This window comes from Liolophura sinensis, chromosome 6, assembly GCF_032854445.1.
Source record: "Liolophura sinensis isolate JHLJ2023 chromosome 6, CUHK_Ljap_v2, whole genome shotgun sequence".
In the NCBI taxonomy this organism is placed as follows: domain Eukaryota; kingdom Metazoa; phylum Mollusca; class Polyplacophora; order Chitonida; family Chitonidae; genus Liolophura; species Liolophura sinensis.
In genome coordinates this window covers 40079527-40151615 of record NC_088300.1, presented here as the reverse complement: position 1 = coordinate 40151615, position 72089 = coordinate 40079527, and the positions used below count along the sequence as shown (strand labels likewise).

At 40.1% G+C, this 72089-nt stretch overlaps 6 protein-coding genes across 6 annotated transcripts; 1 reads left to right on the top strand and 5 right to left on the bottom strand.

The window, feature by feature from the left end:
- Window positions 1–26651: 26651 nt before the first annotated feature.
- Window positions 26652–32508, bottom strand: LOC135468741 (large ribosomal subunit protein uL24-like). The gene is made up of 4 exons (XM_064747146.1): window positions 32505–32508; window positions 29210–29382; window positions 28201–28341; window positions 26652–26815 (listed from the first exon to the last, which is right to left on the bottom strand). The coding sequence occupies exons 2-4, from the start codon at window positions 29375–29377 to the stop codon at window positions 26693–26695; spliced, it is 432 nt and encodes a 143-aa protein (XP_064603216.1). The 5' UTR covers window positions 29378–29382; window positions 32505–32508; the 3' UTR covers window positions 26652–26692.
- A 2442-nt stretch (window positions 32509–34950) lies between these two features.
- LOC135469292 (uncharacterized) lies at window positions 34951–69612 on the top strand. Its single transcript, XM_064747908.1, has 8 exons — window positions 34951–35083; window positions 39773–39928; window positions 61386–61550; window positions 64224–64382; window positions 64926–65057; window positions 65642–65784; window positions 66336–66417; window positions 67300–69612. The coding sequence occupies exons 1-8, from the start codon at window positions 35017–35019 to the stop codon at window positions 68235–68237; spliced, it is 1842 nt and encodes a 613-aa protein (XP_064603978.1). The 5' UTR covers window positions 34951–35016; the 3' UTR covers window positions 68238–69612.
- Window positions 42705–44671, bottom strand: LOC135469293 (tubulin alpha-1A chain-like). Its single transcript, XM_064747909.1, has 2 exons — window positions 44443–44671; window positions 42705–43834 (listed from the first exon to the last, which is right to left on the bottom strand). The coding sequence occupies exons 1-2, from the start codon at window positions 44561–44563 to the stop codon at window positions 42705–42707; spliced, it is 1251 nt and encodes a 416-aa protein (XP_064603979.1). The 5' UTR covers window positions 44564–44671.
- On the bottom strand, window positions 47757–49723 carry LOC135469295 (tubulin alpha-1A chain-like). Its single transcript, XM_064747911.1, has 2 exons — window positions 49495–49723; window positions 47757–48886 (listed from the first exon to the last, which is right to left on the bottom strand). Exons 1-2 carry the CDS (start codon window positions 49613–49615, stop codon window positions 47757–47759), a joined length of 1251 nt encoding a protein of 416 aa, XP_064603981.1. The 5' UTR covers window positions 49616–49723.
- LOC135469294 (tubulin alpha-1A chain-like) lies at window positions 52837–54803 on the bottom strand. The gene is made up of 2 exons (XM_064747910.1): window positions 54575–54803; window positions 52837–53966 (listed from the first exon to the last, which is right to left on the bottom strand). The coding sequence occupies exons 1-2, from the start codon at window positions 54693–54695 to the stop codon at window positions 52837–52839; spliced, it is 1251 nt and encodes a 416-aa protein (XP_064603980.1). The 5' UTR covers window positions 54696–54803.
- Window positions 57837–59515, bottom strand: LOC135469296 (tubulin alpha-1A chain-like). The gene is made up of 2 exons (XM_064747912.1): window positions 59380–59515; window positions 57837–58966 (listed from the first exon to the last, which is right to left on the bottom strand). Exons 1-2 carry the CDS (start codon window positions 59498–59500, stop codon window positions 57837–57839), a joined length of 1251 nt encoding a protein of 416 aa, XP_064603982.1. The 5' UTR covers window positions 59501–59515.
- Window positions 69613–72089: the final 2477 nt, after the last annotated feature.

The following is a 72089-nucleotide window of genomic DNA, read 5'->3' as shown; positions in this document are numbered from 1 at the left end:
GTCTATCCAATATAAGAAACCACACCGACAATCGAGAGCTAATACGTTTCTGACGTGACAGCCAATAATCACATGACGCTTTCAGCGCTAGTGGTTGGCCAAGTTCATAAGGGCCTCTACAACATGGCTACCTGGAGTTCATTGTCCGTTAGTTCCATATCCCCAACGCTGAACTACATCTTCTCGACGTTTAAAACTTTATAGAATCCTGCACAGACAGCGAGTTCAGGAAGACACAAAACCTGCGTCATAAACAAAACCTTTGTTGTAAACAATATCATTTCTTTTTATCAAAATTGTTCATTCTAAACGCTTTTCAATTTTGGTTTCGATGAGGTAGAATGTATGGATAGAACAACAACAGACTTTAATTGTTGTGAAAGCGTTATCTAATATCCCATATCCTCTGTCACAAAGAGTGTGCTAACTGCCACAGATATTTGAAGCCAGATCAATCAATGAAGCAAAAGATAAATAAAACGAATGCATTGGTTAGACCAAGACAGCGACACCAGTTTAATAATGGCTAATCTCACAGACCTGATTAGTATCATAGCTGGGCTTTTTCCTTCACTCAGATGTTTATTCTGTCTAAATTACAGAATATATCACTTTTACACGATACTAGACCTTCTAGCTAGTGTTCCATTTCTTCCAGTATCACTTCACAGAAAATCTTAAAACTTAGTTTGTTTACAACTTCCAAATAGCTAACGTTGATTGAAGAAGCTCTGAGTAATAATTGGTTTCCTGGTTGAGCGAGGACGGACGCGATGTTTATCTGTCTCGATTCCATCAACCTCCTTCCTGTAGACGAACTGTACTGAGACACGTAATGAGTTCTTCCAAATTCACTTTTCGCCCAAATTAACGACCCAATTATATGACCTTTTCCAACAAAATATAACGGTATTTAACACGACATTTACCGAGGACACGAGCATGGCCGTTGCATTGTAACCATATTTCCCCCATTCTGAGTTGCAGACCGAGACAGTAGAAGAGTTTCCCTTGATTACAACTTTTTTTTCATCAATATAAGATTACTCAAGCTACTTGGTTTCTGTGGGCGAAAAATCCTGTTCAACAAGGTTGTGTGTACACGCCTTGAGTAACTGGAGTTATATAAGGCGAATTAGTTGTAGAGGAATTCATCCCCTAGAACGTTATTAACAGAGGAGGAAGAGCTTGCGTACGATGTCAAGCATCTATCGGAATCAGGACGTATGAGCTCACACAGAAAGTCTCGGTTCTCAACTGACTGTCGCTCTCAAATCTGCTGTCGGCCACGAAACTGTGCTCCTCGTTTACCTGGTAGCAGAGATGAAACTGACCCTTCTTCACAATGACATAATCACCCGCTGACGATATAAGGGCAACAGAGATAACCCACTGACGATATTAGGGAAATACACAACGTAACAGAGATAACCCACTGACGATATTAGGGCAATACACAATGTAACAGAGATAACCCGCTGACGATATTAGGGTAATACACAGTGTAATAGAGATAACCGCTGACGATATTAGGGCAATACACTATGTAACAGAGATAACCAGCTAACGATACATAGGGCAACACACAACGTGACAGAGACCCCCCCCCCCCAAGATATATAGGGCAATACGCAATGTAGCAGAGATAACCCGCTGACGATATATTGGGTAATAAACAATGTAATAGAGATAACCCACTGACGAGATTACGGGACTACACAATGTAGCAAAAGCATTAGCGCAAAAAGATGTCCACTCAAACATAATAGAGCGCGGCAAATTTCAGAGTATACTAGAGATTTGAATCGATGGCGGAAGTGGCCGGCTTCCTAATGCGACTGTGTCGCGACTCAGGAGGTCTCATCCTCAAGTGGTTCTCCAAGAAATCGAAAGAAAATTAGCTCAAGGTTCGTCGCTGACCAGCTTTATTTGAAAAGCCATTAGTTGGTGTTTGTTAGGGGCTAATACTGTCAACCCTAGGGTAATCCTCGGCCCGAGTAGACAGGACACAGTCAGTCACATTAGTTTGGCCAGAAGTGTCCATGCGGGCGGGAAGCCATTGTACAGACATCAAACCACCGGGTGATCCTTCGTCACTGATAATAGTTGGGGAGTCAAATGCTTTTCACTTGACTTGAAAATGAATTGCGAAGCCCATCGATATATACGAGATGTTTAATCATTTTTCTTTTTTAGAAAAGCTAAACAAATCTGAAATATTGACTAGACATTATTTGATAACACTAATGACGTATTGCCCAGCATATGGCAGTCTTGACATGATGTTATGCCACTTACACTGGAAACAAATGAATTACAGCGAAATTGATCATAAGGCATACAATGTATTTGACACAATTTCATGTGACTTCACCAGTCCTAATCAATGGTCTCTTCTAGGCTATGGCGCCTAGACACTATACATTGGGTTTGAGGCCTGCGATGTAAGGCCGGTCATGTGCCCGAGTTGAATAAAGCCTCGAACGTCGTCTCATCTCTATGTGAAACATAGTGAAACTACTTTTCAAATTGACTTTATGGCTCAGTTATGTGTGATAGGTAAGATGTAAGATGTGATCTAGGCAACGTGGGAAGGTTCTTTCTCCATGATTTACCGACTGATTTCTATTTTTGGCTGATTGAAATGTTGGCCTCTTTAGGGTCGCAAAATTCTTCAAACCAAAATTTTGTGAAAGAATTGCCAATATTTTAATTATTCAGCCCTTACAGCTGCTGATACCACATGCATTTCTCCAACGGTAATATCAGCATTTATTGTTGAATTACTACATTTTGGTTATTCACTGGTCCAACTTTCATATTCCATCACGCTGGCTTAGAAGCTCTATTGAACACAACGTTAAAACACACTAATCAATCTTTTTGAAAAGATGACAACATACCAAAATCCGGGTTAACTGTCTCTAGCATAATTTTGTGGTATGTGTAGATTTTATTTATCTGGTTCTTACAGATTTCAAAGTTCTGCGGATACACAGAGTTCCAACAGTTTTCTGAATAGTTTCGAGGAAGCCCATTTCGCGAAAACCTGCTCTACAGACCAATTAATTCATCCAGCTAATGAATTGTGTTGGCAGTCACGTGAATGGAAGCCAAATCCTTGCTATTCTCACTTGTTCAATTAATTTATTTATTTATCTATTTATTTATTTGACGGTTGATTGATATTTTTACCCCTCAATCAATAATATTATGTGTCAACAGCCCATTATGGTTGCTGCAAGACTGTCCATCGTACGATTGGAAAGGAAATTAGCATAAACTGGAATTGAACACACAGCTACCGCATTGGTGAGAGGTTACTGCATTGTCATTGTGCTAACCATTAGGCCACGGGCCCCCCCACTTGTTTGTTTAACTGAAAATTAACGAGTGTTTACTGAGAAATATACCGAACGCTGCTACTTAGCTTCCCATAGATAAATGTACCCGGGGCAGGCTTCAGTAAAGTGGCAAGGTCTCCCTGGCTTTATATCTACCCACAAAATCTAAAGAAACTGTAATTTGACCTTTTCCCGTGAGTTTGTGTACTAAAACTAAATGAAATTATCCAACTGGCTTCAAATGGCCATACCTTCTCCTCATCTGGATGTAGTTAAGTATGATTGCCCCTTGATTAACCATCAAAGTAGCTTAACAGCTCATTGAGTGAGAAAGAGTTTATTGACCTTGTGTGACCTTGACACTAAATCGAAATATAAACGCAATATCTTCATTTTATCCTCTAGGGAATCATTTAAAGGATGACTAAAACCTCCTCTCTGAATACTTAAAAGGGTTCAATGATTCACGAAGTCATGAAGTTAACTTCGGAAGTGACTTGTCGGCGACGAGATTAAGCCTGACAAGGCACACGATCAGGAAAAGTGATAAAGCCCAAACATCGACAAAACGCTTCATCAGTTATCAACCAATGGTTTTCGTTCATGTAAGCGGTAGAATCGTGATATCACCCGCGTACCGACTTGCTCAGCCGTTCTTAGCTATTTTGGAAGCAGATTACAAATCCAATACCGAATCCGTCCGGATCCACGGAAAGCATCCATCCATGCAGTTAACTGCTAATACTCGGATACACTAGGTAGTTTACCTTTGCTAGTCATCACTAAAACAAGGCCCTAGAATCTTAAGCATGGCATCCTCACTTCTATACCCTTTATTTCATCTTTTTCAGACCAGTGCTTTTCAGTCCTTATAGGCAGTATTTATTTATTTATTTATTTATTTATTTATTTATTTATTTATTTATTTATTTATTTATTTATTTATTTATTTATATATTCATTTATTTGATTGGTGTTTTTCACCATACTGAAGAACATTTCACTTATACGACGGGGACCAGCATTATGGTGAGAGAAAACGGGCAGAGCCTGGTGAAAACCCACTACCCGCTGCAGGCTGCTGGAAGATCTTCTTTATAGACAGTAAGCAATGCCGAGGGTAACACTTATGACACTAATTATTTGGAAATTGTGTTACCTCTTAATTCTCTGATAGAGTCATTCATGCTATTCAGAAAAATAATATTATATAAAAATACAGAAAAAACAATGTTATAATACAGACTACACTTTAAATTACGCTTCCAAAGGTTTTTATTTTCACAGCTTTTGGGAATGGAAATTGCAAACCCAATCATTTTCTAGGATATTATATGTCCCACTTCGGTACAGCTCAAATTTTTTCTGCAAAATGTATCTTTAAAGTACAACTTTTACATTCTAACCACACAAAAGAAAAAAGAAAAGATTACTGAAATCTAAGATCAATCTGAAACTCGTTATTGAAGGCGTTAAGCTCTGAAGCCTGTTCTAGAAGATGCCTGGAAGAGTCAATTACCTGACCGAAACTTTACCACTGTTTTCCTGAGTGAATGTCTTTGATCACATAGCGATGCAGAAAAACATGTGAAGAAAGAATATGAATGGTAGTGTCGTTTGGCTTCTGAGGACGAAGTATTTTGAATCTAGGCATCGAAACTGATATTTTGAGTAATTTTAGACTAGAAACGTCTAAAACTTGCAAGTATCTTCACTGCATATTTTTTACCTAATTCTGCTTAAACTATGGTGCTGAACGTGTAAATTGCTACTATTTCATCAGTTACGTGTGACCATTTGCCAGCTATCACACTATCGTTGTTGCTTTGATTTTGCTCTCTATGCTGTACGTCTTAATTATATTTATATACCAATCGCCCACCATAATAGAGATTCCGGATAAATAATTACAAGACCAATGTCCAAAATAAAGCTGAATAAAGTAAGGAATTAAGATATATTCATGTATGGAGAAAGTTTTCAATAATGCCAGGAAGAAGCACGGAATGTCCTAGGCGTACAATTTTAATCACTGTCAGACAAGTGTGTACTGAGTTAGTACACAAATATGGGGGGGCCTCCGTGGCCGGTGAATAGCAAGCTAGCGCGGCGCAATGGCCCTTGGGACAATGCGGTCCTTATGAGTTCAAGTCCAGCTCATCCTGGCTTCCTCTCCAGCCGTACGTGGGGGAAGTCTTGCAGTAGCCTGCGAATGGTGGTGACACTCCCCCAGGCCTCTATCCGGTTCTCTCCCACCACAATGCTGGCCGCCGTTGTACAAGTGAAATATTCTTGAGTACGGTGTCAGGCATCAGTGGCGCCTTGTTTGTAACTGTTCATATATGAACACGGCGATATTATATAGCACAATGAATATACTTTCACTGCATGGCACATAGTTTTGAAGCAAAGGGCCTGGGATTCTTGGCACTGGACTACCAGCTAGGAAGCCTCTGCCCTGGGCGTATGGTTCTGGAAAGGTAGACCTGGATGGGATATGCTATGTCGGAGCACTTGTTTCATGCCAGCCTGACTTGAAGAACACCGGATGTTCGATATCCCCACTGACCTACTTTTCTCACAGCTCAATAGTTGGCGGTAATACGAGTATCTTGTCCAATCCAGCCGGTTAATGAAGAAACATAACAAATGTCTTAATGAGATTTATTCCAGCTGCGGTTGTAACCAGTGTGACTGAAGCCTTCGATCCAAACGTCTCTTCTCTAATGAAATGGGTTACCAGTGAAGATTCCATCTTATGCCACTTTCTACACCTTCTGCTACAACACAACACAGAAATCATTACGACCAGAAAGAAAGAAACCGTAAGATTTACCAAAGCTTATGGATATCCCATAATCCAGGTCTGAAAATATCGTTTTAATGTATGGCTGACAAATTTCCAAAGCCCATCAATCCATCAAGTGTCTGTTATTTGCATGTACTTGTGAAGTTTGTTAGGCACTACTTAGTTTGTACCTGAGAAGGTAGGATTTGATACCTGACAATGTCCTTATCAGTCTGCTTCTTTGTGGTCCTGTACTCCTTGAGTTCTACATATGCAAACAACAACGTTAACCTTCTACATAACCCGAGGCCTCCGTGGTCGCTATGAGTTCAAGTCCAGCTCATGCTGGCTTCCTCTCCAGGCCGGAGGAGGGAAGGTCTGCCAACAGCCTGCTGATTGTCGTGGGGTTCCCAGGGCCCTGACCGGTTTCCTTCCATCATAATGCTGGCTGCCGTCGAGTAAGTGAAATATTCTTGAGTACGTCGTAAAACACCAGTCAAATAAATAAGAATTCTGCATAAAGCCATCCGCCATACCAAATTTCGCAGTAAGCCTGCGAATTCGTGTAGACTTCGTTTCGTGTTTTTTGCCAATATTGTAATGTTCTGAGATTAGTCATTTTATAAATATGTTTGACTGATTGGTGTTGATTAACCATGCAATACAAGCATGCACATACTGTAAAACAGCTGATACAGCACAATGCTTTGTGTGCATGCGTTTCGGGGTTCAATCCCGGCTTATCACTTTAGATGTGTCTTCACGGTGTCAATGTTTCCTCGGTTGGTGACATTGGCTTCTATAAACGTTTAGCAGATACGGTCATCCAGCGAACAACGAGATGACAGTGGGCATAATACGCTAGGCAGAAGTTTTCGTTCTTCGTTAAAAAAGCAGAAACAAGAAAAAGACAAATATGCAGTTTATACCGGCTTCCTATTATAGTCTTAGTCACCAGATATCGTTTAAACTTGTCTCCACAACTATCTGAAATACTAGAGCTCCCGGTATCTGGACGGCCCGTGAGCCCTCGCCTACTGGCGTAGGACTGTAGGCGAGCCAGCAAACCTTTAAAATCTTATACATAAAAAGGATTAATATTTAATACATCCCGGCTACCTATCAGAATTTTAGCCCCCGAGTTCGCCTAAACGCGTCTCCGGCTATCTGAAGTACCCCAAACCAGCCAGTGCCTAGGTGGCCCCTGGCCCTCGTCTTCTCGGGTACATGTAGTTACGCTGATTCAACCTTCACTCCACATTTGATTATCTCACGAGCCGTTTTCTTGCTGAAAGCGTTCAAGACGCGTCTTTAGTTACCTAGGGTTACAGAGATTCCGGGACATATGCAGCCCCTGTATCTTCGCATGTTGGACTGTGATAACCCGCCCCTCCCCCCCCCCCACCCTCCTCCACCTCCAACCCATCATGTTTCTTGGCGACGTTTATGGACATACTCACCCTGGATGTGCTGTTGACTGCCACGCATATGTATGATGCCAATACTGATAAGAGTTAAACGTTCACAAAAATACCATGTTCCTACATCCCTGAAGGCCATTAATTGGCATTTTTTTTGGTACGAACTAGTCTGCATTTATCTTCACACTACTGGGGTTTTTTTCTCCTACAGGTGTTTATTCCCAGCAGACCACACTAGGCTTCCCAGGGAAATTATATTTACTTGAATTCTTTCTCACAACCAGCGATGTGTTATTGAAACTGCTTATTTACCTTTCTGCTGCATCTCCCACAGGTATAGTGTGTGATGACTAGAACAGATGCGCCCACATGTAATAATGTTTGGGTTGTTCACGATTTCTTGATTAGGCGGTCACCTGTACTGTTGTGTATTCTGACATTCGAATTATCAAATCTTCATCCATTGAATTTGTATATCATCGGACTGTGGGTCCTATTCCAGGAGAAAATGACAGGTGAAGCCATTGTGAAGCCATTGTGAAACCATTAATTATTCCAAATTATTTGGCCAGGAAGTAACGGGATGATTCATTTCAGCTCAAGATCTATGACTAGGCATTTATAAGCTTTTGAGGTCGAATGAAGGGATCTTTTCTTTTCCGGAAGTCTATGGCATCATACCCTTTAGTATGTTGATGAAGCTTGCACAGAAGTTGGGTGAGATGTACGTTGTACACAAGCTGATTCTTACAGCGTCACTGCATGATCCTATATATCCCCGATCTACCGGTAACCAATAGTTATAATATTAACTCTTCATAGTTGTACCCTAAGCGACTAACCGCTTTACATCTATTTGCCTGACATCCCATGGGAATATATATCTTGACATGTTATATAAAAATGGTGCCTTATTCGTAGGGTCAATTATTTTCTCAGTTTCATAATTCCCCTAGTGAAGCGTCTGGAATTTTAACAGTCAAATAAAATCATCCGCAGGTTGCTGAAAGATCTTCCCTCGTACGATCGGAGAGGAAGCAAGCATTAGCTGAACTTGAACTTATAGCGACCTCATTGGTGAATGGCTCCTAGGCCATTGCCCTGCGTTACCACGCTATCACCTCAGTCACGGAGGAGCCCTCTGTCAGCAGGGTGAAAAACGATTACTAGATACGCTTGAAAACCTTCTCTTAGATTTAGTACATCTTTTGTCATCAAACCCTTTAAGTGTTCTTTCGGTGGTAGACCTCATTTCTTTACATGGACGTTTTTAAATTCTTGTATCACAAACGACGTTGACGCCGCTCTGTTTTTCCTCATCAGACAACAGTCCTCAGTTGACTCGCAGCCGGTTGTGCCTCCAGTCTAACCACTGTCTCTTGGGACATTTGGAAAAACGACATGACATGTGCTTTAATTATCTTAAAAGGCCGGGAAGGTTTAAGCGAAACAAATGCATTTGGGAAAACTTTCTTTTTCCCTACAGATTGTTTCCACCAATCCGTCTTAGACCTTCTCAACTTTGGTATTCGATTCGGTAGGTGGTTTGCTGACGGAGGTTTTAAATAAATGACGGATGATCCTATAAACGCAACTCTTTAACCAGTTCAACCGTGACAAAAACTCCCTGTAGCCTGAGAGAATACTAACTGTGTAGGGGGACCATCCAAATACTCCACAGTAGGTTATATAGTACAATAAATTAACGGAAAAATTTCAAACCATGAAAAAAGGTTGTAAGATTTTTTGACTTAAATGATTACGGCCCGTGTTGTAGGTGAGAGACACCGAAATGCCCGAGGTAATAAAATCACCCACATGCCGCACGCCAAATACAGCCATACGAGCTCCATCTATTGATTAATGACACCAAGGTCCGTAGGTAAACTGAGGGCAGACAATCCCCTGTCCGAATCCGGCATTAAAACTACCTCGTTGTACAATTGTTACTAGTCCCAGTGTATATAAGGAACGGTTTTGTACGTTACTTTGTATTTGACGCAAATGATACGTCTAATGTCGAAACACTGAATGGTAAAAGTTAAAACTAATCAGCCGACAACTGAGCCCGAAATCACAAGGACAAGGGATATATTCTCAGTATCACAGAAGGCCAAGGACGAAAGCTATAATGGGTTAGCACGTAGACATGAAGGCCGCAAGCCAGTAACCTCACACATGGAAGACTGTTCTACGGAATCCACAACATTAAAATCTGGTTAAAGCAAAACGTCGATGAACATATACAGCACCACCAAATCGACAAGGCAGTGGAACGATTTATTGAAATTATATTTTAAAAACCGAGGTACTACAACGAACCCCGAAGTTGTACTCACCAACCTCACTGACTCTTCACACGCAGAAGAAGAGGAGCGCATTTTGCAATTCAGGTTAAACCTCGCTAGTCGCTACTCCTATGAAAGTCTGTTATGTCATTGCAGCATGGTAAGGATAATGGGACCATCTCCACAGCGAGAACCATACACCCCAAGTCATTCATAAAGCAATAATTTATAAAGAATTCCTCAAGAAATCTTCAACCTTCAGAATAAATTGTATCATTCACTCCATGAATAAATCAATCCCAGTCAATTAATTAAACTAATTCATCTTTGGCTTAGTTTGGTAGATTTTTTATAAGTATTAAACGTATATCCCTTGAGACATACAGATAACTACATGTGTCTCCAGAATGCTGATTTGGGTGTTCGCCCAATAGATTTGGGTATAAAGTGTGGGTAGAGATAGTGGGTTGTGGGGCGGGGGTCGATTCCTATGAACTATTGGCGTCAGTTTCTCACTCATTATAAAATCAATTGCTGTTGCCTGTGCAGTTTAGCTAGATGTAGACTTTGCACAGTTTGTCCGTAAGATACCGATTTGATTTTAAAATTTTTTTTACTCTCTCGCATGATTCGCAGAATGCTGCCGCGGCATGAGTACGTTGCCATGCCTGATGTCACAGTTAATGCAAAGGTGTACCATTGCTTCAAAGTAACAATGTCAAATTATGATCAAAATGAGTACGGAAATTATCATTAAGCTCAAGCTGTCAATGGTCAACAATTACTGTTACTGGCAGCTGAAGACCATGCACTAACTCAAAAAGACATGGCGATTTGGTAAAGATGGCAGCTGCCTGATGGGCGCCAGACGAAAACGTCTGTTGCAATGTGAGACGTTTGTTGTTCAAAGGATGGCTCTAACGTTACCACAATTGCGTAAAAGAATTTCTATCAGCTTACATGTGAGTTGTTTAGCAACGCATGATTCTTCGAGCTCACGAGTTTGATGTCGAATAGGTAATCAAAGTTTATATCATTTAACACATAGTGGTAACATGAAACGCTGTTGAATATCTTAGGAACAAAAAAATCCCCAAATTGAATAATGTGTCCTTCAAATTTTTTCGCGTTCGCAGAAATGTGCTGATATGCATCCTCCATCACACTTGCTGAATTGGCAAAATCATTTCAGAACAATATTAAACTTTCATTTTTTTAATTTGTATTATTATTTTTTTGCTTAACATTTTATATTGACGGGAAAGTTGTATGGTATGGTGATCAAGTCACACAAATAAAGACGTAGTAATAACACAGTATGATTTATTTATTATACGCAAATGATACGCCAACAGTCTGCTTAGACTTATAGGAAATCAGATAGATAAATAACTACATGTTACAGTTGTATTTGAACGCCACAGACTTATAGGAAATCAGATAGATAAATAACTACATGTTACAGACTGGGGGCCACATGTTTTGAGCTGTATTTCACCGCCATAGACGGCAGACTCAGACCTGCATGTTTTGAGCTGTATTTGAACGCCACAGACAACAGACTCAGGGCTACATGCTGAGAGCTGCCACAGGTGGCAGATCCTGAGTTGCATGCTGAGAGCTGTATTTGAATGCCACAGACGGCAGACCCTGGGCTACATGTTAAGAGCTGGATTTGAATGACACAGAGTACAGGCTCCGGCCCACAAGCGTGAGCGGTACTTGAACGCCACAAACGACAAATTCATGAGAGCTGTGCTGGAACGCCAAGGCGGTTCATTCAGAGTTCGTTCCAAGCGACAAATTTATTTAGGTGTACGACGAGATTAAACCACTAACTGACATTCTCCCCATGACTGCCGAAAGAACGGACATCAGCGACTAATCTGCTAAGATAAACGTAGAGCCGAAAGATGTGTTTATCTTTTGTACAGTCAAGGAAAAGCTACAATAAATTATCTCAAATTCGGTCAGGGAATGTACCTTTAAAAGCTAGGATCTGGAAGCTGTGAGTTAGAGAGGTGATTTCAGTACATTAAACTTGCCTCGGCATACGGCATGCATTACTTTATACCTAGACGGGTCAGTTACTCCAGGACATGACCTTGGTTTAATGACTTTGAAAGAAGATCCAGATTTCTAAAGCATCCAATATCAGCCAAAAACCCTTGATGGATAATTCCAAACAAACTGCTCTCAAAAGCATTCGCTTATCAAATTCTTCTGTGTTCATGACGATCACTGAGACTTTTCGCCTTCACTGGTTGGAATATTCTGTTTTTATTATGGTCATTTAGTTTCTAATTTTCGTGCGCTTTCTCAGAAGTGCGCTTCATCTTCGGATAATGCAGCCTGAGAAGCCCTAAGTCACTTTCACTGATTATATAAATATACCACTGAAGCTGAACCCTCAGTATAATCAAACCTATCAACTGCCACTCCCCCCACCCCGCCACTCCCAACCCCCGGCCAACATCAGGGATCATTGTACAAATGACCAATAAGATCATCTATACAGCGTTAGGAAAACAGGAATATCAATCTGTTCTATAATTGCTAGACGTAGAAGTCCATGAACAGAGGGCAGGATGTTGCACAAACCCCATAGTATCAAGTCCTCAGCCTCACGAACCAACTCAATCCTTGGACGTGCGACAACACTATAAATGAGCCTTAGATGTATTGAGTGTTATCACAGAGACACACTCGTATATAGAAAGAAATCAATGTGTACATCTCGGGGAATTCTATTTTTAGACGGAATTAATTTTTGATATGGCACCAAATTTGCACACAAAAAAACGGTTTGATCTTTAATGCAATACGAGCGCAGTTGGGAGCATTTCCGGCCTATTCATGTTGGTTCTAGGCAGAGTAAAATCTTAGTTAGCACCGACATTACGCTGCAGTGCCGATGCACTATGTCTTTGCTGTACGAGCTCAAATGTACAGAAACAGTGACGCATTACAGAAAAGCAACACGAAATAGCACATCACTTGGACCTACTTGTTTTTCGGTTCCCCAGTATGTATAACAATAGGTGACTGTCTCGCTTGGAGCTCAGCAGAGCAGAGTACTTCAGAGTCGGCAGCATTTTGGCAGCATGGACTGTTTGCGTACATATACCTACTAACTCCTCGTCGTCATATGACTGAAAAATTGTTAGGCACGACGTTAAACCCAAAGCATACATACATACATACATACACACATACCTACATACCTACATACATACATACCTACATACATACATACATACATACATACATACATTCATACATACATACATACATACATACATACATACATACATACATACATACATACATACATACATACATACACACATACCTACATACCTACATACATACATACCTACATACATACATACATACATACATACATACATACATACATACATACATACATACATACATACATACATACATACATACGTACGTACATACATACATACATACATACATACATACATACATACATACATACGTACGTACATACATACACGTACATACATACATACATACATATATACATACAGTCCTTTATGGCCATATTTTAATATACCATCTGCAAATATATCAGCATAACTGTATTTTCAGTTTTTACTTCTTTTTTTCTAATAATACCAATACAAATTATATGATTAATTCTACTTCCTGACGTCGATTCACCCAGGGACTTGTTCACATCAAATAACCGATGTTTAAACATAGAAAGAGTTATACGGATATGTATTATTTATTTATTTAATTGATTGGTGTTTTACACCGTACTCAAGAATAGTTCACCTATATGACGGCGGCCAGCATGGTGGTGGAAGGAAACTGGACAGAGCCCGAGGGAAAGCCACGACCATCCGCAGGTTGCTGAGAGACCGGATATATATTAATCAGTAACTGGTTCGTTTCAGGTGGATTTCTAGCTAACAGTGACCTTTATCAAAGTGCTACACAAAGACGTCCTGTGTAAATTTAAGTGCTATACAAAGATTGCCTATATTAAAGTGCTGCAGTCGAGGTGTCAACAGGACAAAAATGTCATTTATCATAGAAAAACACTGACTCTATCACAGATTACAGACATTCGATTATGTTGTGATTATACCTTCTCAGACTAGCAAGCTGGGAAATTCGTGTTAATTGCAGGAAGTCTATACCACTGAAATATCACCATCTGAACCTGGGTCTTGGGTGTGAGCGTTAAAAATAGAAAGATGGATGACGTTGGCCCAGACTTTTTGGCGGACATTGATTGTCTTGATGTTGTGGATGTATGGACGATGATGAAATACTGGGTACAAGCCTATTGGGCAGGATATAATACAAATACATGTAATTGGGTATTCTGTTGAATACCGCCGTCATGTAAGTGAAATGTTACTGAGCAAGTTGTCTAGTTTCTTAGAAGAAGCAATTTTTGAGTGATTGGAAAATGAGCTAAGGGACTGGTAATATGTGCAATACACGCTTTTGCTTAGACGTCTTTTTGTGGGTATTTGCACGGCTCATGGTGTGTTTTCTGATCGTGATATCGCATGACATCCTATGCTGACAGGCCAATAAGGTCGTCGCTCCCCAGGAAAGGCAAACATTGGCCAGACATGCTGATCCTCTGTGTCAAGACTCACGGCAATCGATAGCCGAGTCTTGAAAGGTTTGGAACACTTGTTGCTTTTTTCCTAATGAATATGCTCATGAATTTGCCTTCAAAAGCTCTTTGAATTTTGCAAAAGGGGACAGTAACAGCTAAAAACATCGCTAATCATGAAGAGAAAAAAAACGCAGAAAGCACGAAGAAGAATCATGGTCAAAGGCTAAAAACGTGCAGAAATGTTCACAGTGTCACAATATCTGGACCAGAAAAAAATGCGTATATTATTACAAAAATAGTTGTAAGACGCTTTGAAACTATATGGTTATGTATTTGGCCGCGGAAACACTGTCTAATTATGTGACTGTACATCTGATTGTGGAAACCCCATCGGATACATGTATTTGTATCCATTAAACTCCATGCTGCAATCGACAGCGTTCGCATAACCCTTAGGTGACATTTGATGAAAAAAAGGTAACTTGGGTTTCCACCATTATATGGCCTAATCGTAAAAGTCGGTTGGGATGCGTCACAAATGAGGTGAGAAAATCAGTGGCGAGTGAAATATTCCTAAGTAGGACATTGAACATAAATCAATCAAATTAAATGTTCAAATCAGTGATATAGCAAAGGTATAATTCACCTTTAACAGGCAAGGCAGTCCATTTAGAATGAAACAGAGGAGACTTGGGGCTAATATGTGGAGAGCCAAATTGATGCAATGGCTCCAGCTACAAATGAAAAACCAGCCATGCTGCCAAAAACCCAGTGCTGGTGTAGCTCTGAATAGGTTTGGGTCACGAGTGGAAATGGCGGCAGACTGTCATTTCCAGGAAAAAATGTGTAATACGCTTGTTTTTGATAGTCTTCCTGATTGGCATGAAACCTATTTAATAAATTTCATGGCAGGATTAGCACCTCAATGGGTAATCCATATATGAAATTGTCCAAGGAAAGTCAACCCTCACCACAAGCATGGAGGGCGACATAAAGGCCTGAAACACTGTAAAACGTACTTGTGCACAGACTTGCTTTAAATTTCCCCCAGATTAAATAAAAGTTAAACCTTTAAACCTTCAAGTGAAAAAAATATTTATGTCTTTTCATCAAACATCAACCTGGAATATTTGTGAATTCACTGGGTAGAACTTTTCTGATGTCCGTTGAAATATCAGCCAGGGAAACAGCTATATTTGATGGCTTATGACTCTCTGCTGTCCAATATTTAACTGAACTCAAAGTTTATTTGGCGCACATCCAGCTTTTACGACCAAAACAAGCTGTGTGAACATAATAAAATCCAAGTTGATTTAGCCAATAAAGGTTGTATCGTCCTGCACTATCGACTAACCAACGTTGAAGGATTCTGTTTACACACACATAGTGTTTGAGTTCAAGAAAATTGTGGATCTTAGCTTTATTGTAGGTTTGCTTTCCCAGATGACTGTAACGAAACTATATTAAAGCATAAAATATTTATGAAAATGTTTTGGAAGAGCATTCTTCTCTTCTTTTGTAACAAAAATATTCTTTTACAGTTCTTTTTCATGTATCCTTCAAGATTAAGGCTGTAAACTGAGACCGAGAGTGTGATCTGAGATCGAGAGTGTGAATTAAGACCGACAGTGTGAACTGAGAACGACAAGGTGAACTGAGGCTGACAGTGTGAACTGAGATCGACAGTGTGAACTGGGATCGAGACTGTGAACTTAGATGGACAGCGTGAATTATGAACGACAGTGTGAACTGAGATGGACAGAGTCAACTGAGATGGACAGTGTGAATTGAGTCCGACAGTGTGAACTAGGATGGATAGCGTGAAATGAGATTGACAGTGTGAACTGAGATCGACAGTGTGAACTGAGACCGACAGTGTGAACTAAGATGAACAGTGTGAAATAAGATGGATAGCGTGAACTGAGACCGACAGTGTGAACTGAGATCGACAGTGTGAACTGAGATCGAGACTGTGAACTTAGATGGACAGCGTGAATTATGACCGACAGTGTGAACTGAGATGGACAGAGTCAACTCAGATGCACAGTGTGAACTGAGTCCGACAGTGTGAACTAAGATGGATAGCGTGAAATGAGATTGACAGTGTGAACTGAGATCGACAGTGTGAACTGAGACCGACAGTGTGAGCTAAGATGAACAGTGTGAAATAAGATGGATAGCGTGAACTGAGACCGACAGTGTGAACTGAGATCGACAGTGTGAACTATGACCGACATATCTAGCTGATGTCTATGTGACTGGTTACTGAATATTTTCAATTTTAAACAAAGACAACTAAAATATTTCACATTATTATAATTCAGAATTAACGGTTCTTTTCTCCAAAACAGAATCTTCACACAAACAATAAATTAGCCGCTACCATTTCGCTACATGCACATAGCTTGTAAGCAGAAATACAGATTTTAAACTTGCCAAAATGTAATACAACTGATCGTATTATTTGTGTTTTACATGTGTGAAGACAAAACGAAACTTTCACAGCACGCACAAATACATACGTGCAAGTTTCAGAAAAATATTTTTCTGGTTAACGTCGATCTTCATACAGTAAATAAAAAAAAACAAACAAAAAAAAATGAAAAAAAAACACAGTGCACAGTTTGAGCCAAAAACTGAAGATTTTGTTAGAAAGTGCATTTTTTGGTGGGTTATTAATAAGCAATCGTCTCTTTTTTGACCATATTACTTTTATGGCCGTTTCGATCACATTTTATCCTTCTGATTGGGACACTTATAACACGGTGCTGGGATTTTGACATTTGCTTTTTTTATCGTTCTTTTTGGGGGTCGTCTCCGCCTTACCGTACCTGGTCCATTGATTAAGGAAGAATATTCCATTGTGATTTTACTGTTACATGTACAAATATAAGCTATTACAATTACAAGAATCAGTTCTGAAGATTAGAGTCTAAACCCCAATACTGACGATTAATCACTATGGTTCTACACCTACAAATATGTTTTGCACTTTCCTAAATGCGTAACCTATGCCCGGTTCCCCGAACATTTTTAAAAAACAAACCGCCGTCATATATATTTACTCCGAGGGTTCTCCGTGGATCAGCTGGTATGCGCGCTAGCGCAGTGTAATCACCCAGAAGCCTCTCACTAATTCAGTTCAGGTCCAGCTCATGCTGGTTTCCTCTCCGACGGATGGTCGCGGATGGTCGCGGCTTTCACTCCAGGCTGTGCACGGTTTTCACCATAATGCTGACCACCGTTATATAAGCGAAATATTCTTGAGTACGATGTAAAGCTCCAATCAAATAAATCTTACGCCGAATATTTCACCAATACGACGGTGGTCAGATTTAGGGTAGAAGAAACCAGGCAGAGCCCAGACGAACACCACGACCATTCGCAGGTTGCTGAAAGAACTTACCACGTATGGCCAGAGAACTGAAAGTATTTTTGAATAGGTACATTTCAGGATTATGACTACACAAAAACTTACATGCACTCTATGTAATTATGGTCACACAAAAGTTTATATGTGGTCATAATCACACAAACCTTTACACTTGTAGTTATGCCTGCACAAAACCATACAAAAGTGATTAAGGCCACACAAGTCCTTACATATATGGCTACACAAACCCTTACATATGTGGTTAAGTGGTTATGGCCATACAAACTCTTACATATACGGTTAAGTGGTTATTGCCGTACAAACCCTTACATAGATAGTTAAGTGGTTATGGCCATAGAAATCCTTACATATATTGTGAAGTGGTTATGGCTATACAAACCCTTACATATATAGTTAAGTGGTTATGGCCATACAAACTCTTACATATGAAGTTAAGTGGGTATGGCCATGCAAATCCTTACATATGTGTTTAAGTGGTTATGGCCTTTCAAACCCTTACACATATGGTTAAGTGGTTATGACCATACAAACCCTTAAATATGTGGTTTTAGTGGTTATGGCCATACAAACCCTTACATATATGGTTAAGTGGTTATGGCCATACAACCCCCAACATATGAGGTTAAGTGGTTATGGCCATACAAACCCCTACATATGTGTTTAAGTGGTTATGGCTACACAAACCCTTACATATGTGGTTAAGTGGTTATGGCCATACAAACCCCTAGATATGTGTTTAAGTGGTTATGCCTATACAAACCCTTACATATGTGGTTAAGTGATTATGGCCATACAAACTCTTACATATGTGGTTAAGTGATTATGGCCATACAAACTTTTACATATGTGGTTAAGTGGTTATGGCCATACAAACTTTTACATATGTGGTTAAGTGGTTATGACTATATAAACCCTTACATATGTGGTTAAGTGGTTATGGCCATACAAACCCTTATATATATGGTTAAGTGGTTATGGCCATACAAACCCTTACATATATGGTTAAGTGGTTATGGCCATACAACCCCCAACATATGAGGTTAAGTGGTTATGGCCATACAAACCCTTACATATATGGTTAAGCATTACAGTGTCCCAATTGCAAGAAAGGCTTTAACCATTCCTAACTCGAAAGCCTTGCATTCTCGTTGTTCAATTCCACAGAGATTAATTGTAAAAGGATGCGTTCCCGTGCCAGTTTAGCTCCCCACTTTCAGAGAGGATCATCGCTCGTTTCTAACTGTAAAGGGACCCAAGGATTTGTCCCAGTTCTAAAGTGAGAGCGATGTATTTTCGGCTCCCATTTCTAAAACGATACATTGTCCCTTCCCAGTTGAAAACAGCTGAGAAAGTAACATTCTTTGGGATACCATTAAAATGCACCTCGTTTTTGTCAGAATGTAAACTTTATCTTCATCCACATACCACAAGGGTATTTCTGCAAGTTATTAACTTACAATTTTGCACTTGGACAACAGGTAATCTGGGAAGGAGATAGCTAAAATGTCCCCATGGCCTTATGTGGAGAGAAACCATGGCTAGATCTATAGACAAATTGGCAACGTTTATATGTTTTGAGAATTGTAAGCAGGAGAGTGCTTCAGATCGCTGCATATTACCGTCACGTATTTCAGCTGAAAATCACCAACCCCGTTGATCTAAATCGACACATGGCGTTAGCAAAGTATTGCCTCACGTGATAAGGGAACATACGAAACTGACATTTCCCAGAGATCTGACACTATACTGATTCAATCACTCCCTACAGGCTGTTTTCAGTTTTAGCGACACCAGCTTTAGGGTCTGCGTTCCCTGTCGTTTCCATGGTGTCCTCGGTTATTACATCGTATGCCACCCCCAAGTGCTGGCAACCGCAATTCTGTAGGCTGTAGGTTTAAAAAAAGAAAACAATTTCGTCGGCAGCGCAAAAGTGTGATTAGGTGTCATTTAAGTGTGAATCTGGAACACATCAAGATCGATTAATGTAGCGGAATAAAAGACAGAACACTGGATCAGACAGAAGATTAATTACGTTGAACACGTCTGCTTTGAACTTCCCATGTAACTGTATCCAAACGATATATAATAGGCTTATTATTATAGGTCTTGTTTTGCCAGTAAATCGGGTTTCCACAGATGCATTATATGTAGTATTCTGCCGCATACACTCTGTCAACGTCGTTATCGTGTGAAATCAGCCTAGCGGGTAGATCATACACATGCAGTTAACGCGTAAAGGAGATTGAGATGCGTTATAGCAAACGTTTCCGCAAGCTGCACTTCTCACAATCGTGGAAGTTTACTTAATAAACTAAGACAACCAAGAATACCACTTTGACAACATGGAATGAATGCGTTTTAAATATTATTTAGTTACTTGAATTGTGTTTTACAGCGTAATTCAGCATGTTCCACTTGAACGACCACGGATTGACGTTGAGGGCCAGATCAAAGCCAGTGTACAAACCGAAGATAGCAGAGCCAGATGGAAACCAACGCAAAGTCCAGCGGAGCCAGGTGGAAACCAGCACATAAACCGTTCAGAGCCACGTGGAATCTGGCACATGAACGTTTCAGGGCCAGGTGGAAGCCAGCACATGAATTCTTCAGAGCCGGGTGGAAGTCAGCACATGAGCCCTTCAGAGCCATGTAGAAGCCGGCACATGAACCGCTGAGAGCCAGGTGAAAGTCAGCACATGAGCCCTTCAGAACCATGTAGAAGCCGGCACATGAACCACTGAGAGCCGGGTGGAAGTCAGCACATGAGCCCTTCAGAGCCATGTAGAAGCTGGGACATGAACCGCTGAGAGCCAGGTGGAAGTCAGCACATGAGCCCTTCACAGCCATGTAGAAGCCGGCACATGAACCGCTGAGAGCCAGGTGGAAGCCAGGACATGAACAGTTCAGAAATAATAAAAATACCAACAACAATATAAGTAACAATAGCGGTATTATAAAGCAATAACTTGAGCTTGGGCTTGCACACGGTAGTTACGATCAGTAGAACATTGACAATTCTTTTTCAACCAAAGTGCACAAACTGGACATAGCCATGTGGAAACCAGCGTAAAATCTAGCATAGCCAGCTCATGAACCGGGAATAGCCAAATGAAAGTCATTGCAAAAACCGAGCAGAGTCATGTAGAGGTCAGCGTATACATCGAGCAGAACCAAATGGAAACCAGCGCACATATCCAGCAGAACCAGATGGAAACCAGCGCACGCACCGAGCAGATTCAGATGTAAATCAGCGCACACACTTAGCAGCAAAAGATGGAAACCAGCGCACAAAATGGGCAGAACCAGATGGAACCAGGGTACACACCGAACACATCCAGATGTACACCCAGCGCACACACCCGGCAGAATCAGATTTGAAACCAGCGCACACACCGAACAGAACCAGGTGTAATCTAGCGCTCACAACGGGCAGAACCAGATGGAACCACAGCACACACTAGGCAAAACCAGATTTAAACCAGCACACACACAGGACAGAACCTGATGGAAACCAGCTCACAAAACTGGCAGAACCAGATGCACGCACATCAAACAGAGCCAGGCATAAACCAGTGCACAAAACGGGTAGAACCAGAGAGAACCAGGCGACACATCGGGCAGAACCAGATGCAAACCAGAACACAAACCGGGCAGAACCAGATGTAAACCAGAGCATACATCGGGCAGAACCAGATGGAAACCAGCACACAAACCAGGCAGAACCAGATGTAAACCAGCGCACAACCCGGACAGAACCAGATGTAAACCAACGCACACACCGATCAGAATCAGATGGAAACCAGAGCACACACCGAACAGAACCAAATGGAAACCAGCACCGTCTTTACCGTCCTTACTTTCTGTCTGAACTTTCACGTTACTCCTTCAAAGCAAAAGGACCTCAATTGTGGAACAGATTGTCAAACCTTCTAAGGACATCTGTTAAACATGAATATGGCCAGAATGGCAAGCATGACGCGTGACTATATAGGTGAACAGAGAAACAAATGTGTGGATGGTAAATGGGAGGAAAGATTGGATGGATGGATATGATATAACCTACCTGGAAGTACGAAACAGCGGCTACTTCATGGATGTTAAATGAGAACAGTAAATGACAGTTTAAAATTCTCTGTAAATTAGCAGGGAGAAAAAAAATGTCAGTGGCTACTGGTTTTCCAAGAAGTTAGTGTTTGTTGAATCTAAGGCTGTTGAGGAAAACCTTTATGCTTTGCATTATTATTTTGCCGTCAATGACGTGAGCACTCCATGCGCCAATTATTCGTACACAACCAACATGGCGTGAATTGCATCGGTAGACATATTGCCGGAAGGCATCTATCGGAAAAAGACCATCAACTGTTGCCAATTTGTCTGCACACAACATATCGACAATGTGTTCATGGAAGCCTTTCAAATGTAATCAACTGTCATTGTTGAAGATCTCTTAAGGAATTAGTTCGGCAGTCAGCTTTGATAAGTTCACTCTCCAGTTTGGGGCATAGCGCAAAAATCAATGTCAGATTACTCTCACCGAAAAACGAAGATCAGTGACCAAAAAAAAAAGGAAAGAGAAAAAAAAAGGAAAAGTGTCATCATTTTTTAGGTTTTGGCTGGGTCGGAAAGCTAATTTATATCGACATTCAGTTTGCTGCAAACTTTGGTAAGGGATAACACTGACATGATAGTTCTCATCTACGTACGTCTGTATGCAGTAGGCCTGTGGGTTGTATAAAACGTCCCGATTCGCATGGTATATGTTTAGGATACATCTGCTTTTAGGCTCTATCGATCATTTCGCCGGCTCTTTATTTAACAATGTGTTCGTTATACAATTTATGCATTCCTTTCTTGATAGGTTATATGTTGTGAAAATTTAATTTTTTGAAACAAAAAAAATATATCCTGGGCAAGGGGAAAATATAGACGGGACGCACTTATAAGTCTTACATCACTCTCGTTGCCCATCACATTAAATATTGTCTCTGTGAACCGGATACGAGCACGCACATTTCGTGGAACACTGAATCAAAGATAATCCACATTGCAGGCTTGCAGACCTGACGAGGTATCAGCCTGTATGGTTTCCCTACCACTCCGTTCATATACACTTTGATGCGCACAATAAAAACGACTAGCGAGGAAATAACAAAACTGTTGAGTGTGATATAAACAAATACATACGCTAACAAATAGATGATCACTGGAAGAGTAAACACACTGCTGTGAGAACGTTCTATGTATATGAAATCTTTCAGTGGCATTTAGAAGTTGAGTTGGATAACATAACAAATTTATGGATCACAACTCCTATTTATTCGGTGAGCGACGTAGGCCTATAGGTACGAAAACCCGTTTTCAAGGTTAATGATCAGTTGGTGACAGTAATGGGTATTTAAAGAGAGGGCTAAGTTGATGATTTCAGTACATTAACAATAGAAGAGACATACAACAGATTGACAACACTGACAAGATACACGAACCGAGACAATGGATTTCTAGTCCCCCCTGCCTACAGTGATCTCATCTCAGCAGACAGACGCTAGACTATCATCCCATCCTGACTGACACTTCTGCCCATAGTTGTTAATGTGTATTGTTTATCTGATGTATGTTTCCTCTATTGTATGTTTCATTTATTGTTCACTTGCTTAATCAACAATGTAACCCTCACTTGTCAATCTGTTGTATGTTTCTTCTATTGTTCATATGTTTAAATCAGTAACTTAGCCCTCTCTTCAAATACCCATTGCTGTCACCATCATTTAGTATATTCAATTTAGGTAACCCTGCAAACTAATTACGCCCAATGAATGAAAGATCACTATCTGCTCTGCTCAGGAAAGTTGCTCATGTACTGAACAGTGAAGTTAACTCCCGTCTCGATATTCAGATGTGAAGTTAACTCCCGCCTTCCTGTTTGATATTCAGATGTGAAGTTAACTCCCGCCTTCCTGTTTGATATTCAGATGTGAAGTTAACTCCCGCCTCCCGGTTCGATCTTCAGATGTGAAGTTAACTCCCGCCTATTCAGATGTGAAGTTAACTCCCGCCTCCCGGTTCGATATTCAGATATGAAGTTGGCTCCCAGTTCTACGGAGCCTTAAAAGTGACATGGTGAAAATAAGCTTTTTGAAGACAAAAAAAAATACATGGTGAAGTAAAAAAATTTTGGGGGAAGAGAAATTTTTAATTTTTAACCTAATCGGGGCCTCGACATAACCAGTTATAAGGGTTAGACTATAATCTCATCTATATATGGGGGGCTACTGTCTGATCGTCAGTACCATTATGATTTGGTAAATTAACTTCTGTCGCTTGCAAATTATACTTTTTCAGTCCCAAAATGTTCTTTTAGACCACGCGAAACGCCAACACGATTTACAGTATAACGTCCAATAATCTGGGATTATTACTAATAAAGTAAACATTCAACCAAATATTACGATAAGATTAAAACTTATCACAGCCGTCCTTACACATGTATGTGACATAAAGTTAAGGGATATATATATATATATATATACATATATATATATATATATATATATATATATATATATATATATATATATATTTTACCTTAGTTCCACCTAGCCTGGATGAAGTACATGTATTGGAATAGCGTCACACACATATAACTGTTGCAGTTGAGATTGATAGAACTCAACTAGGCTATAAAAGGGCGGGGCTGCACGCTTTATTTTTTATTTTACTTTCATTTAGTCCATATATGTCTCTCTGAAATCTGTATATTAATAATCTGCCTCGTTGATATACGGAAATGCGTTGCCTTCCTTAAACAAGTCGGTCTAAAGCGGCGTACTCTTCTTTTCTTTCAGTACGTCACTGTCTCTGCGTAGACCTTGTCGTGCCCGTCAAGCAAGTCATATAAGTAGTTCACAAGCACTGCAGCTGAGAATCATGTGTTTTTAAAGAGATAGGAATTGACCTGTGTTGGCGATCATGTCCATTTTAACCCCTGTTCAAGATCTAAAGTTATTTATGTTACGGTAACGACCCTAGTCAAATATGAAGTCATCACAGAGATGCTCGTCTGTAGCAGCCAAATTGGCTGTTTGATGGCATACGACGTGTCACTAACCTCGGGTGCCCGACTTTAAAAGTCGGCGGTTAACAAAAAGATGTCACCATGTCACTTTTACGGCTCGCTACAGTTCCAAGTTCCTGTTTGGAAATTCAAAGTTGAAGACCTATGTCCTACCCTGGGTAAAAGACGTATGTCCTACCCCATGTAATGTCATTAAGGGCTGCGTCTGAACACACGTGAATGAACGGCTTTATCACTGAAGGCTTAGAGGCCTACTGAGCCCCCTGTCATTTCTCCATTCGATGTATCATTATGACGTAAAAAAACTTCAAACTTCTCTTCGACTTATTTTAATGTCTCTGCGTGGATTTATTTATTTACTTGATTGGTGTTTACGCCGTACTCAAAAATATTTCTCTTATACGTGAAGCTGACGGAAACCATGAAGGAAAAGTTTATGGGAATGATTTTCCATGTGCTGCCTGCAACTCTAATGATCATTCTCACATTTGGATTTGGTCAAACTAACCATGTTCCTATTACTAAATCCCCAGGTCGTGTCATATCAAAGGCTTAAACAAAAAAACTAAAAACCGTACATATTGTTGCCTTGCTTGGGGCTCGGCTCTGCGGAATTATAACACGGAAACTGGTTGTCCTCGTTTCAATGTAATGTGACTGGGAGGTGTGTCGTGTCTGGTGTCTTCGGCGCGACACTTCAGTGGCGGCAAGACTTTTGACGGCATGGACTAGCCCTGCCACATCTAATGTTTGGTCACACTTAACGATGTCCTTATAGGACTGAAAGAACGTTTAGAACGACGTAAAATCCTAAGCACACATAAATACATACTACTAAATTCACGATGTCATAGGGTTTCATTGATGAAGAACCACATACAACAAAGACATTCCCACTGGAATGGCCATAATTCCCCTTTAATAGCCATCCGTAATAATCATCAACTTGGACACCTCGGGAATAAACTGAAAGATGCCCTTACACCTCATCAGCCAGTACTATAGCCATATCATGGCGAGAAGAGGGTTTTCACGTGGAGAGTGACAAGATCCAAAATGAGGACAAACAGGGCATTCAGATGAATACTGGTAGCTCGCCTGATTGAGCAGTTCGTAAAACTGCATGATGTTCAAGTTAGGCGATACGTTCAAACATTAACCCCTAAACCTCAAAAGTAGAATGACTGACACTGTCATACACAGATATTATCCTCTGATTATATAGTGGTAAGGTCTGTCCGTTAAATCAAGACCAAAATAATTATACTGTCACAACTATGACTGTTTATCATATGTGTAAGGATTGCAGAGCAGTGACTTTCACATGTTATAGAGTTGTAAATCATTGTGATGGTAAAAAGACACTGTGGGGAGTTAATGTACAAATTTACCACAGAGGTCTTTGATATGCAAATCATGAACTGGATTTGGCAATCCATTTTCTATGCGAGGCAATTGCAACCCTGTGAATGGCTGAGCAAAATCTTGAACTATAAGGTAAATGATTTCCTTGGTCTTTGATATGCATATTCTTACCGATGACTGGCCATGTTGTGTACTATGGGTGAGCACTGCAACCCTATGATTGGCCAAAACGTTAAACCAAACTGGACACCGACACGGACACCAACAATATCTGATTCATCTCTCACCATACATCTTATTTCGGAAGGTGAGATTAAAAAAGTGAAGGAAATTCAGAATAAACTGAAGCCAGACAAGTAGATACAGAGGGCCCCAAAGGTTTTATTATAATCAGTTGCTTGAAAGTGTTTATGACGTCTCCATGATAGATTCTTCAGTGTGCTTGCCCTTGTCAGCTCTCTGTCTACTTCTGGCCTTGCGCTCCAGGATCTGCTTCCTATCCTTGTCCATCTTCAGTTTTACAATGACCACCTGGAAGTGGAACAAAGGGGAAAACATGATCTCCATTTTCATTATCACTGAAAAAGACAGGCTAAAGCAGTAAGTAGTAAAAAAGAAGGTTTGCAATATGATACATCAAAATAATGGCTCCTCGGCGAAGCAACTCTTCATATACAGAGTTCACTTAAAAAAAAAACACAAGGGACATACCTCCTTAAATTTTTAAAGCCAGTTTAGAAAATGTCAAGTCTTGGTCTATGCCTTCATCCTAAAATAACATCCACCTTAGTGGCTGTAAAACTTCCACTACGCACTCACAGTAGGAACATTAAATGTTTAAATATAGGGCAACTTCAGAAATTTCTGTAATGAAATAAAGCAACTTGAAGATAAAATGCATGGTAGACTCTCCAACGATAAAACATTAATATATCTGAATAGAAAAGGTAACCAAATGTAGGTCAAGGTGACAGGGACTTATTTCATAAAATTAAAACCTTTCTTTTTCATTCCTACAAAAAAACCTAGAAATAAACAGTAAGGCTTTACTGTACTTACATCAGCTTACATCATGTGTTGTAATTTATGTGTATCATTTCATATGTGCATAACGATGTCCATCGCAGAGACAATGCAAGGGACATCACTCTAGGGTGAAACTGACTCAACACACCGTGATCTCAATTGACAAATTTACCAAGTTGATCACTGCATGAAATAGCCAGACCTGGAATTTGTTTGCTTGGGATTTCACAATGCTCTTGAAATTTATGATATTTTAATAAAATACACCTGAGAAATCTGATTCCTTGTCTATTCACCTTCAGAATTTACGTAACATTACAATCCATCTTGGTGAGCACTGCACTAACACAGATGCAGAGAAATGCAAACATTGGACAGATTATTTGTACCTTTTATAGACATTTTCATAATAATATGCAGCACTTCCTTATCAAATTATTTTCCTATAATCAATGCCTCAAATCAATTTAAGTTTTGTAAGCAATTATTTTCCAAACTTTCTTACTTTTAATCTTAGCCTTAATAATGCATTTTTTTCCAGAATAACTTATACATCATTTCCTAATAAATGCCAGGTTCAATGAATGTACGTATGTATGTACAAGTATGCTTGGGGTTTAACATCGTTAACCAACTTAACAATTTTTCAGTCATATGACGAGGAGTCATTAAGTGGGTGCACATATACTGTGTCTTCTTGTGGCAGGTCGAGTCCATGTCGCCAAAGTGCAGGCGCCACTGACGTGTCCTGCCAAGGGCACCAGACAGGTCACCCTACACCAGGTTTAAGACTCAAACAGTTCAAATACATGTTTGTCAATAGGCTGCACAATATATCACACCTGATGCCCATCGCCAACGCACTTCCCTTACACAATGGAGAATCTCACCTTTGATGGATGAATGCCGACATGAACAGAAGCTCCGTTAGCCTTCTCTCTTTGTATACGTTCGATGTAGATGACGTATTTTTTACGGTACACCTGGACCACTTTGCCCACCTGCTGACCTTTGTAGTGACCTCTCACCACCTGTCAATCAAAAGCGCCACATCAATATATAGAAGAAGAAATCCTGACGCTCGAATACTGACGGTAGGCCACCTACCAAAAAACAACATGCCAGTTGCAATTTGCATAGAAAAATTACACGGCTTTAAGATAAACTTTTCCTCAGGACGCTTTGTCCATTAACTTCACTAGTTACATGCTAAACTGGAACCGTAGTGACGCTGCAGAAATGAGCAAATGCATGATACTATGTTGGAGTATGAGTAATACACAATTAAGAAGATTATCAAGCCTAACATACATTCAAATCAACTTGGGTGTGTTTAAATGTCCAAGTCTGAGCTAGTAAGCCTTTCACCATGACACTGTTAAGCTTCCCCTTATAATTAACCCACTAAATAAACCAATTACTTAGTCCTCTACTGAACACCACCTGTCTGCAAGGCTTATTCATGTGACAAGAACTTTCATGACATATATATTTATTTATTTGATTGGTGTCTTACGCCGTACTCAAGAATATTTCACTTATATGCCGGCGGCCAGCATTATAGTGGGTGGTAACCTGGCAGAGCCCGGGGGGAAACCCACGACCATCCGCATACAACCGGAGAGGAAGCCAGCATGCGCTGGACTTGAACTCACAGCGACAGCATTGGTGAGAGACTCCTGGGTCATTACGCTAGTGCTCTAACCAACTGAGCCACGGAGGCCCCTCATGACATATATATAGTCAAGAAACAATCATGAGTTTTCTTTAAGGAAACCACATCACACATATAAATCAGAATGCTACACTAATACATTCATTACAGTCAATTCTAACAGTGAACAAAAATTGAATTTTTGCAAAATGAACTAAACTACAGATAAATGTATAATGACATACCTGTACTTCATCATCTTTCCTGATTGGCATACTACGCACATTGTGCTTCTGTCTCAAGTCTTTGGAAAGTGGTGAGCTCATGATCTTGCGTCGGATGTGGGAGGGGGCGTTGAAATGGCGCTTCCTGTTCTTCCTTCTTGAGGAGGACACAGACTTATTGAACTTCATTCTGAAAAAAGTTTACATGGCAAATTATTAGTAACCATTATGTGTAATATGCCAATATTATGCAGAAATCGTAAACCGACAATATAAAAACAGAAACAGAAAAAGTTTCCTGAACTACAATTTAACAGTTTGCAATGTAGATCTTGCAGGCTCTTGGACCATGCTAACAGCTGCATTTTGCGCCAAACATGCGCATTATAATACTGTGGTTTAATGCCATGACAAAATATTTCAGTTATACAGCGACAGTTATTTTAATCCATGGATACAGTGCCCCGTGCCTTGAGCAAGTAACAGATGGATATACTAACATCTGGTTCACAGATATTCACCAGAGGGAGCACAGTGTGCAGTATGCCACTGCCATATTCACTGAAAGCAATGAACTTCGTGTAAGACCACCTAGTGCCGCTTGGGGCCCCAAGAACAGTGCATGCCACGGAATCATGGCAACTCCCATTCTGAGGATGGCATTACCCAACAGCTTGACTGGTCTACCAACTGACAGACTAGTATTTAGTTACCTAGGAGGGGGTAACTGAACTGTAGGTTTTACGCGGGTTACTCGTTAATGAAAAGTTGTGCATAGTGGTGGTGATCATGCATACACAGGAAGTTAAGGGTGCGGCATAGTCGTCTACAGAATGGACATTCATGAGTGGGTGAATCCAGCAAATTTTCATTCAGCACACATACCCTTGACTTTGGAGTTATTTTTTTCTTTTAAGTCTTTTGCAAGTTTGTGCCAAAAGGCATACTAATATCTTATTAAGATCCCACAATGCTTCTACCATGTCTAGAAATATCTAGAGGAGAGTTTGAAATCTGCATCATGTTTTTTGAGAGGCGTGGGGAGGTGTTACGATGAATGTCAGAATTTTAAAATAGCACACTGAGTGCCATCTAGATCATGCATTTAGCTAGTATTTATTTAATTATTTGATTGGTGTTTTACACTGTACTCAAGAATATTTCACTTATACGACGGTGGCCAGCATTATGGTGTGAGGAAACCGGGCGCAGTCCGGGGGAAACCCACAACCATCCGCAGGTTGCTGGTAGACCTTCCCACTTACGGCCGGAGAGGAAGCCAGCATGAGCTGGACTTGAACTCACAGCCACCGCATTGGTGATAGCATTTAGCTAGTAAACTGTGTAGCAGTGATTTGCCCGGTTAAATCTGAGAAAACACTTCTAGATATGTCATGCATGGCTCAGCTGTTCCTGTAACAAGCCATGCATCTTATACAACACTGTGTAGGCAAATAGAGAGTTTAATTTGCAGTAAGCAGCCAAGCATGGAGTTCATCGAAGACCAACTTCAGTGTTATCATCAACAACAATGGTGCCAGGAGCCAGTTACACTGTCTTTGATTGTTGAAAATTTAACCCGTTTGCCAGTAAAACAGCTATTATCCAATTGGATGTAGTTTGGCTAGTCAAAATAACCGCTGCCTGGCTGGCTTGTTGATAGTAAAAACTTTGCTGGGCTGGCAGGACTGGCATGAGGAAGTTCGGCAGGCCAGCTAAATTTTAAAAGCACTAATGAAAACTTAGGCTTTAAACACAGATAAAAACTCTCGTGAATTAGGGATGTGTAAACAAAGTGCGAGTTCATAGTCTTAAGTTTGATCAATCTTCAGCATGCTGGTAAAAGTGAAAGAAAAGCGGATACCAACACACGCTGGCTTCCAGAGAATGTCGCTATGATACACGCCATTCCATTGGCTGTGTCTCTGCTATGGACCAATGGGTGAGCATCTAACAACTTGTCAGAAATGTCACCTGTGTTCAACGATGCAATTGCCATTTGACTGCTACACTTTGGGTGTGGCTTTTTTTTAAATTAATTTTCTCTGCATACTGTCACTGATTTTATCATTTAATTTTACATGTACATGTATTAAGCGATTCATAGAGATGTGTAAATATGTAAAAGGTGATAGGCTAGATTTACCTAAGACCATGAAATAAAACAAAAATATAACTTAAATTAAATTAAATTAAATTTTCATTGTTATCCTGTTTATAATTTTTTGGGTCACTAAATTCACTCTGAAGGTATCAAACAGTCTAGCAACCAAGAGTGGTTCCTGGAAGGAAATATTACGCACAAAAATATGGTGAAGTTGGTATTTGACAAGTTTTCACTACTTCTGTCACCGTTAAATACTAAAGTACGTCCGTACTAGCCCGAAACACTATAATTCCTTTTCTTACATTGGCCTAGCATCCCTGGAGTCTTGACGCTTACAATGTTAATATAGTACTCAACAAAGGTCCAGACCAATTGTTTTTACTACTGAACAAGTCTCGCGCAAATAAAAAGACACCAACCTAAAGACCTGCTTTCCGCACACACCACACCACCACCATAGGGCCCTACTCGATCTAGAATACATATATCATAGCCATAGGTATACGCTCCTCAGCTAATGCCACGTTGTTGAGCAGCTACGCACATTTCCTGCTTCACAGTGGAGCAGTGGGAAGATGGCGGCTTTCTTCGAGAAGAGAACTGCAAATGCCTTTTAACATGGTACTAACATTCGCGGACTCTGCGGCAAACACATTTCCGCGAAAATAAGTGCCATGGAATATAAAACCCATGTAAGTAATTTATTAATGTAGCATGCGTTACAGTTATAAATTCGTTAACAAGCACTACCGTTCTAATACTTTTTCAAACAAGTTAATTAGAAATACCTAATTAGAATGAATTCCGGCTTTCATAAATCCAGCTTAATTGATCATCAGTTAATCTTGCTTTCTTTTAAGGAGGCTTAGGTCCATCTAAGTATCGCCACAACGCGATGTTGTTGCTGATTTATTGCCACCGTTAGACCCACACAAATTGAAAATTTGTACTGGGCGTGTGTACGTGATACAATATACACATGATGAGAGGCTGTTTTCATATCGACTGTACTTGCCTACCAGTCAGATCAGATTTCCGACGCGCCCGATACATCGCTCGGGGGTTTCCACACTTCAAACTTCCTTTTCATAATGATGATTTCAGAGAAATTTACTAAAATCTGTCACAGTTCACTTGGAGTTTCACGCAGACTGCTCATGCATGAGAATTAAACAGTGGGATTTATTTAGATCACATTTAATCCTTCGTCGTCTCACGCAGTGAGTGACATGAATATTTGCTCACACAGCAGTCAAGGGCTTTGTCATATAAAGATCAACAGTCTTCAAAAGATTAAAAGCTCAGGAGAATGAACTTCCATTGTCTGATCAAGCTACTGTATTGTATGGAATTTTTGCCACATCAGACCGGTACAAACAAGTTTAACTGATAACATTGTTACTTGAATGCTTGAGTTGTTTTATTACTTGACGTTTCTGTATTGAAGTTTGATTTTTGTTTATCAGTTGTCCAAAAATTCTGTTAATATCCGGTAAAGTTGATTTTAGCGAATAGGCTATGTCTTCATACCAAATCGGCAAGATTTTATGCCTGCGAATAAAAAGGCATTTACAGTATATCGTGGCAGTCTTCATGTTTATAATAAATCTATTCTAAATCGAATTTACTTAAAATTCTATAACGGGGCTACGTCCGAATAGATCAAAGAAAAGGCCTTTTTTCGTAGTACTCCCACTGTGAGAATGTGTTACTTAAATTTGACGTTGGTGTTGTATTTATTTATTTGATTGATCTTTTACGCCGCTTCCACGAATCTTTCACTTATTCGACGGTGGCCAGCATTAAGGTGGGAGGGAATCGGTCAGAGCACGGGGAAAACCCACGACCATCCGCAATTTGCTGAAACCCCTTCACACGTACAGCGTTGATGTTGTAATACTGGTTTATAGTCACCATCATCATGTTCAATCCGATGTTTATTCTAGTTTTCGGCATTTCTTGGACTACAAAGGCATTGATTTTGAAGGTACATTTAATCATAATTACATCTCGCATGCGAACTGACAATGATGAGTGGACTATAATCGAGGATTGCACAGGATTTGTTGTTTGCTATTTTCGTTAGTACCTGACGTCTCACGCTCCCCCACTGAAAAGACTGGTAGTCAGGAGAGCTCCAAGCAAGGGAGATAAGTCCAAATGTAAACATGTACGAAACGCGGCCTTAAAGTGCAGGCCCGCACGAACTCAAAAGTAGCCTGATGTGCCTCAAATGAAAGGTAACAGCGAGCTGTATTCAGTAGTCCTTCGAATTATTATTTATTAACTTATTAGAATGATCCCCAGTTTTTTTTTCTTTTTTTTTACAGAAAATAGCTAATTTCAAGATGTCCCGTGGGCAAAGGGAAATTTCTATTAATAAAGTGTTGTAAGCTCTCCTCACTTACGTGTGGTCCGAAAAGGCCATCGTACAACCGTACATGTATTCTATCCTACTTTATCTGCTTTTTATTGCGGATCAATAATTCTACACAAATAAATAAAAATCGGTTTGAGTACAGTTTTCCATCGAGCTTTGAATTACACTTACTTTATCACGTTATCATTGTACCACTCATGCAGGCATATTTTGAGTTGATTTTATGCGTACGGTACTCCAAAAAATTCAAACAACGCAATTAACGGAGCACTTTCAAAGCGACGTTTTCATTACTTTCTCTAGATGACATACATGTTGATGTACCAATGTAAAACCAGTGTCAACAGTTTTACCTGCCGCTGATATACGGCAAATCAGTTTTTAAATACAACATATAAAATACACAGTCCGGTCCACGTAACTTCCATTTAGGTCCCTAACCATTACCTTTGGATTACACAGGCCTTCATTGTTGTTATTAAAATAACACATATATTTCGGAAATCATTTGTCGCATCTTGTTTCGCCAGTCAATCAATCACTTCGCATTCATGACGCCGTTTTATATCCATCAGTAATGGGGTGTTACATTTTCATGGAACCTGTGTGAGTGTTTATAGAAAAAACTGGCCGCACGCGGGAAGCTGTGCCAGCGACCTACGGATGGTCGTGGGTTCCCCCCGGCTTTCTCCCACCATAATGCTGGCCGCCATCGTATAAGCGAAATATTCTTGAGTACGTCGTGAAACAACAATCAAATAAATAAATAAATAAATAAATAAATAAATTCACATGACGGCCATGCATGCGTCTAAATAAATGCTGGTCTATTTAACGAAGCAGAATATACATGTATGAAAACAAGACGATCATCATGCCAGTGAATGCTGTTGAACTTTCAAGAAAGTTGTCACGGTTTTAGAGTTAACTGTCTGTATCACAGAATATCGGTTATCCTCCAGCATCTGGAAATAATAAACATGCCATGATAGGCTAAAGCTGCTGTAGATAATAACTGTAATGAAAATGAATCTTGGGTTTGTCACACAAGTTTTACGCAGTATTATGTCTGTATGGTAGAACTGAGAGAGCTATAGTCTACTTTGGGCCGAAATCCGAACCCAGAGCACGAGATCTCGCCCACGTCCGGTGGCTTCCGTTATCCGGTTAGTGGGATCTTAACTAGGGACTAGGGTTTGCCTTAACTTGACCGGTCAACCCCCTCCCTTCCGGCCATGGCGCTCCGCAGAGCACTAACCGTTATTTAATCGAGGTTTGCCGTCGGTCTGGGACCTCGTGCTTCAGTGCAATCCTCCATTGACCGTGGCGTGGCAGGTCAGAATGGAACCCCGGAGATTGGCGTTAGTCCTTACCCTGCTCATCTGTATTATCACACCCACCCTACAAGGTAAGCAGCACTTATCTCAGATGTCATATCTCCAGTTTTGGTATCGTCTGTATGACATCTCTAAGCACCATTAAATGTATATAAGTAGCCTCTGAGAACTAATCATCTTTTTGTGAGGTCATATAATAATGTTAATGGGAAATAGCTTATGTGGATATCAGACTGTATATTCTGCCTTTATTTATATGAAGAATGTTCTTAAATAAACGTTTGTTTCAAAACTGTGTAAGTATGTACAGCAACGATTTGTTGTTGTCACGTATAATGAAAGTACTGCAGGATATAGAGTAAAAACAGAGCAGCGACGACACTGCGGTAAAAATGATCACACTTATCCATTGAAAATACAAACTTGTAAATTTATCTTAGAGTTTTAATCTAAGTGTTCATACAAATTCTTGAAAAGTAGCAACTTACACACCCCTAATGTCATGGAGAATGTTAAGCAGAATTAGGTAGAGAAATGCAGTTATGTTGATAAGAATTTAGAAGACGTCACTGGCCCAAAAGTACTCAATACGCTGTATTGTCATCACATTTAAAAGACATTCACATGAAAACAATGCAGTTATGGGGATGGATTAACGCCACTTAATTCGACAATATTTCAGAAATATGATGGTGAGTCACACACATGTATCATAAAGCTAATTAGAAATGACCTGTTTGGATAGCAAGCGTGTGTATATACTATCTTCATGTTTATTATCCGCCATCAAAAACGCTCTTCAACAAGAGTTTCTTTCACACCGGTATAAGTATATATACAAACATTTTTTTTAGTGATATGTACTAAAATTAATCAAATATTGCCTATTTGGATACTAAGCGCTTGTGTACTGTCATATTCATATTTTCCGCTGTCAATAATGATCCAGAATAACAATTTCTTTCCGAACCATACGTGCAGAGTATATGAGCCAACCTTGATTCATATTCATGTATGTGTGCTTGGGGTTTAACGTCGTATATTCATGTATGTGTGCTTGGGGTTTAACGTCGTATATTCATGTATGTGTGCTTGGGGTTTAACGTCGTATATTCATGTATGTGTGCTTGGGGTTTAACGTCGTATATTAATGTATGTGTGCTTGGGGTTTAACTTCGTATATTCATGTATGATGAATATTAAATTTGCTATTTGGATATCAAGCTCTTATATACCATCTAATTCATCAGTTACGTTTTCATACATCAATTGTATTTTTAATTATTTTAATGAAATAATTGTTTTTTCCCCCCAAATTTTGCACATTAAAAACGAAAATAGACAATATAACATGTTTTAAACGTTAGGAAAGGCGTCACTTTTATCCTGTATCAAACCGTTATATTTAGACATTACATTGAGGACACAGAGTGTATTTTTATTTGTAGACGTTTTTGAAAAAAAATTAGATGTAGGTTGTGCTTCAGTCGAAATACACCTATATCTGGAAAAAGCTTGTGTAGGAAAAACTGAACTGTGTTATCACTGCGTCTATAGATCTAGAGCAATATAGCTAAATGACGATTTGCAGGTTTATCCAGAAAGAGTCTTTAGGGGACTTAAGAACAGGATTGGTGTAGCCCATATAATACCGTGTATGCCATGCACCGCCATCTATAGTCTACACAGGTACCCAGGTGTGAACCTGGGAGAGTTGCTGCATAGATTTCTGCTTGAACTTACTATAATTAACCACTGCAGAAAAGATCCCCTAAAACCATAAGTTTAAGAAAAAGCCCTGTATATCATAAGAAAAAATACTGAAATCAGACCATATGAGTTTACTGATCCAGGCATTTTAGCCAAACTGATAACGTCATGCGGTCCATGCACATGTCCTAATGCTTAATGTATACTTGAAGTTTTACACTTAGATGTCCTAATGGTTAATGTTTGTTTGAGGTTTTACAATTACATGCCCTAATACTTAATGTATGCTCGAGGTTTTACCTCGTAATTACATGCCCTAATGCTTAAAGATATGCTTGATGTATTACGTCGTACTTACATGTCCTAATGCTTAATGTATGCTTGAGATTTATGTCGTACTTACATATCCTAATGTGTAATGTATGCTTGACGTTTTACGTCGTACTTACATGTCCCAATGCTTAATGTATGCTTGAGGTTTTACGTTGTACTTACATGTCCTAATGCTTAATGCTTGCTTGATGTTTTATATCGTGGTCACATATCTTTATGTATACTTGATGTTTTACGTCGTACTTACATGTCCCAATGCTAAAAGAAGTTTTTTTCTGTCAAGAATATTGACAGATCTTTTCTTAACATTACCTATTGTGTTTGCGCAATGCTTGCTTACTGGTATAGCACTCAGGCAGTCTGTCAAGCACCCATGCTTATCGATTGTGACAGTATGATATCACAGTGTCAGCTTCAAGTCAAACATTATGGTCAACTGTGCTATGCACGGCAAAATTCTTTGGTAACAAATGACATTTAAATGATTTCGCGATTTAAACGATCAAGCGCTCTGCACTGGCATATGTCCCACAACACATTAGTGATTTAATCAGATATCAGCTTGTACGCTTAATATGAGCGAATGCCGATATGGATACACGGATTACAGGGCTGCGTTTGTTAACAAATAAGCTGATATACTCGAACCTGGACATCCGAATCTCGTGTACTTTGCAATAGCTACATCGTGACTTCCTGATATATAGGCGTGGCTCATAGATGTATTACTGTTTCCAAGTACCGTTCCGCTGGAAAACAAAGTACTCCATTCCTGTCAACTGCACACGTGACAAGGCTAAGTGCGTGACCAGACACGTGCACATTCATATCACTCAGCGTCGTTATTGCAAGTGACAAGTTTATTGTGATTTATGCAAAAACTGTTTCTTGAAGAGATACATCAAAGGTTTTTTCTGCATTGCCTCACCCATGGCTCACTTAGCAGCATTATAGTCTATACATGTACTGACATATCTAAAAACTGCATTGTCGCCTATTCTGCGAGATTCTCGTTTCTCTCACACTGCATGTGTACTATTTGGTTTCACTATATCATTATACACGGCCATCTTATGTGGGACGATTCAGACAAACAAATATACAAATGGACTTCTTTGCTATCTGTTTGAAAGCCAATTATTGTATGTAGGCCTACTTCTTTTTCTTCCGATGTATTTGATTGATTTATTTGAATGGTGTTTTTACGCTGCACTCAAGAATATTTCATTTTTACGACCGCGGCCAGCATTGTGGTCGGAAGAAATCGCGCAGAGCCCAGGGGAAGCCCACGACCACCCGCAGGTTGGTGACAGACCCTCCCATGTTGTTCACATGTATATATTTGCTTGGTTGTTATTTAACTCCGTGATACTCTGTGTTTCTGAAATCTTCGAACTGAAATACAACAATAATGTTGTTCTTTCTTGCATGGCACATGTATGTACCAAATTATGCTTGATATATTTCAATTAAAACGACCTTATCTACTTAGTGTGCGTTAACATAGTTACTATATGCAGCTATAGTTCTTTGTGCCGGACGCCAGCTATGGTGCGAAATGGCTAGGCAGTTATAGAATTAAGAGTATCCGGAATGAAAGGTTCTTGAGTTGCCTCCATTTTGGTACACGGTTATGAAGACTTGCGGACATCTGTGTTATCGGATGACACAGTCGATAGCTCGGGTATATACACTACGTTAAGCCAATGTACTGTACTTGAAGAAGTCATGCCTGCAGACAGTAGGGGTAAACAACTTACTTAAATGTCCAAAGAAACATGACACTGTTTAAGTACTACATCCGCTCAATGGCCTTTTTCCGCGGAAATTAAAGACTTTCCTCTTACAGCATACAAATGTAACTGTCTGTTATGGCTTATGTGGGGACCATTTTTGTACGAATAAACACGGTACATGACGAGGCTGTTAAAGGATTGGCAAAACTGAAGGGCCGACGTCATTTTGTTAGTTCATGTATATTCCTATATAATAACAATAAGAATAAGGTACTGTCATCAAATTAGAGAAACTATTTACATGAATATTCATTTGCCACACTTTACCGAATATCTGTAATATTACGGCCGTTATTTTGAAATCATTCATGAATTCTGCTGAAGTGTTAACACAAATGTGTGTAATGCTTGACGTTTTACGTCCTACTTACATGTCCCAATGCTTAATGTATGCTTGAGGTTTTACGCCGTATTTACATGTCCCGAATGCTTAATGCTTGCTTAATGTTTTACATCGTGTTCACATATCCTTATGTATACTTGATGTTTTACGTCATACTTACGTGTCCTAATGCTAAAAGAGTTTTTTTTTTCTGTCAAGAATACTGACAGATCGGTTGAAGTGTTAACATAAAAACTAGTTGGGCTTTAATGCTTGTCTAAACATAATTAAAGAAACTTGAGATACAATGAATGACTCGGTAAATTGACTTATGACATAAATAGAACTGATGAACTGATTTACTGACACAGTTATCTCTAGGTGGGTGATCCGTCAATGAAAGCGGACGTCATATTCTTTGTATAGGCTGTATGTATTTCAAAACACTACAGAAACATGTCTTTTGGGATCTCCAAATTGTTCTGAAACAGACCATGTTTATACAGACATACATCTTACACCTGATTCTATTCGATTACTGTGAATAACATATGTCGTCTATGGCATCAAGATTGTATTTTTTTATTGTATCTTTGCAGTTTGTTTCAAAGCTAAAGTTCAGAATGGGAAGGTAAGATTACGTCGACGTGGAAGGATGGCGATCTACAAATGCCGGCGAGGGTTTTCCATGTACGGAAGTAAAATCGCCGTGTGTCGCCAGGAGAGATGGAGTCACCCGCCGCCAAAATGTATAGGTAAGGGATAGCATAGATAGCGTCTGGAGCAGCCCACTCTGCTACACTACAGTCAAACTGCTTCCAGCGCATGTGCCGCTTACTAACGTTCACTAAGGAGCGACGCATGAGCTGTAAGGAGTATGCACTGCAGTGTTATCTGGCAACATACATGAATACTGTTTAACGTTGGCAGACATTCTTATTTACAAGTGATTTAACCAGCGGTTGAAATTGGGTATGTTCTTGGCGGAAACCTATAAAGATCATTTATAGGACTTATAAGCGGATATTTCCATTTTTATGAATATTTATTTCAAAGGAAAAAATTTTTTTCCATTAACAGTAAAACTAAGAGACAAATAGTTTTAGCTGAACTTGTTTTAAAAGCATCATAACAAAGAATAAGTAGTTTGAATATTTAAAGTAACAAAAAATGCCAGAAACTTACCAAACTATTATATATGTATGGCTCAAGATCAAGCTCAAACTCGTGTTACAAAAATGACTTCATGACTTTTCTTCTTGCCAATGAATAAAGGTCGTTTTTCTTAGTATAGATAACCAAACTATTTATTTTTTTCATGATGTCATTTAAAATTACTGAAACGAAAAATAGTTGATATTTATGTTACCTTACAGAGACAGGTTATTTTTCTGCGACATAAATATGAAAAAAACAATTGAAATGTCCGCTCCGTTTGAGTCACCCCCGTATAAGTCTAAACGAAACGATTAAAAGTAGATTGGATACACAATGCAATGTCAGTTTCGTATGAAGCCTTCATTTGTTCACGTTACTTGAATTCTCGTGTTGTTCCAAGATATATAGTGTACCCGGCATGTACGAAACTAACAAAAAAGATTTTGTTTTTGTGTGTGTGCTTTAAAGGTTTGTGTTAAACTTTGTTTTGAAAATTGGTTTTATTATTAACCCGGAACGTCGATCATGGTTAATAGCTAGGTGTTATATGAATGTCTGATTTGACGCCAAGATTGTCTTTGTACAACAGTTAACACCCACACTTCCGTTCATGTAGAAGATCAAATCAGTAGGGAACTCCTGGCATACATACGTTAACTGCTTACATATGTGGGTAGTTCGGATCCTGGTACTGGAAACATACCACCGCCACATGATTTTTTTCTCGTTAGTAGGTCTAATTCATGCGCCTCAAGGAGGATGTAAAACAAGCTGAAAGTGAGGTGTGTCCGTTTGCGAATGATACAAGAAATCTGATTCTATGCACGTTATAGAAAATTAAGATCGGCAGAAGTGTAAATCCTTTCAAACAGGAAACAGGCTGTCACATCAAAACCACAATGACACGAATGTCCACTTTTGTTTTCACGTAAAAATAACTATCGGTAAAACATCTGTGCAAACTACATGAGCTGTGTCATGCATATGAGGAGCATGTAAGGAGTATGCAACCACATATGATCTTGCATGAACGATTGTTTGCTCATCAAATACAAGCAAAGTTGTCAACTTGGCATGTGCCTTTACATCATGAGATCTGTAGTGGGTGTGTCTTCATGCCTGGAATATCAACCGTCGCTCCGGCATCTTTGAAAACTGATGACCGCTTCTCTCTTGTGTGTTACTGGCTTTAGTTTCTGTTTGTGTAATTTCTTACATACCTTTGTCTTTGGGAGCTATTGTTAAACGTTGTTTTGGAAATGGATCTTGCGATTATCGACTTGGAACGCCCTTTAGGGACTACCAGTGGTATACGAATGTCGGACATGACGCTTATATTTAGTCAATTCATCTGAGTCCAAACCCCTTGAAGATTAAACGGTCGCTTGTTCGCGTCCAGCACTCGATGCTTCGGCCAGGGCTTTAAGTTAGGAGGATTGTCACCTTCATAACGCTTTAAGGGCGGGTATTTTTTTCTAAAAAAAAACCTAATCGCCATCAAATAAGTGAAACTTCTTGAGTTCGGCGTTAAACACCAATCAAAAAATAAATAATTCTATCATATACATACGTGTCCGATATAGCACATACTTGTAAAACTCATGACACAATCCAAGCATTCAGACCAAATACAGAACAGCTCTTTCTTATGTCTCTATGCACTGACTCTGTGTTATCTTATCAATAAAGAATGATAAAGATGATCTGAACATACAAATGTCGCTCTGTATTGACCAAATCGCTACAACCATGTATATTTGTCAGTTAAACATTTGCCGTCGTTCCAAATCAGAAAAAAAATCACAAGGTGACATCGCAAAACACAAACAAAACACAACGTAAATATCCTTAATAGTTACAGATGATAATTAATCAACTCAAGAGCTGAGCGAGTAGATGTAAGTAGATGTAACACTCGTATAGCTGCTATTTGTTAATAATATCCGTGTGTTTTATTTCGACTTGAGCATATTCATATGTGATTATTATAAATACTATACGTCGGAAATGGTATTCCATGAGTGTTTAAAAATATTATAATATTTTATTACCTGTTTCTTAATGCTTTAAAACACGAAGTAAAGAGCCTTTTGTGTCGAGGAAAACTTAATTAGTTCGAAATATGACACAAAGTTATCATACAAACTTGTAACAAAAAGAATGAAACAACCTTTTTGTTTTACCCTCAAGAGCTCCTTGTGCTGGATGGATATATACAAGAGCTTTATCTACTAGCATCACAAAAATTGTCTGAAAAATTGCACTTGCGTTGTTCTCCGGTACTTGCACTCATTAATAATTGGGCTTTCATTTGTCAATAAAAGAGGAATATGTGATCGACTTTGATACAGTAATTAAACAATTCCAAGTTCTTTAATATTCCTCCGCCTCGCCTTCTCCCTCATCCTCCACGGAGTCGACTCCAACCTCCTCGTAGTCCTTCTCCAGGGCGGCCAAATCCTCCCGAGCCTCGGAGAACTCTCCCTCCTCCATACCCTCTCCTACGTACCAGTGGACGAAGGCACGTTTGGCATACATCAGGTCAAACTTGTGGTCAAGACGAGCCCAGGCCTCAGCTATGGCTGTTGTGTTGCTCAACATACACACAGCTCTCTGGACCTTGGCCAAGTCACCTCCAGGGACAACGGTAGGGGGCTGGTAGTTGATGCCGACCTTGAACCCAGTAGGACACCAGTCGACGAACTGGATGGTTCTCTTGGTCTTGATGGTAGCAATGGCGGCGTTGACGTCTTTTGGCACGACGTCACCTCTGTACAACATACAACAGGCCATGTATTTACCGTGACGTGGGTCACATTTCACCATCTGATTGGCTGGCTCGAAGGTGGCGTTGGTGATTTCAGCCACAGATAACTGCTCGTGGTAGGCCTTCTCTGCAGAGATCACCGGTGCGTAGGTAGCCAGAGGGAAGTGAATACGTGGGTAAGGTACCAGGTTGGTCTGAAACTCGGTCAAGTCGACATTGAGGGCGCCGTCAAATCGGAGAGAAGCCGTGATGGAACTGACGATCTGACCAATCAAACGGTTCAAGTTGGTGTAGGTGGGACGCTCGATGTCGAGGTTACGGCGACAGATGTCGTAGATAGCTTCGTTGTCGACCATGAAGGCACAGTCCGAATGCTCCAGGGTTGTATGGGTGGTCAAGATGGAGTTGTAGGGCTCAACCACAGCCGTGGACACCTGAGGTGCAGGGTAAACAGCAAATTCCAGCTTGGACTTCTTGCCATAGTCGACACTGAGACGTTCCATGAGAAGGGATGTGAATCCAGATCCAGTGCCTCCTCCGAAACTGTGAAAAATGAGGAATCCCTGAAGACCCGTGCATTGGTCAGCCAGTTTTCGGATGCGGTCAAGAACCAAGTCGATGAGCTCCTTACCGACGGTGTAGTGACCTCGGGCATAGTTGTTGGCGGCGTCCTCCTTGCCGGTGATGAGCTGTTCGGGGTGGAACAGTTGGCGGTATGTTCCAGTGCGGACTTCATCTAGAAATGAGAGAAAGGATTTAATGCAATGAAAGCTGAAGCACAATTTTTCTCTCTGTTTGTATTTATGTGTTCAGGTAGTGTTTTAATACAGATTAGCACGGAATGTTGAAAGTTGAAATATATGTAGAGCGGTTTCCCCTGTCAGTACATTGCGTTAAGATTTGCAGTAAATGGCCGCCTGTCTTCGAATTACTCCATCATAATGAAATAGCGTCACGTATGAAAAAGACATATTAGAGGGAACAGTTTAACATAAACTGGCAATTCTTAAGTTAATGTTTTGCTCTGCAAATCATCGTTAATTAATACATTTGTTGTAATATGTGTTTTACGCTGGACTCAAGACATTTTCTCTTAGAAGACGTTAAGCATATTATAGCTTTTTCACTAGCATTCAATTAATAACGGCACCATTTCACCATGTCAGCATGATTTTTCCATGTAAACGGTTGTGCTTATTTCTTAGTGAGTTATATATACTAAACGGCTAGATACCTTTCGCCGTACACTTACAGGCTGATTTCGGGTCTAATAACGTTTGTAATCTGTCAGCCATACCATGCGCACTGCGAGGATATGGGATAGTTCACTTATAGTTTACTTACCGACAACGGTTGGCTCCAAGTCGACGAAGACAGCCCGGGGGACGTGCTTTCCTGCTCCAGTCTCACTGAAGAAGGTGTTGAAGGAGTCGTCCCCACCGCCGATGGTTTTATCTGAAGGCATCTGACCGTCTGGCTGGATTCCATGTTCCAGACAATACAGTTCCCAGCAGGCATTGCCGATCTGGACACCGGCTTGGCCGACATGGACACTGATGCATTCACGCTGTCAAAGAATTAAAAGCGTCTTGTGATAAACATTATTACGTTATACTTTTCCAAAGTATTTTTTCTTTTCGGACCGATTCTTCGGCTCGAACGAGGCTTTTAAAACAGTACCCAAATCAATACAGAATTCCATCATGCAGGCGCCCGGTACAGTTATTCAATATTTAAATTTATAAGTATTCTTGTAAGAAGTAAAAAAAATATCACAATAGAAAGTCATGAAAGCCATTTAAAGTCAAATCAGCACTTACCATTTTAGATTATTTTTATGATGTTGGTGACGTGTAGACAAACTGTATTCCCAGACGGCAAGGGGTCTGATGTGGAAGTCAGATGTGAATATGAACACTTCAGCAATTTGCCGTCTTATATATACATGTACCTGCTGACCATCACCTTGACAACAAACAAAAAACAATATGGCGGAGTGACGGCCTGCATGATTTGGCGACCTGTTCGGACTGGTTATTCCCACTGTCGGCAGTGTGAGCTAATCTACTGTTAATCTGCTCGGTTTGTAAAAAGCGGATATAATGTAACGGAAACAATTACATGTAGAACTTTCACACATTACATACAGTGCATGTATAGTGACGGTGTGGTTATGCTATGTCTAACAGTTTAAACACTATGGAAGTGAAAGTTAGCTGTAAATTCTGTGACAAAGATTGAGATGGACTGTGGATGTAGAAAATATTCCATACCAACACGTGTGACACATATACACGTACATATCGTGCGTCCCGAAGCGACTTAACTCTCTTTCAGCATAGTTATGTTTGAATGGATACACATTGTGTCAACTATGAGAGGATGATATATGGCTTTCAAAAGTTAGCGTTGTATATCGGTGAATTTATTTATTTATTTATTTATTTAAGACAGGAAATGAGCTGTTTTTGCCAGCGCATGTTTTCATGTTCGCTTGTCTGACAGCAGCGTATAACATGGTAAAATTGATGAGCGGACTTGAATGGATACGATATTTGTGCACAGGTTAGCCGTGGGTCAAGGATCAGATTGCCTTCTTGAGATGCTTTCTAGCTTTCATTCCTTTATTTCTTTATTTCTTTATTTCTTATTTATTTGTCTGATTATTTTAACTAAGTTACCTAAAAAGAATTCCACTTCTACGATAGTGGCCAGTTTTATCGCTGGAGGAAATCGGACTATCTGGGAAGGAAACCGGACTGCCTGGGAGGAAACCGAACTGTTTGGTTGACGAACTTTCCAATGTGTTACATATGATTTTGGTGGAAGGAAACCGGTCTACGGTGAAGAGCACACTATGCGATTGCCATTCCAAGATTACTAGAAACAAAACAATCTTAAGAATTCATTGTCTGCAGAGGGTATTGAACCCGAGTCTCGGGGACATGGCGATTGAAAGGCAGGTACCTTATTGAAGAGGGCGCGACCTGTATATGCAGTGTGGAAGGCGAATGGTTGTTTGGCAGAGTAGTGATTTTAAAGTTAATGGCATATTCCGGAAATAGCTTGTGGACGCCTTCCCTCAATTAATGACCATAAACACGTGCATATTTTGGTATTAAATCAGTATAAAACAATGCAAGAAGGGACATGAATGGGCTTAGGTCTATTAAGTATCAAGTCAGATTGGATGTTAATTTTCTGCATTTGATTACTTCTATGATAATTGGCCCTGAGCTTCTTTTCATGTAGATAAATCCATCAAGAAATCGTCAGTTTGATTTTCTCACCATTCACACGACATGAAAACAAAATTTGGCTCTGTCAATTTATTGGCAAGTACAAGGCCCGAACTCGCAACAAGCGTACTCTACCATACCGCTGTATGATTGAAGATTAGATGAAGACAGATGAAGAATATATACATAGATGTTGTTTACTTCTTCGAGTATACTTCCTGATGACAGGTGTAAATATGCAGTTATTGTTCGTAATCTCTTATAGAACACAGCTGTATATTAATTTTCCATGTAGCATTTTCTTCCTGTTCCTCATAACAGGCACAAATATATATTCTGTCTTATTTTCGCAAGTAGTTCCTGATGACAGGTGTCAATCCGAATTGTTGTCATTAACTTGGTACAGAAGACAGTTGTTTCTTATTTTCACAAGCAGTTCCTGATGACAGGTGCAAATCTCAGATTATTGTCCAGAGCCTCGTACTGTGGATGGTTGTGTCTTATTTTCACAAGTAGTTCCTGATGACAGGTGTAAATCTTAAAGTATTGTCCATAACCTCGTACAGAGGGTGGTTGTGTCTTATTTCCCTAAGTAGTTATGATGACAGTTGTAAATCCGAAATTATTGCAAGGAATCATGATTGATATAAATTATATATAGATAGACATATGACTTAATTATCGATTTAACAGGAGTTACTGGATATTATGCTGAAAAATACATTTATTTATGTGATTATTTGTTATTTATTACGAAGGAGACTATTTTTACGGTTGGAAGAAATGGGAATGCCCAGGGTGCACAACCGATCCGTGGAAAGTTGGTGACAAAATTTCCCACGCACATTCTTCAATGACATACTGGTGAAAGACAAGTGGTTTTTAATGAACGTCATTAAGTCCACAAACGACCACACAACTAACAAGTAAATGACAACAGACAAATGAATTCTGTATATTAGGTCATATTTATTCTTGCACGGAAGTGGTTATGGAACGGGCACTTGCGTTGTTCTCCGGTTTATCTGATTTATCTATTTATCTGATTGATTGACACTCATTACAAAGAAGATCATTTATACGGTTAGAAGAAACGGGGAAGCCCTGGGTACACAAACGATCTTTGGAAAGTTATTGACAAAATTTCACATCTACAGGCTTGAATGTTATATTGTTGAAAGACAATTGGTCTTTAATGAATGTAAGTAAGTGCGCAAACGACCACACCAGCTGACAAATAAAGGACAACAGACAAACGAATTCTGTATATTAGGACGTATTTATTGTTGGATGGAAGTGGTTGTGGAACGTACATTTGCGTTGATCTCTGATACTTTCACTCTTTTACAACTGGAATATGTCAATAAAAGAGGAATATGTGATCGACTTTGATAAAGTAATTAAACAATTCCAAGTTCTTTAATACTCCTCGGCCTCGCCTTCTCCCTCATCCTCAACGGAGTCGACTCCAACCTCCTCGTAGTCCTTCTCCAGGGTGGCCAAATCCTCCCGAGCCTCGGAGAACTCTCCCTCCTCCATACCCTCTCCTACGTACCAGTGGACGAAGGCACGTTTGGCGTACATTAGATCGAACTTGTGGTCAAGACGAGCCCAGGCCTCAGCTATGGCTGTCGTGTTGCTCAACATACACACAGCTCTCTGGACCTTGGCCAAGTCACCTCCAGGGACAACGGTAGGGGGCTGGTAGTTGATGCCGACCTTGAACCCAGTAGGACACCAGTCGACGAACTGGATGGTTCTCTTGGTCTTGATGGTAGCAATGGCGGCGTTGACGTCTTTTGGCACGACGTCACCTCTGTACAACATACAACAGGCCATGTATTTACCGTGACGTGGGTCACATTTCACCATCTGATTGGCTGGCTCGAAGGTGGCGTTGGTGATTTCAGCCACAGATAACTGCTCGTGGTAAGCTTTCTCTGCAGAGATCACCGGTGCGTAGGTAGCCAGAGGGAAGTGAATACGTGGGTAAGGTACCAGGTTGGTCTGAAACTCGGTCAAGTCGACATTGAGGGCGCCGTCAAATCGGAGAGAAGCCGTGATGGAACTGACGATCTGACCAATCAAACGGTTCAAGTTGGTGTAGGTGGGACGCTCGATGTCGAGGTTACGGCGACAGATGTCGTAGATAGCCTCATTGTCGACCATGAAGGCACAGTCGGAGTGCTCCAGGGTTGTATGGGTGGTCAAGATGGAGTTGTAGGGCTCAACCACAGCCGTGGACACCTGAGGTGCAGGGTAAACAGCAAATTCCAGCTTGGACTTCTTGCCATAGTCGACACTGAGACGTTCCATCAGAAGGGATGTGAATCCAGAGCCAGTTCCTCCTCCGAAACTGTGAAAAATGAGGAATCCCTGAAGACCCGTGCATTGGTCAGCCAGTTTTCGGATGCGGTCAAGAACCAAGTCGATGAGCTCCTTACCGACGGTGTAGTGACCTCGGGCATAGTTGTTGGCGGCGTCCTCCTTGCCGGTGATGAGCTGTTCGGGGTGGAACAGTTGGCGGTATGTTCCAGTGCGGACTTCATCTAGAAATGAGAGAAAGGATTTAATGCAATGAAAGCTGAAGCACAATTTTTCTCTCTGTTTGTATTTATGTGTTCAGGTAGTGTTTTAATACAGATTAGCACGGAATGTTGAAAGTTGAAATATATGTAGAGCGGTTTCCCCTGTCAGTACATTGCGTTAAGATTTGCAGTAAATGGCCGCCTGTCTTCGAATTACTCCATCATGTTGAAAAAGCGTCACGTATGAAAAAGACATATTAGCGGGAACAGTTTAACATAAACTGGCAATTCTTAAGTTAATGTTTTGCTCTGCATATCATCGTTACTTAATACATTTGTTATAATATGTGTTTTACGCTGGACTCAAGACATTTTCTCTTAGAAGACGTTAATCATGTTGTAGCTTTTTCACTAGCATTCACTTAATAACGGCACCATTTCACCATGTCGACATGACTTTTCCAAGTAAACGGTTATGATTATTTGTTAGTGAGTTATATATACTAAACGGCTAGAGACATTTCGCCGTACACATACAGGCTGATTTCGGGTCTAATAACGTTTGTAATCAGTCAGCCATACCATGTGCACTGCGAGGATTTCGGATAGTTCACTTATAGTTTGCTTACCGACAACGGTTGGCTCCAAGTCGACGAAGACAGCCCGGGGGACGTGCTTTCCTGCTCCAGTCTCACTGAAGAAGGTGTTGAAGGAGTCGTCCCCACCGCCGATGGTTTTATCTGAAGGCATCTGACCGTCCGGCTGGATTCCATGTTCCAGACAATACAGTTCCCAGCAGGCATTGCCGATCTGGACACCGGCTTGGCCGACATGGACACTGATGCATTCACGCTGTCAAAGAATTAAAAGCGTCTTGTGATACACATTATTACATTATAATTTTCCAAAGTATTTTTCTTTTTTTTTTCCTGTTCACCTTTCAAAAAACTGCGATTTTCGGACCGATTCTTCGGCTCGAACGAGGCTTTTAAAATAGTACCCAAATCAATACAGAATTCCATCATGCGGAAGCCCTGTACAGTTATTCAATGTTTAAATTTATAAGTATTCTTGTAAGAAGTAAAAAAAAATATCACAATAGAAAGTCATGAAAGCCATTTAAAGTCAAATCAGCACTTACCATTTTAGATTATTTTTATGATGTTGGCGACGTGTAGACAAACTGTATTCCCAGACGGCAAGGGGTCTAATGTGGATGTCAGATGTGAATATGAACACTTCAGCAATTTGCCGTCTTATATATACATGTACCTGCTGACCATCACCTTGACAACAAACAAAAAACAATATGGCGGAGTGACGGCCTGCATGATTTGGCGACCTGTTCGGACTGGTTATTCCCACTGTCGGCAGTGTGAGCTAATCTACTGTTAATCTGCTCGGTTTGTAAAAAGCGGATATAATGTAACGGAAACAATTACATGTAGAACTTTCACACATTACATACAGTGCATGTATAGTGACGGTGTGGTTATGTTATGTCTAACAGTTTAAACACTATGGAAGTGAAAGTTAGCTGTAAATTCTGTGACAAAGATTGGGATGGACTATGGATGTAGAAAATATTCCATACCAACACGTATGACACATATACACGTACATATCGTGCGTCCCGAAGCGACTTAACTCTCTTTCAGCATAGTTATGTTTGAATGGATACACATTGTGTCAACTATGAGAGGATGATATATGGTTTTCAAAAGTTAGCGTTGTATATCGGTGAATTTATTTATTTATTTATTTACTTATGACAGGAAATGAGCTGTTTTTGCCAGCGCATGTTTTCCTGTTCGCTTGTCTGACAGCAGCGTATAACATGGTAAAATTGATGAGCGGACTTGAATGGATACGATATTTGTGCACAGGTTTGCCGTGGGTCAAGGATCAGATTGCCTTCTTGAGATGCTTTCTAGCTTTCATTCCTTTATTTTTTTATTTCTTATTTATTTGTCTGATTATTTTAACTACGTTACCTAAAAAGAATTCCACTTCTACGATAGTGGCCAGTTTTATCGCTGGAGGAAATCGGACTATCTGGGAAGGAAACCGGACTGCCTGGGAGGAAACCGAACTGTTTGGTTGACGAACTTACCAATGTGTTACATATGATTTTGGTGGAAGGAAACCGGTCTACGGTGAAGAGCACACTATGCGATTGGCGTTCCGAGATTACTAGAAACAAAACAATCTTAAGAATTCATTGTCTGCAGAGGGTATTGAACCCGAGTCTCGGGGGCATGGCGATTGAAAGGCAGGTACCTTATTGAAGAGGGCGCGACCTGTATATGCAATGTGGAAGGAGAATGGTTGTTTGGCAGAGTAGTGATTTTAAAGTTAATGGCATATTCAGGAAATAGCTTGTGGACGCCTTTCCTCAATTAATGACCATGAACACGTGCATATTTTGGTATTAAATCAGTATAAAACAATGCAAGAATGGACATGAATGGGCTTAGGTCTATTAAATATCAAGTCAGATTAGATGTTAATTTTGTGATTTTGATTACTTCTATGATAATTGCCCCTGAGCTTCTTTTCATGTAGATAAATCCATCAAGAAATCGTCAGTTTGATTTTCTCACCATTCACACGACATGAAAACAAAATTTGGCTCTGTCAACTTATTGGCAAGTACAAGGCCCGAACTCGCAACAAGCGTACTCTACCATACCGCTGTATGATTGAAGATTAGATGAAGACAGATGAAGAATATATACATAGATGTTGTTTACTTCTTCGAGTATACTTCCTGATGACAGGTGTAAATATGCAGTTATTGTTCGTAATCTCTTATAGAACACAGCTGTATATTAATTTTCCATGTAGTATTTTCTTCCTGTTCCTCATAACAGGCACAAATATATATTGTGTCTTATTTTCACAAGTAGTTCCTGATGACAGGTGTCAATCCGAATTGTTGCCCATAACTTGGTACAGAAGACAGTTGTTTCTTATTTTCACAAGCAGTTCCTGATGACAGGTGCAAATCTCAGATTATTGTCCACAGCCTCGTACTGTGGATGGTTGTGTCTTATTTTCACAAGTAGTTCCTGATGACAGGTGTAAATCTTAAAGTATTGTCCATAACCTCGTACAGAGGGTGGTTGTGTCTTATTTCCCTAAGTAGTCATGATGACAGTTGTAAATCCGAAATTTTTGCAAGGAATCATGATTGATATAAATTATATATAGATACACATATGACTTAATTATCGATTTAACAGGAGTTACTGGATATTATGCTGAAAAATACATTTATTGATGTAAGTGTTTGTTATTTATTACGAAGGAGACTATTTTTACGGTTGGAAGAAACGGGAATGCCCAGGGTGCACAACCGATCCGTGGAAAGTTGGTCACAAAGTTTCCCACGCACAGGCTTCAGTGACATACTGGTGAAAGACAAGTGGTTTTTAATGAACGTCATTAAGTCCACAAACGACCACACAACTAACAAGTAAATGACAACAGACAAACGAATTCTGTATATTAGGTCATATTTATTCTTGGACGGAAGTGGTTATGGAACGGGCACTTGCGTTGTTCTCCGGTTTATCTGATTTATCTATTTATCTGATTGATTGACACTCATTACAAAGAAGATCATTTATACGGTTAGAAGAAACGGGGAAGCCCTGGGTACACAAACGATCTTTGGAAAGTTATTGACAAAATTTCACATCTACAGGCTTGAATGTTATATTGTTGAAAGACAATTGGTCTTTAATGAATGTAAGTAAGTGCGCAAACGACCACACCAGCTGACAAATAAAGGACAACAGACAAACGAATTCTGTATATTAGGTCATATTTATTCCTGGATGGAAGTGGTTGTGGAACGTGCATTTGCGTTGTTCTCCGATACTTTCACTCTTTTGCAATTGGAATTCGTCAATAAAAGAGGAATATGTGATCGACTTTGATAAAGTAATTAAACAATTCCAAGTTCTTTAATATTCCTCCGCCTCGCCTTCTCCCTCATCCTCCACGGAGTCGACTCCAACCTCTTCGTAGTCCTTCTCCAGGGCGGCCAAATCCTCCCGAGCCTCGGAGAACTCTCCCTCCTCCATACCCTCTCCTACGTACCAGTGGACGAAGGCACGCTTGGCGTACATTAGATCGAACTTGTGGTCAAGACGAGCCCAGGCCTCAGCTATGGCTGTCGTGTTGCTCAACATACACACAGCTCTCTGGACCTTGGCCAAGTCACCTCCAGGGACAACGGTAGGGGGCTGGTAGTTGATGCCGACCTTGAACCCAGTAGGACACCAGTCGACAAACTGGATGGTTCTCTTGGTCTTGATGGTAGCAATGGCGGCGTTGACGTCTTTTGGCACGACGTCACCTCTGTACAACATACAACAGGCCATGTATTTACCGTGACGTGGGTCACATTTCACCATCTGATTGGCTGGCTCGAAGGTGGCGTTGGTGATTTCAGCCACAGATAACTGCTCGTGGTAAGCTTTCTCTGCAGAGATCACCGGTGCGTAGGTAGCCAGAGGGAAGTGAATACGTGGGTAAGGTACCAGGTTGGTCTGAAACTCGGTCAAGTCGACATTGAGGGCGCCGTCAAATCGGAGAGAAGCCGTGATGGAACTGACGATCTGACCAATCAAACGGTTCAGGTTGGTGTAGGTGGGACGCTCGATGTCGAGGTTACGGCGACAGATGTCGTAGATAGCCTCATTGTCGACCATGAAGGCACAGTCGGAGTGCTCCAGGGTTGTATGGGTGGTCAAGATGGAGTTGTAGGGCTCAACCACAGCCGTGGACACCTGAGGTGCAGGGTAAACAGCAAATTCCAGCTTGGACTTCTTGCCATAGTCGACACTGAGACGTTCCATCAGAAGGGATGTGAATCCAGAGCCAGTTCCTCCTCCGAAACTGTGAAAAATGAGGAATCCCTGAAGACCCGTGCATTGGTCAGCCAGTTTTCGGATGCGGTCAAGAACCAAGTCGATGAGCTCCTTACCGACGGTGTAGTGACCTCGGGCATAGTTGTTGGCGGCGTCCTCCTTGCCGGTGATGAGCTGTTCGGGGTGGAACAGTTGGCGGTATGTTCCAGTGCGGACTTCATCTAGAAATGAGAGAAAAGATTTAATGCAATGAAAGCTGAAGCGCAATTTTTCTCTCTGTTTGTATTTATGTGTTCAGGTAGTGTTTTAATACAGATTAGCACGGAATGTTGAAAGTTGAAATATAGGTAGAGCGGTTTCCCTTGTCAGTACATTGCGTTAAGATTTGCAGTAAATGGCCGCCTGTCTTCGAATTACTCCATCATGTTGAAAAAGCGTCACGTATGAAAAAGACATATTAGCGGGAACAGTTTAACATAAACTGGCAATTCTTAAGTTAATGTTTTGCTCTGCATATCATCGTTAATTAATACATTTGTTGTAATATGTGTTTTACGCTGGACTCTAGACATTTTCTCTTAGAAGACGTTAAGCATATTATAGCTTTTTTAGTAGCATTCAATTAATAACGGCACCATTTCACCATGTCAGCATGATTTTTCCATGTAAACGGTTGTGATTATTTCTTAGTGAGTTATATATACTAAACGGCTAGATACCTTTCGCCGTACACTTACAGGCTGATTTTGGGTCTAATAACGTTTGTAATCAGTCAGCCATACCATGCGCACTGCGAGGATATGGGACAGTTCCCTTATAGTTTACTTACCGACAACGGTTGGCTCCAAGTCGACGAAGACAGCCCGGGGTACGTGCTTTCCTGCTCCAGTCTCACTGAAGAAGGTGTTGAAGGAGTCGTCCCCACCGCCGATGGTTTTATCTGAAGGCATCTGACCGTCCGGCTGGATTCCATGTTCCAGACAATACAGTTCCCAGCAGGCATTGCCGATCTGGACACCGGCTTGGCCGACATGGACACTGATGCATTCACGCTGTCAAAGAATTAAAAGCGTCTTGTGATAAACATTATTACATTATAATTTTCCAAAGTATTTTTCTTTTTTTTTCCTGTTCACCTTTCAAAAAACTGCGATTTTCGGACCAATTCTTCGGCTCGAACGAGGCTTTTAAAATAGTACCCAAATCAATACAGAATTCCATCATGCAGAAGCCCTGTACAGTTATTCAATGTTTAAATTTATAAGTATTCTTGTAAGAAGTAAAAAAAGTATTACAATAGAAAGTCATGAAAGCCATTTAAAGTCAAATCAGCACTTACCATTTTAGATTATTTTTATGATGTTGGCGACGTGTAGACAAACTGTATTCCCAGACGGCAAGGGGTCTGATGTGGAAGTCAGATGTGAATGTGAACACTTCAGCAATTTGCCGTCTTATATATACATGTACCTGCTGACCATCACCTTGACAACAAACGATAAACAATATGGCGGAGTGACGGTCTCTATGATTTGGCGACCTGTTCGGACTGGTTATCCTCATTGTTGGCAGTGTGAGCTAATCTACCGTTAAGCTGCTCGGTTTGTAAAAAGCGGATATAATGTAACGGAAACAATTACATGTAGAGCTTTCACACATTACATACAGTGCATGTATAGTGACGGTGTGGTTATGCTATGTCTAACAGTTTAAACACTATGGAAGTGAAAGTTAGCTGTAAATTCTGTGACAAAGATTGAGATGGATTGTGGATGTAGAAAATATTCCATACCAACGCGTGTGACACATATACACGTAAATATCGTGCGTCCCGAAGCGACTTAACTCTCTTTCAGCATAGTTATGTTTGAATGGATACACATTGTGTCGACTATGAGAGGATGATATATGGCTTTCAAAAGTTAGCGTTGTACATCGGTGAATTTATTTATTTATTTATTTACTTATGACAGGAAATGAGCTGTTTTTGTCAGCGCATGTTTTCCTGTTCGCTTGTCTGACAGCAGCGTATAACATGGTCAAATTGATGAGCGGACTTGAATGGATACGATATTTGTGCACAGGTTAGCCGTGGGTCAAGGATCAGATTGCCTTCTTGAGATGCTTTCCAGCTTTCATTCCTTTATTTCTTTATTTCTTTATTTCTTATTTATTTGTCTGATTATTTTAACTACGTTACCTAAAAAGAATTCCACTTCTACGATAGTGGCCAGTTTTATCGCTGGAGGAAATCGGACTATCTGGGAAGGAAACCGGACTGCCTGGGAGGAAACCGAACTGTTTGGTTGACGAACTTTCCAATGTGTGACATATGATTTTGGTGGAAGGAAACCGGTCTACGGTGAAGAGCACACTATGCGATTGCCATTCCAAGATTACTAGAAACAAAGGAATCTTAAGAATTCATTGTCTGCAGAGGGTATTGAACCCGAGTCTCGGGTACATGGCGATTGAAAGACCTGCACCTTATTGAAGAGGGCGCGACTTGTATGTGCAAGTGGAAGGAGAATGGTTGTTTGGCAGAGTAGTGATTTTAAAGTTAATGGCATATTCCGGAAATAGCTTGTGGACGCCTTCCCTCAATTAATGACCATGAACACGTGCATATTTTGGTATTAAATCAATATAAAACAATGCAAGAATGGACATGAATGGGCTTAGGTCTATTAAATATCAAGTCAGATTAGATGTTAATTTTGTGATTTTGATTACTTCTATGATAATTGCCCCTGAGCTTCTTTTCATGTAGATAAATCCATCAAGAAATCGTCAGTTTGATTTTCTCACCATTCACACGACATGAAAACAAAATTTGGCTCTGTCAACTTATTGGCAAGTACAAGGCCCGAACTCGCAACAAGCGTACTCTACCATACCGCTGTATGATTGAAGATTAGATGAAGACAGATAAAGAATATCTATATAGATGTTGTTTACTTCTTCGAGTATACTTCTTGATGACAGGTGTAAATATGCAGTTATTGTTCGTAATCTCTCATAGAACACAGCTGTATATTAATTTTCCATGTAACATTTTCTTCCTGTTCCTCATAACAAGCACAAATATATATTATGTCTTACTTTCACAAGCAGTTCCTGATGACAGGTGCAAATCTCAGATTATTGTCCACAGCCTCGTACTGTGGATGGTTATGTCTTATTTTCACAAGTAGTTCCTGATGACAGGTGTAAATCTTAAAGTATTGTCCATAACCTCGTACAGAGGGTGGTTGTGTCTTATTTCCCTAAGTAGTTATGATGACAGTTGTAAATCCGAAATTATTGCAAGGAATCATGATTGATATAAATTATGTATAGATACACATATGACTTAATTATCGATTTAACAGGAGTTACTGGATATTATGCTGAAAAATACATTTATTTATGTGATTGTTGTGATTTATTACGAAGGAGACTATTTTTACGGTTGGAAGAAACGGGAATGCCCAGGGTGCACAACTGATCCGTGGAAAGTTGGTCACAAATTTCCCACGCACATTCTTCAATGACATACTGGTGAAAGACAAGTGGTTTTTAATGAACGGCATTAAGTCTGCAAACGACCACACGACTAACAAGTAAATGACAACAGACAAACGAATTCTGTATATTAGGTCATATTTATTCTTGCACGGAAGTGGTTATGGAACGGGCACTTGCGTTGTTCTCCGGTTTATCTGATTTATCTATTTATCTCATTGATACTCATTACAAAGAAGATCATTTACACGGGTACAAGAAAACGGAATGACCAGGGTACACAAACGATCTTTGGAAAGTTATTGACAAAATTTCACATCTACAGGCTTGAATGATATACTGTTGAAAGACAATTGGTCTTTAATGAATGTAAGTAAGTGCGCAAACGACCACACCAGCTGACAAATAAAGGACAACAGACAAACGAATTCTGTATATTAGGACGTATTTATTGTTGGATGGAAGTGGTTGTGGAACGTACATTTGCGTTGATCTCTGATACTTTCACTCTTTTACAACTGGAATATGTCAATAAAAGAGGAATATGTGATCGACTTTGATAAAGTAATTAAACAATTCCAAGTTCTTTAATATTCCTCGGCCTCGCCTTCTCCCTCATCCTCAACGGAGTCGACTCCAACCTCCTCGTAGTCCTTCTCCAGGGCGGCCAAATCCTCCCGAGCCTCGGAGAACTCTCCCTCCTCCATACCCTCTCCTACGTACCAGTGGACGAAGGCACGTTTAGCATACATCAGGTCAAACTTGTGGTCAAGACGAGCCCAGGCCTCAGCTATGGCTGTCGTGTTGCTCAACATACACACAGCTCTCTGGACCTTGGCCAAGTCACCTCCAGGGACAACGGTAGGGGGCTGGTAGTTGATGCCGACCTTGAACCCAGTAGGACACCAGTCGACGAACTGGATGGTTCTCTTGGTCTTGATGGTAGCAATGGCGGCGTTGACGTCTTTTGGCACGACGTCACCTCTGTACAACATACAACAGGCCATGTATTTACCGTGACGTGGGTCACATTTCACCATCTGATTGGCTGGCTCGAAGGTGGCGTTGGTGATTTCAGCCACAGATAACTGCTCGTGGTAAGCCTTCTCTGCAGAGATCACCGGTGCGTAGGTAGCCAGAGGGAAGTGAATACGTGGGTAAGGTACCAGGTTGGTCTGAAACTCGGTCAAGTCGACATTGAGGGCGCCGTCAAATCGGAGAGAAGCCGTGATGGAACTGACGATCTGACCAATCAAACGGTTCAAGTTGGTGTAGGTGGGACGCTCGATGTCGAGGTTACGGCGACAGATGTCGTAGATAGCCTCATTGTCGACCATGAAGGCACAGTCGGAGTGCTCCAGGGTTGTATGGGTGGTCAAGATGGAGTTGTAGGGCTCAACCACAGCCGTGGACACCTGAGGTGCAGGGTAAACAGCAAATTCCAGCTTGGACTTCTTGCCATAGTCGACACTGAGACGTTCCATGAGAAGGGATGTAAATCCAGAGCCAGTTCCTCCTCCGAAACTGTGAAAAATGAGGAATCCCTGAAGACCCGTGCATTGGTCAGCCAGTTTTCGGATGCGGTCAAGAACCAAGTCGATGAGCTCCTTACCGACGGTGTAGTGACCTCGGGCATAGTTGTTGGCGGCGTCCTCCTTGCCGGTGATGAGCTGTTCGGGGTGGAACAGTTGGCGGTATGTTCCAGTGCGGACTTCATCTGAAATTTTAAAGGCAAAATTATTGATTAAGTAAAGGCTTTATATTGCTCCCCACAGTTAATGTTAATTAATACATGTATTTTAATATGTGTTTTACGCCGGACTCCAGACATTTTCTCTTAGATGACGTCAACCATGTTATCGTCTCTTATTAGCTTTTTCACTAGCATTCAATTAATAACGGCACCACTTCAGTTATTTTAAATGGCTTAGGTCACTGAGTGCCATGTGAACATGATTTTTCCACATAAACGGTTATAAAAATTTGTTGGTGACCTACATATACTAAACGGCTAGAAACGTTAGGCCACACATTTAAAAGCTGGTTTCGGGTCTAATATTTTTTGTAGTCAGTCGGTGATACCATGGGGTAGGCCGAGGATTTCGGATAGTTCCCTTATAATTTACTTACCGACGACGGTTGGCTCCAAGTCGACGAAGACAGCCCGGGGGACGTGCTTTCCAGCTCCAGTCTCACTGAAGAAGGTGTTGAAGGAGTCGTCCCCGCCCCCGATGGTTTTATCTGAGGGCATCTGACCGTCCGGCTGGATTCCATGTTCCAGACAGTACAGTTCCCAGCAGGCATTGCCGATCTGGACACCGGCCTGGCCGACATGGACGCTGATACACTCACGCTGTTAAAGGAAAGGAAATAAAACATGTTACTATGCTGTATTCAAGATTTTCTGTTATTACCGTAATTTTCAACCAGTTATGAATCTGTGTTTCTTTTTGTGTGAAAACTGGAACCACGTAATGTTGTTTGATGTTTAACTCCATATTCAAGAGTTTTACACTTATAGAATGGTGCTTATCCATTTGAATCTCGAAAACAAACTTACAATAAATGAAAATTAACTTGGTACTTACCATTTTGGATTGTTATCGAGGTGTAGACAAACTGTGTTCCTAGACGGTTAGGAGTCTGATATGGAAGTCAGCTATGAATGTGACATTAGCTGAATCTACCCTGCTTATATACCTTCAACCGTCACCTTGACAGCACCTTGGCTCCAAACAATATAGTGGAGCACATGGTCTCCATGCGTGATGTAACCCAGGACAAGTTCACACGGGCTGAGCTTCATTTTGAGTAATCTTCTCATGCTTTTTACGCGGCTGGTAATCCGGTGATTATCACACCGAGCTGCTAACAACAAAGATCCGTTTGTATTCACAGGCTGTTCTACTGTTTGCAATATTAGTAGTTACATTTTATATACAAGCCTATACTGAGTCTGCCCCAAAAATGACAATGTACCTAAAAACATTCAAAACAGGTAACGTTCGGCTCCAATATATTCCCTTCGTGATGTTTGACTAATGTAGAAAACACAAGTTTGTGAATACCATAGACGTATGCAGCGATTACAACCAACAAAGATTACTTGACTAAAAGGTACATATATAGTGCTTTTAGGATTCTCCTCCGGCAGTACTATTTACAAATACATGTACGGTCAATACTTCATGACCTTCACTACTTGTGTTATCATCCAGTCTTTAGTACAAAATATGTCAGTCTTTGATACCATAATAAGAACTGTTATATTCATGACCGTTATCATGCAGTCTTCAATACAAAATATGTCAGTCTTTGATACCATAATAAGAACTGTTATATTCAAGACCGTTATCATGCAGTCTTTAGTACAAAATATGTCAGTCTTTGATACCATAATAAGAACTGTTATATTCATGACCGTTATCATGCAGTCTTCAGTACAAAATATGTCAGTCTTTGATACCATAATAAGAACTGTTATATTCATGACCGTTATCATGCAGTCTTCAGTACAAAATATGTCAGTCTTTGATACCATAATAAGAACTGTTATATTCAAGACCGTTATCATGCAGTCTTTAGTACAAAATATGTCAGTCTTTAATACCATAATAAGAACTGTTATATTCGTGACCGTTATCATGCAGTCTTCAATACAAAATATGTCAGTCTTTGATACCATAATAAGAACTGTTATATTCATGACCGTTATCATGCAGTCTTCAATACAAAATATGTCAGTCTTTGATACCATAATAAGAACTGTTATATTCATGACCGTTACCCTATCAGTGGCTTTTTACCTATTTATTCTTAAGCCATCGTTCAGGGATTGAGATAAACTGTCAACCGTCACATTTTCACCCCTGCTTTTGGTTTTACTCTTCGTGGTATGGTTTGTTTTAATATCAAGTACACAACCCTAACAATGCCATTTCAAACTTTGTACTCCATGGGCGTTATCGGTGTCAATTACAAATTTGTGTCCATCTGTGATCTGATTCAGAGCTAAATACATGTTCCACTGGACCGTTTGACTTGGCCGGCGATACCGTTATACTTATAATTTATAATTTTATGATGGTTCATCCTTGCTTTTAGGTCATTTACATTGTTTATTCCTATATCTCCAGCCCCTGGTTGCCCCGATATCGTGGCTAGCGCCGGTCTTGTAGCCAAACCATCGTTTAATTCGGCCAAGATGAGTTTCAGCTGTCAGGATTCCTTCAAACTGTACGGCCCGACTGAGATCTTCTGTGATAAAGTCAGCTGGGATAAGCCTCCGCCTGTTTGTCGAGGTAAGCCACCTTTTCTATATCAGCTAGGACGGGATACATGCAATAACAAATTATGAACTCGGCGTTTCAAATACGCATAAAGATATCAATCTGCGAAGAAATCACTAAGGAAACGACAGTAAGCAACAGATAATAATACTAGCTACAACGTTTTCTGAATTGTAGTGCTTTAACAAGACGTTTAAAATCCTGAAGCATTAGTAACACATGGACGCAAAGGTCAGAGATTGACCTGGCAAGTAACCCTGTATTTATCAGTCTGTGTTTACAGCATCCAGAGTATCGGAGAGAAGCTCTGTTACTCTCCTGTCTTTCTTCGAATGAAAAGGTGAAAATGCCATAGGAAACTGCCTCTGAAAGTATCTTGACTTTTTTAAGGTTCTTTTTTCACTAAACTAAATATAATCTAATGTTGGAATTTTAAGGCGGGCATTATGCGCCATACTGCGAGTGACCTTGTACTCTGACGTCACATTCTCCAGACGGGCGATTTTTTTAAATTGATCTTCATTTTGTGTGTAATAAAAGCTATTCCAACATCGAAAGCTGTGGGAAAATTTGTTGTACCAGAATATGTACCTAAACACAGCTATGGTAAAAAATACTCACCAAAGAATTCAAGCATTGGAAGGCATTTAACAGTCTTTAAAAATATTTTTAAAAAATAATAAATAAATAAATGAAATATTTTACGTTCATTTTTCAGTTATCTAACATACGAACTAACTTCTTTTGTTTAGCTTTGATTCATTCTGAAAAGCTCGACTCGGATGTTATTTAAGCTTGGTGCACGTCCATGCATGTGGCCTGAGAGTGTCGCTGTGTTATAATATCAGTACAAATGACCGGTTCATCAGAAGATTAGGTCCTAACGTCTCCTTTCGTCATCCATCGAGTGGCTGAGCGTCCGGTATGTCACGAAGCGATCTTAGACTTAGGTGCATTCCGTTATTTTAGCTGAAATCTATTTTACAATAAATTACTCAGAATTCACGTGGTCAAGCAATATTTTGACCTTGTTACGAAAAAACGATTTTAAAGTGATTTGAAATTTGGACTAAAGTTTAACATCGCTTGTCTTCCCGGGACTTAAACTCAATATGACAGCGCCTACAAACCCACCTAGTACTACTCTTCTATACATATACTATTTCCGAGGAGGTGAAAACGAAGTGATTTTTTTTTCTGTCTTCAATAGCCCGCCATCGTTCAGCATTCTAATTTATTGTTTATTTTCGATTTAGTCCTAGTTTCGTATTAGGGGAAACTGTTCGGTTAATGATACCAGATGGCATCAAAAGTTATAGGTAAACACTTGAATCAGTGGAAGCTCGCTTCGCCCTGCCAGAACTACCACGTGCGGTGTAACTGATCCGTGAATCTTGATCGTATCGAGTGGGTATAAGGGTTACCGCCCTTCGTGACGTCCACTGCCCTCTATCACGTACTAAGCAGAGCAAATTAGTGATTTGTCTATAAACTGTCAAGCCTATCACTCACCTTTCACTAGATTTGCTTTCACAACATGTCATTTCTGCACACTTGATCCACAAACGCTCGGCCTCAATACGTAATAGGAAAACATCTTAGGGTTCAGTTCATTTCTGATAACGTTGACCGACCTCGTATGTCAATTGATCTGGAAACAAATCGGTGAACGGAACGATAACATCACTCATTTGCGTAGTCCTACAGTCATGTTCAGAGCTATTCGCCTTGCTTTCTGTGGATTACTTATCGTCAACTTTTCCGTGTTGGATGGTATGTGGTTGAATATGTGTTTGAATGATATGAGATGTTCAAGTACATATAGATTTAAAAAGGTGCTACAAAAGCCCTGCATCTGAATTTTGTATTTTCTGTGGAGCACAGGTGTCATTTTGATTAAGTGTCTTCATTAATGTACATTTCGTACAGATCACATTTCTGAATGGTTAGTGAGTTCGAATTCCATCTCAGTCGCTACGCCGTCGTTGTACCCGGGAAAAGAATGAACGGTTTTTTAACAGCACTCTTTGAGGCGATAATACATGTGTTTTTTTTCTATCTGTTTGTCGTGCCATGTCTGGGTACAGAAATCGCCATGTGTCTGGTTACCAAAATCGGCCCGGGTCTGGGTACTGAAATCGCACAAAGCCTGGGTACTGAAATCGCAGAGAGTCTGGGTACTGAAATCGCAGAGAGTCTGGGTACTGAAATCGCCCCGTGTCTGGGTACTGAAATTGCCCTGTGCCTGGGTACTGAAATCGGGCCGGGTTCTAGGTACTGAAATCGCCCCGTGTCTGGGTACTAAAATCGCGTCGTGTCTGGGTACTGCAGTCGCCCCGTGTCTGGGTACTAAAATCGCGCCGTGTCTGGGTACCTAAATCGCGTCGGGTCTGCGCACTGAAGTCGCGCCGTGTTTATGCCATTGTGATTTGTTGTTGTGTTCACCTATAATTTCTAACTGACATGCCGTTACCTACAGATAGTTTTCGTTCATGAATTAGTGACCAATAACTGTACGTGATTGCTAGCTTAAATAAAGCTTGCTAGTAATAAAGTTATTATTACACACACAGAGATACATTATGTAATTCGCCACATTCAAATGGACAGATCAATAAAAAACATTTTTTTGTTGTTTTTTTTTTTTGCCTTTGATTTACTAACGTGTACCGGTATATATTGCAGCTACGTCATCGGTGTTGGAATGTGATTTTGAACAAAGTGATTTGTGTGGCTGGAGGCAGTCCACAAACGACGATTTTGATTGGAGCAGACACTCCGGCCAGACTCAGTCAGGACACACTGGACCGCAGACTGACCATACGTATGGAAAGCTGAAGAAAGGTTCGTGTTAATGTTTGCTACTTATCCATTAGGTTTGACAAAAAAATCCCATCACACTTTGGAATGTGAAAGGTGAATATTGAACATCATTAAAAGATAAAATAAGGCTGTTTAGTGTAAAGATGAAAATGAAAATTATATTTTTGTAGTGAAATCAACATTTAGGCCTATATTGAGTAATTCGCTTTGTCCTGAAATCAATACTGGTAAATGTTTATTTGTTTTTTATTTTTTATTTTTATGGAATACAATTTTATAGCAAATTAAATTTGAATAGGAAAATCTAGGCGAGGAAATTGTCATTCGTATACTGGTCCCCCTCCAAAAGAACGTTTAAGACAAACCACCGAAGAACGAAGTAAGCATTTAAAGTAGGAAATAGTCAGAAATTAACGATGATTTAAAGACACAAGAAATGTGCTAATGAATAAAATATATTATCCCAATCAAGTATTCTGCTCGTTTATAATTTGCCAGTAATCAAAATATTTATCGCGGTTGGGCGGAAATGAAATATTTTATGGGTTTTTTTTTTCGTTTCAGGTTATTATATGTACATCGAGACCTCTTCGCCCCGGAAAACGGGTGACGAGGCAGATTTACTTTCCCCGGTGTATCAACCGGAGCAGAGCGACCAGTGCTTCTCTCTGTGGTACCACATGTTCGGCAAAACGGGTACGATTAGAATGCACTGTCACAAATAAATCTCTGATTAGACATTAAACGACAGCACAGGTATACTTATCTACTTATTTATTTGATTGGTGTTTTTCGCCGTACTCATGAATATTTCACTTATACGACGGCGGCGAGCATTGTGGTGGGAAGAAACCGTGCAGAGCCCGGGGGAAACCCACGACCATCCGCAGGTTGCTGACAGACTTTCCCACGTACGGCCGGAGAGGAAGCCAGCATGAGCTGGACTTGAACTCACAGCGACCGCATTGGTGAGAGACTCTTGAGTCACTATGCTGTGCAAGCGCGCTAACCGACTGAGCGCACAGGTAAACTAGTAGCATATATAATGAAACTTTTCTCTGTTGTTTCTCTGTTTGTGACAAATAGTTATAGAGAGCATACATGAATCGGGAATTGCCATTTATCAACTTCAGTACCTCAACTCTTCAACAACTTCTTCAAAATATTTTGGACCAAAAAGCATCCCCAATCATAAATTGAACTTCATACTGGCTTAAATGACAGAATCATCAGTCGAATGTCACAATGTAGCTGTTCTTGTGTTCTCTGTCCCTAAACAGACGTAGGAAGTTTGGACATCTTCATAAAGCCGGAGAGCGGAGACTTGAATTCTGTCAATTCAAGTTTCCACGTGGTCGGTAACCAAGGAGACGTCTGGTTGAGAGCTCAGACAACTGTTCCACCCCTTGACGAAAACTTTCAGGTATAAACCTTGACACCTTTTACACACGTTGCACTGAACATTGAGGTTATCAGAATCGTTCATCTGTGGGCTGTGTCTACATAATTGTGGGCTGTGCCTACATAATTGTGGGCTGTGCCTATATAATTGTGAGCTGTGCCTACATAATTGTGAGCTGTGTCTGCATAATTGTGGGCTGTGCCTACACAATTGTGAGCTGTGTCTACATAATTGTGGGCTGTGCCTACATAATTGTGGGCTGTGCCTATATAATTGTGAGCTGTGTCTACATAATTGTGGGCTGTGCCTACATAATTGTGGGCTGTGCCTACATAATTGTGGGCATAACACACTGTACTTCTGCTCCAGGATATACTTCACCTAAAATATACAAGAGTATGATGTTTCCAATATAATTTTATCGATCAATACGATAGTGAAATATTTACTTTAGTCGTTTGCTAGTTGTTTGACGTAATACCAATTAATTAGAGTCGGTATATTTGGGCGAATGTGTATGCCATTAGGATTTTCAATTCTCATAGTCGCTGTTATTCTTCTAATGTTTACAGGTTGTGATTAGAGGTAAACGTCTGGAGGGCTACGCCAGTGATATAGCCATTGACGATGCTAGGCTTTACAACTGTTCGGAAGGTGAGATAAGTTGCTAACATTCTCCACTTCCCCCAAGGAGGTTATGGTTTGCCTTTGTTCATGTGTCTGCCTGCCTGTCTGTTTTTCTGTTTGCGGGCGTGGGGTCGGGTCTGTCAGCAACTTTATTGAAGGTGGAGTTTTCCGTAGAAGTTGTCCATGGGCCACATGTAAGGAGCACCCCATTAAATTTTGGTGAAGATCCCATCCGAGCTGGAACCAGGAATTGTTTAACGATTTTTCAACAATGACAGATATTTCAGGGTGCTGTTTGTGGCGCGCAGAATTTGTACGTTTAGCTGTGCCAGAAGTCTTATACCTTCTGCGTGCCTTCTAGATAAGAAAATAACACGGCTTGATGTTAGAAACATGCGGTTTAATGCTGGTAAAGCTGTTGAGATCAACTAAATGTGCATTATAACTACTGGTTTTCATCGTTTAATCCACAAACCTAACAAGTGATTTTATTTATTTATTTCTCAGAGCACTGTTTAACGCCATACTCAAGAATGTTTCACTTATACCATGGCAGTCAGTTTTACGAGTTGAATCGGACTGCCAAGGGTAAACCACTGACCTTTGGCTAGTTACTGACAAATTTTTCCACGCGTGACGTTCAGATAAGTGCACCATACTATGGCAGACAAGTGGTGTTCAACGAACGTTAGGCTGTGGAAATAGCCACACAAGAGTAATTCACTCCTTTTTGATACGAGTTAATGGCTCCACAAACGTTCATCAGGTTTCAAGCCTCGGCTTGTGCCTTCCAGATTACATGTGTTCCATGTTTGGCTTTTCCCTAAGCAGGTATGGAGTCTTCCATAAAAGCGTTTCTCTTTTGAAAGGTTGAAATGTATTATGTCTTTATTTTTATCTCTCTTTCAGAATTTATCACAAGCACGACAGAATCAACGACAGTAAGTGTGGAAACGACAACGACAGAGCCCGCAACCACAGCCACTATAACCATTAGAACGAGGCCGCCACCGACAAGAGCAACCACGATGAAAACTGTGGCAACCAGGACAAGCCGGGCGACAAGGGCGCCAACCACACAGACCCCAATGACAAATCCATCGAAAACCATACCAAAACGAACAACTAAAATGCCTATGGTCAAAACCACTCGAAGAACTCCAACGATATCCTCAACAGCAGTTGTCAGTATTAGAACAACAAAACGAGTGCCCACTCGACCAAAATGGACATGGCGAACGCACAGAACCACACTGTCAACGACGACACCACGTAGCAGAACCACGCGACAACCTACATCACCGACCCCACGGAAGCCACGCACAACAAAACGAACACGTCGACCAAAAACCACCAAAACGACGCCAATGTCCACAAGTATGCCTAAGCCCACGACCCAAGTCGTAACTTCCAACATGACAAAAACAAACTCAAGGAGACCCATTCTTGATGATGGGAACAAAACCAGCGACGTCACAAATTTGCCGTCTACGTCACCCGCAGACGTTAACACAACTGACGCTAATAATCGCGTGGTCGACCCTCAAGTGACGACAATAGACCTACGCAACGCAAGCGCTGAAGCTGGAAACATTACTGAACCGTTTTCAGGGAAGGGCTCTGTGAGTACAAACATGAATGGTTTGATTCCTCTCGCCATCGGAATAGGCGGAGGTGTTCTCTTTGTCATCATAATCAGTGTCATCTTGATAGCAATTTGGGCTAAAAAGAAAAAACATCGAGATGTGAAGCCGTATGAGGAACTGGAACCTATAACAAAAGCCATGTCAAAGACAAGTCTTAATTTAAACCTAGTGAATGACTACAATATAATAGATAACGAGTGAGCCTTGGATGTTACCCCTGCCTACCTAACGTCGAGACCTCTGGTTCCTACACGTCACTGTATTTGTAAATAGGAGCTCCAGCTAACATTCCATAAGTCTTACCTTTCTTTCAACGATGTGATTTGCAAACAGTTTATTACATACTGGGTATACAAACCCTGTTACGTGTGGGTATGTATATAATCTATTTATTATTCCGTCACCTGCGCTGCTTATCTTTCGCCAACATTTATTATAGGACTGTGCTTGCTGGAACAGAAGGAAAGCAGTGGATATTTACACAACAGGGGTGTCTTGAGGAACATTTTGTGCTTTCTAGAGCATATAAGCTTCAGGAAAAGACGTTTTGTGCTTTTTTACAGAATTCAACCTTTAGAAAAGGAATTACACTGGAAGAAGCTGAAATAAGTGCATTCAATGTCTGAAGAATAACGTTTGGTTAGACACGGTCGCAAGATACCGGTACTTTCCTAAATGATGTTAAGATGAAGGCTGTCTTTTGCATGTGGTTGTTATTCACTTCTGAGCTATTTTGGCCATTGATGTATACAGCTCGTGATTCACGTGGCTTCATTGTTAACAACTAATTCTCGACTGCTCAGTGGACCGTGACCATTAAACTGCAGCACGTGCATAACAGTAACAGGGAATGGTATCAGATAACCTCACAAGGTTCTGTAGAGCTCAAGTGGTTTGAATGAGTAGTAACACCTACAGTCCATACATTCAGTTCAATGCCGGTTCAGATACGGCAAAGGAAAGTCTTACCTCTTTGTGGTACTCATGTTAGTATACTTCCAAAGTTTGATCTGCTTAGGTGAAAAAAATGTTATCTGTATACCGGATCGTGCATGTGTAAACATTGCGGCATCTGTAAGCCTGGATTAAGCTGATTTTTTTCACATATTTAATATACGATAATCACCGCTTAGATTTTAAAGGCAATGTAGTGCTATTTTTAGCCCCTGTGTGCAGCAGATTGTTCTTCCTTTTGCCATACATGTGTGAATAAGTCAACCCCAAACAAAGAGAATTCATATTTAAAGTTACTCCTGCAGAAACGGTGTGGATATCTTTAGGGCCTTTATTTTGGTTGTCGACATATAAGGATTGAGCATATATATATCATTACTACTATATGTGTAATTTTTCCCCCCTTCGTTAACTCAAATTTGAATTTTAGTTGTTCTATTAATATAAATCTCAAGGAGATAGGAGTTTTGCTTGTTATGTCACCTGATATTCTTGTAGAATGTCCCTTAATTAATATCATGATTTACTTTACTTGTAAATATTGGCAGACAAGGGCCCTCTTCGTTATGTCATTTACGAATAAACCTATGTGTACAGGACATATCTTTTGTGAACAAAATTAGTTATATGCTGTGTATATATTGGTTTTGTTCCGAATATGTACAGATATACCTGGTAAAACTCTCGGGCTGCAGGCCTTCTCTCTGCTGTACAGCAGAGCTAATTAATTCGGTTCTGATGGGGGAACAGTATAAAATTGAATAAATAATTAGAATCAAGCGCTTTGATATATGACCCTCCACTTGTTTTTGGAGTGACCAGCGGAATAAACCAGGCGAACATAACTGTACTTACAAATCCAGGCCGTCAATAGAAAATATTCAACAAAACTGATCTCAGGGGTCGGCTTGATACACAAAACCATTTTTGGACAAAATGTGCATATTGGTAAGAAAACAAAATATTTGAAATTGGATCCTCAAGCTTGACGGAAGTTGTACAAAAAAAATTATCAGGAGATAAATTTTGACATGAAAATTCCAAGAATATGACTCTCCATGTTTCCGCCTTAAAAAAAGAGATCGGTCAAAAAGTGCATCATCTATGCTACTCAAGTTCAACTCTGCATCTTGGCTCTAATGATAAGGAGTGGCTCAAAGTATTCTACACTCTTCCTGTGCCCTTTTTTCTCTTTTTTTTTTAAATAATCGTAACACGTGAACAGTTGGTACGAAGTATGATATGAAAGGAGAAAAAAGAAACTTGATCTTTGCGTTGTGGGTATTTGGGACCACAACTTGGAGTGAGTGAGTGAGTGAGTGACTGGGGTTCCACAACCAGGAAAATACTGTCTTTGGGGAATAATATTATAAATGAAGACGTATAACACGTTTAATAATATATTTGCACTACAATTTGATCTTTTCACGTCACAAATGTGCTCAACCGAGATTTTGATGATATTTATATTTTTAATATATTCATAAATATTATATTTATTTATTTGATTGGTGTTTTACGCTGTACTCAAGAATATAAATATTGTAATAATTCAGCTTAAATGTATGTTTTCGGATATAAACAAGTTTACATTCAAATAAATTGATGAGACGTGCATCACATCCGTATTTAAAATATTAAACGCAAAGCCTATACCAACATGTGGACCCAAATACCCACCATATCAAACTTTTTTCAAATAAAAGAAAAAATATATATTAAAGACCATATCTGCAAAAAACTTTTCAAGCTCTGTCATCTGATTTTGCCACCATTTTTATGTTTTCTACTTTAACCAGTATCAATTTTCACGCATTACCACCATGACTTCAGCAGAATTAGGTGAAACAAATATGCAGTGATGTTAATTGTAATATATTAGACATCATTGGTTGAGAATGACTCAAAATGCTGTGTTGTGATCACAGCTGCATCTCCATTGGCGTCGTTCTGCTCATATTCCGATGTCTCATTAATGTAACGACTTTTCAGTAAACCCTTTTTCTAAGTAAACCACATTAGCAATTAAAACATATTGTAGGTGTGAGCCGAGAACAGAAAACTGGCATCTTGCCTCTAACTTATCGTAGAGGAAAGATGCATACACGGTCTAGAATAGTTAAAAGTAACAATTAAGTGACAAGAAACTTCAGCTTGATTGGTGAGTTACCCAGACATGCAAATTATGATGAAGTTTAAGAAAAATGTCTGGGAAGAGTGAGAAAGACGGTTGGAGTGATGGTGAAAATAACCACTGAGAATCTAGCTCCACCGGTAGACAAATAACCAAATCATGTGACAACACAGAACAAATTTACATATATTATACATTTATTGATCCTTTCGCATTCACATTCAATCAATCAACCCACACACTGTTAGAAGCACCATATTACAGCAGAAACTGGGCAAAACACCACCCATAAGTAACAACTGAATAGTGAGCCAAAGTTACTTATATAGCTGTAGAGATTGCTTAGTCTAAAACATTTACTAAAAACTGTTGGAGAATGACAGCGTAAATGAAGAATGTTCTCTAAAACTGCTAACATTGCCCCAAGACATCTCTGACAATGAATACTGGTAAAAGAACAGACAAACAGAGTTCAAGCAAAGAGTATAGAACAAGGGCATTTCTCTGTGAAGTTCAGTAACACTCATTTACGCCTTGTAATGATAAAGGGATATGTACTTGTGATAGTTGGTGAGGAACATCTGACTGTGTGATTATACACTGATAAATGGCACCACAAAATGGCAAAGACAGCGCTGTATGTACAAAGGTAATGAAAAATAACAATGTTGAAATATCGAGAGTGACAAAAAAGTTGTCATTTTGATACAGAATTCAATAAACTTTCATCGGCACACTCTTACATTAAATAAGTTATGTAACTTTAAAACATTTTCAGTTAGCAGATGAAGTCAAGTATAAACATTACACGCAACGAAGATATAGAAAACTGCGGGAAAGCTTTCTATATTGCTTATGCAGCTCCACCAAACAAAAATGACACATACCTTTTAAAGATTTATTGCATGTGCTATATCCACCCAACACATTTATTTCATAAAATGCAAATGATCTAAAATTTATCC

What these genes read in the sequence shown, in the direction of transcription:
- LOC135468741 (XM_064747146.1), bottom strand. Translation starts at nt 29,377, where the DNA reads ATGAAGTTCAATAAGTCTGTGTCCTCCTCAAGAAGGAAGAACAGGAAG. An exon ending in GGAAAGATGATGAAGTACAG is followed by an intron (nt 28,342 to 29,209) that starts GTATGTCATTAT and finishes TTTGATTGACAG; the next exon opens with GTGGTGAGAGGTCACTACAA. An exon ending in TCGGCATTCATCCATCAAAG is followed by an intron (nt 26,816 to 28,200) that starts GTGAGATTCTCC and finishes TTCCACTTCCAG; the next exon opens with GTGGTCATTGTAAAACTGAA.
- LOC135469293 (XM_064747909.1), bottom strand. Translation starts at nt 44,563, where the DNA reads ATGCCTTCAGATAAAACCATCGGCGGTGGGGACGACTCCTTCAACACC. An exon ending in CTTGGAGCCAACCGTTGTCG is followed by an intron (nt 43,835 to 44,442) that starts GTAAGTAAACTA and finishes TCTCATTTCTAG; the next exon opens with ATGAAGTCCGCACTGGAACA.
- LOC135469296 (XM_064747912.1), bottom strand. Translation starts at nt 59,500, where the DNA reads ATGCCCTCAGATAAAACCATCGGGGGCGGGGACGACTCCTTCAACACC. An exon ending in CTTGGAGCCAACCGTCGTCG is followed by an intron (nt 58,967 to 59,379) that starts GTAAGTAAATTA and finishes TTAAAATTTCAG; the next exon opens with ATGAAGTCCGCACTGGAACA.
- LOC135469294 (XM_064747910.1), bottom strand. Translation starts at nt 54,695, where the DNA reads ATGCCTTCAGATAAAACCATCGGCGGTGGGGACGACTCCTTCAACACC. An exon ending in CTTGGAGCCAACCGTTGTCG is followed by an intron (nt 53,967 to 54,574) that starts GTAAGTAAACTA and finishes TCTCATTTCTAG; the next exon opens with ATGAAGTCCGCACTGGAACA.
- LOC135469292 (XM_064747908.1), top strand. Translation starts at nt 35,017, where the DNA reads ATGGAACCCCGGAGATTGGCGTTAGTCCTTACCCTGCTCATCTGTATT. An exon ending in CCCGCCGCCAAAATGTATAG is followed by an intron (nt 39,929 to 61,385) that starts GTAAGGGATAGC and finishes CTATATCTCCAG; the next exon opens with CCCCTGGTTGCCCCGATATC. An exon ending in GCCTCCGCCTGTTTGTCGAG is followed by an intron (nt 61,551 to 64,223) that starts GTAAGCCACCTT and finishes TATATATTGCAG; the next exon opens with CTACGTCATCGGTGTTGGAA.
- LOC135469295 (XM_064747911.1), bottom strand. Translation starts at nt 49,615, where the DNA reads ATGCCTTCAGATAAAACCATCGGCGGTGGGGACGACTCCTTCAACACC. An exon ending in CTTGGAGCCAACCGTTGTCG is followed by an intron (nt 48,887 to 49,494) that starts GTAAGCAAACTA and finishes TCTCATTTCTAG; the next exon opens with ATGAAGTCCGCACTGGAACA.